The sequence below is a fragment of the Tamandua tetradactyla genome, chromosome 18 (assembly GCF_023851605.1).
Source record: "Tamandua tetradactyla isolate mTamTet1 chromosome 18, mTamTet1.pri, whole genome shotgun sequence".
Lineage (NCBI taxonomy): Eukaryota > Metazoa > Chordata > Mammalia > Pilosa > Myrmecophagidae > Tamandua > Tamandua tetradactyla.
The window spans coordinates 18375188-18447276 of NC_135344.1; the positions used below are offsets into that span (position 1 = coordinate 18375188).

The following is a 72089-nucleotide window of genomic DNA, read 5'->3' on the forward strand; positions in this document are numbered from 1 at the left end:
GACCGCCTTGTGTTAGCATTCTAGGATTATGCTAATTTTTATTTTTTTCTTCATAAAAGTCTGAATTTTCCAAATTTTCTGCAACGAGCTCTGTGATGGTTGATTTTATTTGTTAACTAGGCTAGGCTATGGTGTCCAGTTGTTTGGTCAAACACTAGTCTAGACGCTGCTGTGGAAGCATTCTTTATGTGTATGTGATTAGCATCTATACTCAGTGGACTTTAAATAAGGGAGATAACCCTCCACAATGTGGGTGATCTCATCCAATCAGATGAGGACCTTAAGGGAAAAGCAGAGGTTTCTCAGAGAAGAAGAAATTGTTTCCTAAGATACGTATCAGCTGTTGTCTGGGTTTCCACCCTGCTGCCTTGCCTTGTGGATTTCTAACTTGCAAAGTCCCACGATCTTGTGAGGGACTTAAAATAACCCCCTATATCTCTTTATATATATTTTAATAGGGTTCATCTGATATACTTATGAACCTTATTAAACGATAAGGTTGATGTCTAAAATCAATGCTATCTAAAATTCTACCATCCAGTGTAACTCAATCTACCTTTCTCTGCCAATCCATGTATGCATCTGTGACATGCCTGTATGGCATTCTGATAGGATTATTCTGACACGTCCACCTCTGTGGAAAGGAAGCAATCTCCAGTGAAGGTGTCAGTTACAGGAAGAAGGAATTAGTAGGGCAGGAAATAAAATGCAGAAGGTGAGTCATGGGTCTGCAGGAAGGGGAACTCTATTTCTCTCCAGGTCCATAGTTAAAGAGGTTTGGATGCCTGAAATTGTGCTTTGAGGAAGGTTGTAAGAGAAACACCCTCTACGGAGGCAGGCCCACGGCCAGGACGGGATGTGCCTTCAAGCCCCAGAGAGAAGTCTACTTTGTAAGACATCATTTAGTTTCAACAAACATTGCTCCGTCTGTGTGACTTCATTACCTTTAGCGAGGGCTTGTTAAACAATTCCAGCCTCATCCTAGCTGTGCCTCAAAGTATTAAAAGGAAGATGGCGTTTAGCAAACAATAATTACCTTTTATCACCAATCTCAGAAAATCAAGTTTTATTTTTAATAAGAAGGAAGATATTTCCCTATCTGATCTTCACAAAGCATTTCTTTGCTTTCTTTTTTTTTTTTTATTTAAAAAATATATGGAACGCTTCACGAGTTTGCATGTCACCCTTGTGCAGGGGCCATGCTAATCTTCTCTGTATCCTTCCAATTTTAGTATGTGTGCTGCCGAAGCGAGCACTTCTTTGCCTTCTTAACTGGATTTTCTGGTTATAATCTCCTCATGTGAAGCCTTTAAATATTCTACTATTTTCTTTTGTGACATTTATTATATTATTCTTAGTGTGAGAATTAATGTGTTATTTCCTTTATTTCCTCATTGGATTGGAAATGATTTGGCAACAGGGACCGTGACTTCCTCATCTTTAATTCCCTGCAGCCTCTCACATTCTCAACTCATGTCACTAAATCTTAGCCCTCCACGTTTGTACAGTGCAGGGTTTCTCAACCCCAGCACTACGGATATTGGGGCTGGATGGCCCTTGGGTGTGGGGAGCTGTCCCGGGCACTGTAGGATGATTACCAGCGATTGCAGCACCCCTAGCCTCCAGCCACTAGATGCCAGGAGTAGCCGCCCTCAAAGTTGTGACACTCAAAAGTGTCTCCAGTCACTGCCGGATGCCCGTGGAAGGACAGAATCCCTAAGGCTGAGAACCCCTCATAAAAAATAGTGCAGCATTTTAAATGCTTTCATAGAACAATGATCGATAGTAGTTAGATGAAAAGAGTGACAAATCAAAGCTGACAAATTAATTGAATCTTGTAAGTTTCAAATATATATTTAAGCAATTTTCAAAAGTCTCAAAGTGGAGTAAAGGAAGCGTGTGTTTATAATGTGAACCTACCAGGTGTCAGCACGTAACTGATTTTAATTCCTTTAAAGCCCCACAAAATGGGATGAGCTAAGCTATTATCAGGACTCAGAGAAGGTCCTGTTTCCTTACATGCTCTTCAATGAGGATCAGTGTTAACCACAAAAGATTAGCATAAAAGCCCATGGGCTGGCTCATAGTTAGTGACTTCCAAGTCTGGTTCCCCACTTACTAGCTTTGTGACTTGGGACACGTTACCTAAACTCTCTGAGCTTCAATTTCCTCATCAGTAAAAATAGGGAAATTATAACACTTCCTTCATAGAGTTTTGTGAGGATGAAATGAAATAATGCATCCAAGTGCTTAGAACATTGCCAAACCTTAATAACTACTCACAAAATATTAGCATCTAAAAGTAAAAATATTACTTTACCTATAAAGTAGCATGGCAGGGTGGTGCGACGGTGGCTCAGTGGCAGAATTCTCACCTGCCATGCTTGAGACCCGGGTTCGATTCCTGATGCCTGCCCATGAGAAAAAAAAAAAATAGTAACATGGCAATTGCAAAGAAACCAATGGTAAGACATAACCAAATCTCAGAAACATTAAAATGCACATTTAGCATATCCCTGATGACTAATGACAAGAATAATAGATATTCTTGTGCTTGTGGCCATTTATATAGCTCTTCTTGAGAAGCATCTGCTCAAAAGTTTGCCTAGTTTAAAGAAGCGGGGGGGTTGTCTTTGGATTAATTGTATATTTTGAGTACAATCCTCTATCTGATAAATGTGCACAAATATTTTCTCCCAATCTGTGGCTTGCCTTTTTGTTTTCTTAACAGTTTCTTTCAAAGAACGGTTATCTTTTTTCATTTGTCTTTGGTGACCTTTGTGTTCTAAGTAATCGTTACTCACCCCAAAGTTACAAATATTTCAAATATTTTCCCCTATGTTTTCTTCTAGTACATTTTACATTTGCATCTATGATCCATTTTGAGTTAAACAAAATGTAGTATATCCATACAATGGAATATTACACAGCAAAAAGAGGAATTACTGATACACAAGAACTTAGATGAATTTCAGAATCATTAGACTGAATAAAGGAAGACAGACACAAAAGAGTAGATGTGGTATGATTCCATTTATTAGAAAATTCTGGAAATTCAATATATGGTGACAGAAAGGCAGTTAGTTGGTTGTCTTACGGTCAGGAATGGAGGGGGAATGAAAGATGAGGAAACTTTAGGGGGTGATGGAAATGTTTGGTACCTTGATTGAGTTGGTGAGTATGCAGCTGTCAAACTCATCACATTTTAAATATGTAGTTTCTTTTACATAACATATAACTCGATGAAGTTGGAAAATATCCATTTATGATCAAGTAGATATGGAATTTTGCTCAGCTAGTTGTTGCAGAATTAAGATCCTACACTCACCCCATTTCAGATCTAGCATCCATCTAGAAACTCTTCGGGCTCCATGAAGAGTTTGTAAAGCTTATTTACTTACTTACCAAAAAGTTAACGTGGGCTACTGGTCATTTACGTGTAAGTCCTGCTCCATGGGGTCAGGCTTCTTCCAGCAAAACTAACAGGAAACTGATCAATACTCACCTTCACTCTGGAAAGTATCTATGTGTTGGAAGAAAGCAGTTTTATAGTTTGCTTTAATTTGAATAAAAATCTGCTATGGTTTAGTATGAGAGAGATACCCTCCAAACACACCCAAAACTGTTCACTTAGAGAGAAGGTAATAGTTAACATGTGCTGAAATGGGGCAGGAGAACCTGTTGAGGAGTCTAAAAGGGATTTTAAATTAGGAACCCCTGGTTCCATGACAAAGTGCTTTAGAAAAACCAGGCATATCTAGCGATATAGGTTATTTTCAGCCCGAAGTCAGCCCTGGAAAACTTGAATAAATAGTAATCATTTACTGAGTGTCTACAATTGCTTGGACTATACTAGAGGCTTTCATATATGCGTCATCACTTTAATCCTCACAACAGCTTCCGAGGCTGGTGTCATGTTCCTGTCTTCACAGGGGAGGTAACAGGGGTCCACAGAGACTAATGTCTCCAAATTCCCATTTGTAGTAGCATTCCTCTCTCCTGCATGTCCTTGTAGAGCAGTGGTTCTCAACCAGGGTAATTTTAGCTCCCAGGGGACACTGGCAATGTTCAGAGGCATTTCTGACTGTTCACAACTTGGAGGGGAGGGAAGTGGTGCTATCTGCATCTAGTGGGTGGAAGCCAGAAATTTTGCCAAAAACTTTCATGCACAGCTCAGCTCCCCCCAGCAAAGAATTATCCGGAATGATATGCCAGTGATGTCGAGGTTAAGAAAACCTGATAGAGAGCAGGCAACCTCTTTATAAACAGCTACTTGAAAAATACGAAAGCAACAAAGAAAACACTAGGGGTCAGTAAGAAGTCATGAAATGTCACGTACTAAGAAACCTGCAGCTAGTTATAAAGAGCTTCACGTTGATTCTGAAACTTATAGCACATGTATTGATGTTGTTGGGAGCTAGGGCTTTCCATGGTGGGAGAAGTTGAGATACCAACAGGCAATGAGACAAGGCGAGGAAAAACCCTACAGGGTTGAATTTGATTTATAGAACTCAGTGTGAATCCTGAATATATCATATCATATCATATTACATCATATCATTATCATATCATATCATATCAAATATAAATTTTCTATTTCTGTCCACTAAAAAGACTTAGATATTAAGACAATCAGGAAATAAGGAGCATTTCTGGCATCCAAATCTTGTTTCCTAAAGACTATTTTCTACTAAAAAGAACTAGAGCTCTTCAAAGAACTGGATAATTCCGGGAATGGAGCAGGGAAATTACAGGATGAGCCTGGTATTTCTTGTAGGGCTAGAGGTAAGAAAGTTCTCAAAGCATGATTGGATGTGTCTATTGGACACAGGATCTGGCTTGAAGGGACTCCCACTGACCAAACTTGGGGGTTGTGTATAATAAAGAAAATAATCAATAAACATAACACTTTGAAATAATACAAAAAAGAAGGCATGTATTAATGAGAGAGAGAGAGGAAAACTATTACTTATAGAAGAATGCTAACTAAATAAATATAGAAGGAAGGATTGCATTTTAAAACAGGTCTTTATAGTTTCTAATCTCCAGTTGAATTGTTGCTTCCCACAGGGATCATCAACGGATGTTAAAAACACTAAGTGAAAGGTTGCTTGGGGAGTATATATTCACTGTCTCAAAATATCACCCCGTAACATGCTACATTTTTCCTTCATAAAGCTCACGTCATCGTGAATACACTTTACGTACAGTCCACCAACATATAAAATATCAAATCAATGCCTCATAATTTCATCACATAGTTGTGTATTCATCACCATGGTCATTCTTTGAACATTCATATCACTCTAGAAAAAGTAATAAAATGAAAAAACTCATGTATCCCATACCCCTTGCCCCTCCCTCTCATTGACCACTAGAATTTCAATCTACCCAATTTCTTTTTACCCCTTATCACCCACTATTTACTTATTTTTTGTCCCTATTATTTTACTCACCTGTCCATACGCTGGATAAAGGGAACATCAGACACAAGGTTTTCACAATCACATGGTCACATTGTAAAAGCTACATAGTTATACAATCATCTTCAAGAATCAAGGCAATTGGCATACAGTTCAACAGTTTCAGATACTTCCCTCTAGCCACTCCAATTGTGTAGACACTTTTGTATATGCTTTAAAAAATGTCTGTAAGTCCCCCAAAGGACAGGGTTTTGTTTGATTTGTTCACACTATAAGCCCAGCCCCCAGTCTGGCACACCAGAGGTGTTAATACCCATTGACTCTGTTGACAGAATCAATGACAAGGTCAGATTACACCTGATGTATCCAAAGAAAAAGACACTGTACTGGAGGCACTGAGTAGGTGGAGCATGGCTTAAATGCCAAGGGTGCTCTGGACACCCCCCCCCCCCCATGTAGAAGCTACCTCCCTGCATCTGTAGCCACCAAAAGGAGGTGAAACTGCTGAAATTCAGGAGTAGACTACAAAAGATGAAGGATGAATAATGAATTTCCATATAATTTCTATTCAATATTCAAAGCTGCATCTCTGTTCCCCTCAATCCCCAGCTAGGAAATCACTAAAACCCATATTTATTCGTTGTTCCTCAATTAGGCTTTCCTAGAAACTGAAACTGCAAATTAGGTCAGGGTGTTGAGCAGCTAAAATCGAAAACTTCAACCTTTTAAAAATTCTCAGAAAACAAACAATCATTAGTTAAGTGTGTGAATAAAATTCTGTCAATTTTAGGCTTTTTCACATGAAGTATGTATTTTATAAATTTTCGTATTTAAACAAGTAGCAAAAAGCTATTAGTAGAAGAACCTGAGTCAGTCACTTGTAATAAATTTCAGTGCCATTTTTCCCTGGACATAGTTTATTATTTAATGTATATGTACTCTCATATACATACATATGTACATACAATGTATATAAACCTATGTGTATGCATATATATAAAATTCTTCTAGATGTATGATGGAAGAAATATAGCTGATGTGATAGGTTTCAGAATCACTAATATAAATATATAGGTACATATCAGGACTTCTTAGTGTGGAAGCCATGGACAATTCAAAGAGGGCCCTAAAATTAAATTGTGCGACAAGTTTTCCAACCCAGCACAACCCCAAGACCAAACAACACGACAGGCAGAAAGTTACTCATGGGCTTTAATTAGGGACTTACTAACAGGAAAGAGTCTTCCCAGTGGTGACCAGCAGGTCCAATGGCAACCAGCAGGAAATGGAAGTCATCATTCTTGCAAATGGAAGTCAGTGCTCGATAGTGGTCAGAGAGGGAGCCAAAGTTTTACAGTGAGAATAGACAAACGAGGCACAGAACCAAGACAGTGTATGCACATGTTGCTAACAAAGTTAACTCTTTTCTTAGATAACGGTTACATTTCAAGGTTTCTGAAACATACGGGCATATCCTGCATTCAGCATTGATACATTATAGGGAAAACAGGGTACAAAGTCATTCAAGGAAGTTTCAGAAGCTCTGTTTAAGTGGCTTAACCATTCTTTCCCTTCCAACAGGTGCTTTTCCTTCTGGCCTGTGCTCTGTTCACACAGGCTGCTATGTACTTAAAGCTCTGCCCCTAAGGAAGGGGATCCGACCCTTGGATTTCCACACCAAGCTTTCTGTGAATGTGTGTGTACATCTGTTTTTTAGGGGGGAAAGTTCAGTAGCTTTCATCAGATTATCAAAGGTGTTCATAAATTTAAAAAGCTGATTAATCTAAATTGCATTCCACTAATACAGAGCTACATATAGTTATGCTAAGCACTTTGCTTCATAAACATGTGCTGTGCAGTATTTGATTTATTGACATCCTTGAAGGAAAACATTTTCATGTCTGTTAAAATTAAATCACTGTAAAAAATTAATATCTAGAATGTATAAAGAAATCCTTCAATTTATCAACAAAAAGATATACGGCCCAATTAAAAATGGGCAAAAGACTTGAACATGCATCTCTCCAAAGAAGATACACAGATAGTAAGGAGCACGTAAAGATGTTCAACATCATTAGCCGTCAGAGAAATGCAAATCAAAACCACAAAACCATTTCATACCCACTAGAATGGCTGCTATTAAAAAAAAATAGAAAATAAGTGTTGGAGAGGATACAGAGAAATAGAATCACTCATTCATTGCTGTTGGAAATGCAAAATGGTGCAGCTGCTGTAGAAAACAGTTTGGTGGTCCCTCAGAAAGCTAAATATAGAGCTACCATAGGACCCAGCAATCCCACTACTAGGGATATACCCGAAAGAATTGAAAGCCGAGACTTGAGCAGATATTTTCACACCAATGTTCATAGTGGCATTATTCACAGTTGCCAAAAGTTGGAAGCAACCCAAGTATCCATCAACTGATGAATAGTTAATAAAATGTCATAAATACAATGGAATATTAGCTGTAAAAAGAAATGACATCCTGATACATGTGACAACATGGTTGAACCTTAGAAACATCACATTGAGTGAAATAACCCAGACAGAAGGACAAATATTGTTTGATATTGCTGGTTTGGAACAATTAGAATAAGCAAATTCACACAGTCAGGATCTAGAATATAGGTTACCAGGGGATGGGGCAGGGTTTGGGAATGGGAAATTAAGACTTAAAATCTATAGATTTCTTATTTGAATGAGGGAAATTACTTTGGCAATGGGTAGTGGTGATGGTAGCACAACATTGTGAATTCAGTTAAGAACACTGAAATATAGACCTGGAAGTGATTACAAGTGGAAATATTCAATTGTAAATATGGTTAAGAATAATGTGTTTTGAGAAATCCATGTAACTACACTGCACAAACAGTGATCCCTAAGTTAAACCATGGATTTTAATTAATGTACAGTTATAAAAATGTGCTGTCATCAATTGTAACAAATGTTCCAGCCAGCCCTCCTCTCCCTCTTTCTCCGCCGGCAGCGCTCCCGCCTCCAGCCAGCCAGCCCTCCTCTTCCCCCTTCTCGGCCGGTGGCGCTCCCGCTGCCATCTTGCCCTTCTCTTTCCCCTTCTGCTCCGGCAGTGCTCCAACCACCACCATGCCCTCTTCCGCCTTCACCAGCTCCTCCGCCACCATCCTCGACAGCCTTGCCACCCTCACCTTTCCTCCTCCAGAACAGCTACTGGGGGAGTGGAGACGATACAGAGCAGCTCCCGGAGCCACGACAGAGATCAAAGGGATGGCGTACCCCATCCTGGAACGGCTGACTGTCTGGGAGAACCAGCTCCAGTGATATCGCCGAGGGGTGCGGGCTTTCCCGGGCGGGACGGCAAGCGGCCGGAGTCCCTCCCTTCCACCTTCCCAGGCCAGCTGGCAGAATTGGGCAGGCGGTCCCCTTGGGCCACGGCAGCTGGCGCCCCCACCACGTGAGGCCCCCCGGACCAACTGAGAGAGTTGGGTCGGAAATCCCCAGACCGCGGAGAACAGTGACCGGGAGGGGTCCCTTCCAAACACGTGACTCCCCGGTCCGGCTGGGAACGGTGCACTCTCCCGGGCCGCGGTGGCTGGCGCCCTCCCGCCACACTTGGCACCCCGGGCCGACTAGGAAATTCAGTTGGGCGCTCTCCCGGGCTGCAGCGGCCGGCGACCCTCCCCGCGTTTGGTCCCCCGGGCCGGCTGGCACTCTTCCAAGCCGCTTTGGCTGGCGAACCTCCCCCACAGCGAGAGTTTTCCAAAGTTAAAGGACCCACAGCACCTTTTACTGGTGGAACCCGCAGACAAACGTGTGCCACGAGCGCCACCTACTGGGCAAGATAAGAAAAACAGAACCCAGAGATTTCACAGAAAAATCTTTCAACCTGCTGGGTCCAACACCCAGGGAAATCTGACTAAATGCCCAGATGCCAGCAGAAGATAACGGATCACGCTCAGAAAATTGAAAATATGGCCCAGTCAAAGGAACAAACCAATAGTTCAAATGAGATACAGGAGCTGAAACAACTAATGCTGAATATATGAACAGAAATGGAAAACCTCTTCAAAAACGAAAATCGATAAATTGAGGGAGGACATGAAAAAGACATGGGCTGAACAAAAAGAAGAAATAGAAAAACTGAAAAAACAAATCACAGAGCTTATGGAAGTGAAAGATAAAGTAGAAAAGATGGAAAAAACAATGGATACCTACAATGATAGATTTAAAGAGACAGAAGACAGAATTAGTGATTTGGAGGATGGAACATCTGAATTCCAAAAAGAAACAGAAACTATTGGGAAAAGAATGGAAAAATTTGAACAGGGTATCAGGGAACTCAAGGACAATATGAACCGCACAAATATACATGTTGTGGGTGTCCCAGAAGGAGAAGAGAAGGGAAAAGGAGGAGAAAAACTAATGGAAGAAATTATCACTGAAAATTTCCCAACTCTTATGAAAGACCTAAAATTACAGATCCAAGAAGTGCAGCGCACCCCAAAGAGATTAGACCCAAATAGGTGTTCTCCAAGACACTTACTAGTTAGAATGTCAGAGGTCAAAGAGAAAGAGAGGATCTTGAAAGCAGCAAGAGAAAAACAATCCATCACATACAAGGGAAACCCAATAAGACTATGTGTAGATTTCTCAGCAGAAACCATGGAAGCTAGAAGACAGTGGGATGATATATTTAAATTACTAAAAGAGAAAAACTGCCAACCAAGACTTCTATATCCAGCAAAATTGTCCTTCAAAAATGAGGGAGAAATTAAAACATTCTCAGACAAAAAGTCACTGAGAGAATTTGTGACCAAGAGACCAGCTCTGCAAGAAATACTAAAGGGAGCACTAGAGACAGATACAAAAAGACAGAAGAGAGAGGTGTTGGTGGTGGGATGCTGTATGGGAATCGTGTATTTTATACATGATTGCTCCGTATAACCCACAACTCCTCTTGTAAAGAAAAAAATTATTTTAAAAAATTGAACAGCATCTTTTTGATACTCCCTAAAAGAGAACAGTTTTTGAAATTTATTCTGTGTTCATATTTCAGTCCATTATTCCATAGGTGGGGACTTTTGAAAGATTTGGTAACTTTGAAAAATCCTCCTGCTTGCCAAATAATCCTATCAGGGACACATTTTTTAGCATCCAAGACTTCTGCCCCCTCACTATTTCTCCCTAAGGCCTTAAAGAAAAACTTGCCACATTTCTGTATCTTGCATTTCCCAGCTACGAAATAGAGAAAGACTCATCATTTTTATCCAATGGAACTGCTGTGATAAACAGATGGAAAACAATTTTACAGTATGAAGGGTTTTTTTTCTGTTTTAAGGATGAAAATGAAACTTTGTGCACATTCTGGCTTAAATCAACAGGACGTCCTTTGATCCCCTTTTAATTCAGGGCCGGAGGGGGCGGGGAGTGGTGGTCTTTGACATGGCACTTGACTCAGAAGCAATTTTCTGTTCTTTTCACCTAGAGGTTTCAGCCACAGTCCATTAAATAAAAACCGGCCTTCACTTCCTGTTGTCATTCCATTTTCCTAGTCCAGCCATGCCCACTTCATGTGTGATAGATATTCAAAATGCACAATTACAAAATAGGGCTACAAAAATTTGGGCCTGAATAAATCATATATTTGAAAGTTCTCTTGAAAGTCTGCCTGTCTATACCTCTCATGCCTCTCATCCTAATCTCTGCATTGTTCAAAAAATAGCACATAAACTGGCACTGAAATGATTTTTATCCTGAAGAGAGGATATGGTGCCCAGCTGAAGCAGAAGTGGTTATAATGACCAAAAGGGGAAAATCTGCCTTAGATTGGCTTTGGTGAACAAACGCTTGAAGAAAAAAATAATTTTAGCACATCTTCCCCACTGTTTTCCTCTTATCTATACACCCGTGTAGTTCCAGCCCAGTTCTCTAACTAACCTGGGAATATATATGACAATGATAATACATGATAGCATATACAATATGCATATTATGTAGCAACCTATGTGATAAATGACAATATACAATATAATAAGACTGCGTACATAGATTATTTACAGATTCAACCAGAGCTTGAAAAAGAGTTACACAAAAAATAATCAATAATTCAGGAGTTATCTCCAAAGTCTTCCATATGCTCGAGGAAATATTATTACAGTTTCAAATATCTCTCCTCACTTTAGTGACTAGTACCTTATTCAATCACAGAGGATTGTAACATAATGAAAGTGTTATAATTTAAATAAAGAGCCCTGGATAGTTTGGAAATCAACCCCATATAGCCTGGGTTGTATCAAAAAATGGTCAGAGTGATCGTGTCATATGTCAGGAAAACGCAAGGCTGTGCTAGATAGTACTTCCTACTACTCAGAAGAAATGTGTGCATTCAAGGCATTTGCCTGATTTCAACCTTCTTGTTCTATTTCTTTGGTATGTCTTCATAAATGAAAAGCCTTTCTAAATTGTATAAATGCTCATACCAACCCCTGACCTAAAGGAATTATGACCCAGATAAAACTGTTAATTAAAATTGGAAGCAAATGTGTGCACCCTCCCTTTTATTTTTAATTATCATTATCATTACTGCTTACTTTTTCAGTTCTGTTGCCTATACTAAAATTTCTCATCAGTATGAAGATAGAGTGTATGGCAAGGGTTGTTAAAATTCTGTCTAAAAGGTACAAGAGTGGGGGAATGTTTTCTGTTCTGGAAAATTCTGTTTCATAGGGAAAATGTGAGAATGCACAAGTTATGGGCCATATGGTTCTCTAATTTACAAATAATTCCTTCCCAAATAGAATACTTGCTTCCAAACAACTAAGAAAAATATTTAATTTTTTTTTCTCAGATAATATCTGGCTTTTTAGTTTGAAACATATTGTCCTCCATTTAGAAATACATGATTTTATGCTCTGAAGTTTTAATTATTCCTGTGAAAATAATTGCAAGTGTTTACTGCTGACCCTTTAGGCATCTGGGTCTCCTGATCTAAATAGTGGGAGGTGAATCTTGTTTTGAGTGGTGGGCTTAATGATTTACTCATTATTTTGGCAGATGTCTCCCCCTCATTCTTTTTTCTCAATGTTTAAACGCCAAGATCAAGGAGATTAATTCATAAGCTATTTCATTTCAAATCTTATCTTTCATCTTTTGCCAATGTTTTCTTAAAATAGATTCACAATGACTCAGCACGTCTGTTTGGACAGAATTGCCTTTTGGAGACCCACCCTCAGGCACCCTCCTTGTCGGGCCCCAATGGACAACTGGGCTGGGCAAGAGAGTGAGGTTTCCTTGTGCAATGTTGTCTTCTTGTTGCCATGTTGAAGGCTGAGAATCTTTGGGTGGTGCCATGTTCCCTTTGGATGCTCAACTGACATGTGTTGGCTTACTGATTGATTTATGAGCTTCATCATATTCTCATAGATTCATGCACAGGTTGAAGTGCACAGCTATACATTAAGAGTGGAAGGAAGCTATATACAAGGTGAGTCATTTTAAGATGTAAATGTTAATGAGTTGAAGTGAAATATTTTTGCCAAATATGAAAAAAGGACTTTCTCTGAACCAAAGGCCTGGACCAAAAATAACATATTATTAATCAACTCCATTGTCACTTTTGCTTATCTGTGTATATTCAATACATATTTCACTTTTTTTAAAAAAATACATCTTCTTTTATTTGAAATAAAAGCATTTTTCTTTACTCTGTACTAGCTACCAAAAAGCATTTATCTTTTAAAAATATGGTATTTAGCTTTCCAAATTCTCTTTATTTTTTTAATGGCTGATTTTTACATGCATTTTTTACATAGATTCTCTCTCTCCTCTCCCTCCCCCCACACTTGTTTTGTTTTGTGGCTGGATATTTTTCTTCTGCTTCATTTTGACTTGTCCTCATTGGGTGGAATGCAAAGCCCTCTACTTACTATTTGTCTTTGTGTGTAAAGAAATTTTGTGTGTACATGGGTGGCAGTTAGTTTATAAAACCCTGGTGTGTCCTGTATGCAGCATTCTTATCTATACCTGTTGTCAGGGGTGGGTGGTGGGGAGTAAACTTGCAATCTCATTTTAACTGCATTGTGTTTTCCTCCTATAAAATGGATCCTGTGCTGTTTAAAACAACACATATTAATCAACAATCAAACTATTTATATAGTCAACAATAATTTTATGATTAAATTCAGGTATAACACATTACAGTGGAAGAAAAATTTCTTAGTCCTGCATAAAGTCTGGCATCGCTGAGTGTCATTTCAGTTTCAGGAGTATGCTGGTTTGAAGTTGTTATATACCCCCAGAAAAACCATGTTATTTTAATCCATTGTTGTATGTGTAGGCCCATTGTGGGTAGGACATTTTGGCTGTTTCCATGAAAATGTGACACACCCAATTCAAGGTAGGTATTAATCTTTTTGCTGGAGTCCCCCATGAAGAGAATAAAGACAGAAAACACAGAGAGACATACAGAGAGTAGAGAGATGAAACAAAGTGAAAGATGCAGAGAGAGAGAGAGAGAAACACCCCAGAGACGCTAAGAGAACTGCAGGATGCAAAGAGCTCAGAGACATGTCCGTAAAGAAGCAAGCAAGGACCATGGAACCAAAAGCAACAGAACCCAGGAGTAATGGACCAGCAGATGTCTTCCCATGTGACAAAGGAACCCCAGATACCATCATCCTTTCATCCATAAAGATATACTCTTTTTGATCCCTTAATTTGGGTATTTCCCTGGCCTTAGAAATGTAACTTGTAATTTAATATATCCCCATCATTTTTCTTAAAAGTCAACCTATTTCTGGTATATTGCATTTTGGCAGCTTTAGCAATCTGAAACACGAGGTAAGTCAGTATGGGAATCATTGATGTTCTAGTAGAGTTAGGACAATTTTCATTTCCCCAAAGGAGAAGAAGAAACAAACATGGCTGAAAAAATGAAAATAAAGGGACAGAGGATGATAGATGAATGGAATGAGATGAAGAGGATGGAACTGTATGTGGCTGTGGGAGCCAAGGTAATAGAGTTTGAAGGGAAAAGGGAAAAGAATTTGAGGAATAAAATAATGAGTGTAAAGATGAAATTACAGCCCTCACTGTCCAATCAACAAAGCAATGCAAGTCTAGGAAAAAAGTCAAAATGGTTTGAATTTTAGATGAAAAAAATACTAATGGAGCAGGACTCCTATTGATACAACCTACATAGAATTCTGGAAGAAGAAAGTCAATAGATTCATTTGGTGACAAAGCAATGTATTTAGTGAATTCATTTATGAAATAAATTAAAATTATTTAAATTCTCTGCTTTTTATTAATAATATTTTTTCATAAGTGAAACCAAAGACACCATATTAAAAAGTCAAGGCACTTCTTTATCTAAGCCAACTCCACAGGTGAACTCACTTGTCCCCCCACACACTCATAGGACATGACTCCCGGAGGTGTAAATTTCCCTGGCAACGTGGGACCTGACTCCCTGGCATTGAGGGAATGAGAAAGCCTTCTTTACTAAAAGGAAGAAGAGAAATGAAACAAAATAAAGTTTCAGTGGCTGAGAGATTTCACATAGAGTCAAGAGGTCATTCTGGAGGTTATTCTTATGCAGTATTTAGATGTCCCACTTTTTAGTATTTAGTATACTGGCGTAGCTAGAGGGAAGTACTTGAAACTGTTGAACTGTAACCCAGCAGCCTTGATTCTTGAAGATAATTGAATAAATTTAGATCTTCTAAGGTGTGACCGTGTGATTGTGAAAACCTTGAGACTGACACTCCCTTTATTCAGTGTATGGACAGATGAGTAAGAAAAACAAAAGACAAAAAATAAATAAGCAATAGAGGGAATAGGTGGGCATGGGATTTTGGGGGTGTTCTTTTTTACATTAATTTTTATTCTTATTTTTATTGTTTTTGGAGTAATGAAAATGTTCAAAAGTCGATTGTAATGATGAATGCACATGATGACACTGTGAACCACTGATTGTACACTTCGATTGATTTTGTGGTATATGAATATATAATATATCTCAATAAAAATCATTTAAAAATATTTTTCTTAAAAGTCATGGCCCATTAAACCTCATGAGAACACTGAGATTCCACCTGCTGGAAAGAGCTAGGGCTGGCATTTCATGCCCATACAGAAATGGTCATACTCTTTCAGAAGAGCCTACTGGAGAAATGGGCAGCCACGTCCTCTAGAAACATGTGCCAGGAAATGAAGAACCTTGGTAAAGGGTCATTTTTCCTCAAGTGTATCATTTTCAGTAACATTCAGCTCTTGGGAAACTTTATTAATTTTTGCTTATTTGTTTACAATAGAGTGCAATGGTTTAAGAATTCATCCTCTGTATTCTATTTGAACCAACTGTTAGACCCTCAAAATTGTATTTTTGTGGGAAATAGTTCCCATAATCATACGAGTCCCATTTCCCCAATAACATTTTTCTTTGTTCTTTTTCCTGCAGAGCTGACCAGGTGCATGGCTGCAAAAAAAAAAAAAAAAAAAAAAAAAAAAAAAAAAAAAAAAAAAAAAAAATTAAGTCCTCTAACATTAAAATGAGACATTAAAAAAATTGAAATGTTTCCTCACATTGTGTACTTTCCTCTTGTCCTCCAACGTTTTATTTTAAAACTTCCTTGGCTTGGTCAGCATTAATTGTTTTATTGTATCTCTTTGGCTGCTTCTCTCAGCACTTCATTTAGAATTATGGTAACTCAGGTGTCAGTTTAGGCAGTGGAAGACATTTACAATAAATTCTGGGAATCTGAGTGTATCAAGTCACTTGTATAGCTTAGTGTGTGAAAATTAGATGGAGATATGACCTCGCCCATTCAAGGTGGGTCTTAATCCTTTAACTGGAGCCCTGTATGAAGATAATAAAAGACAGAAAATATAGGGTGAGTTTTTCAGAGCCAACACAGAGGACAGAGAGATGAAACCAAGAGACAGAGGTTTTGGAGAGGCAGAAGGAGTTCACCCCAGGAGACGCCAGAAGCTGAGAGGATCATTTGAAGCCAGAAGCTGGGAAAGAAGGAGAGCAGACTTTGCCATGTGCCTTCACATGTAACAGAGAAACTTGGAACATGATTGGCCTTTCTTGAGTAAAGGTGTTCTCTTATTGATGCCTTAATTTAGACATTTTCATGGCTTTAGAACTGTACATTTGTAACCTAATAAATCTCCTTTGTAAAAGCCAATCTATTTTTGGTATATTGCTTTCCAGCAGTTTTATTTCCTTTTTTTTTTCCATATGGCCAGGCACCAAGACTTGAACCCAGGTCTCCGGCATGGCAGGGAAGAACTCTGCCTGCTGAGCCACCATGGCCCGCCCTTTCTGGCAGCTTTAGCACACCGAAACACCAAAGTTGTCAATTCTGAGTGTGAAGAATCAGGATTTCCACTTTGATCAGCTGACCTGATAGCCAGTGCAGTTTTCGTTCTGCTCTGTGCTGACGCTGATGCGGCTCAGTGCTGTCTTAGTGGGATCCTTGGGGGAGATTTAGAATGGATGTTTGGTAAGGATCGCAGTGCTCAGCGATGAGGAAGTGGGGACTGCAAAGTGGAGAGGGGCACACAAAAGGGAAACACATGTAATAAAATCACATTTTACACCAAGGAATTGAAGATACATACTCAGAAACTTCTATACAGATATTCATAGCAGCATCATTCACACTAGCCAAAAGGTGGAAACATCTAAGTAATAATCAACAGGTGGCTGAGTAAACAAATTGTGACATATACATATAATAGATTATTCAGCCATACAAAGGAATGGAGGTCTGAAACATGCCACAATACAGAGAACATTATGCTAAGTGAAATAAACCGGACCCCAAAGAACAAATATTATATGATTCTACTTATACGAAATATCTAGAATTGGCAAATTCACAGAGACAGAAGGAAAATTAGAGGTTTTCAGGGGTGGGGGAGAGAAGAACGGGGAGTTATTTTTTAATGGGGACAGGGTTTCTGTTGGAGAGGGTGAAAATGTTTGGGTAATGGATGATGGTGATGGTAACACAACATTGTAAATGTAATTAATGCCACTGAATTAGTCACTTAAAATGGTTAAAAGTGCAAGTTTTATTTTATATAGGTATCCAAATAAAAATAATTTTAAAACTAACACTTTGCCTGATAAATGATTTCAAGTATGAAACTGCTTTGTAGACCTTAAAATGCTCTACAACTGTTATTTCTAAAGTATGCCTGGTTGTGTATACGAAGGAATGGAGAGGGGATATCCCTTCCTTTTTTTTTTCTTTCCATTTCATGTTCTCCCATAGGGGCCTCAGCTTGAGTCTCAGGGTTAGATCAGGGTGAAGAGTTAAAGGCTTGCATCAAACCTTCTGGACTTGAAAATCCAATCTGTCATTTGCCCCTTGCATGTCCTTGGACAAATGACTGAACCTAAGTCTCAGTTTTGCCATCTTTAAAATGGAGATAACACTCTCTCTGAGCCCAATTCTGCAACTAAAATCATTATCCTCCCCCTTACATGGGTTACGACATCTAGTAGTGAAAGTCTCCCTGGTAACATGGAACATGACTCCCAGGGATGAGCCTGGCTCTGGCACTGAGGGATCAACAATGTCTTCTTGACCAAAAGGGAGAAAATAAATGTAACGAAATAAGGTATCTGTGGTTACCAGAGTTCAAATAGAGTTCAGAGGCTATTCTGGAGGCTATTCTTCAGCAAGCTTCAGCTAGATATTGCTGATTACCAAGGTTTGCCACACCCCAGCCAACATCATTCCTGTTAATCCTAAAGAACATCCAGGGTTTACTTTTCAGAAACCTAAAACCTTCAGATGGTTCCTAGGCCAGATAAGTCCTGAAACCCAGAAGTGCTGGTTTCTCCAAGAACATCAACCAGTTCCATCCCCCTTGCCCATATTGTCGACACCCCTCTTCAACATGAAAAAAGTTAGAACGGGCACAGCAGAAATGTCACTGAAGACTGGGAGAAGGATCAAAAGAGAAGGAAGAGTTATAATAGAGAAGTTAGGATTTAAAAATGAGGACTTCCTGGAAGATGGCGGCTTAGTAAGACGCGCGGATCTTAGTTTCTTCTCCAGGACACCTACTAGGGGAGTAGAAACGATACAGAAAGCGCCCAAAGCCACAACAGAGATAAAAAAGACAGCGTACCCCATCCTGGAACGGCTGGCTGGCTGAGAGAAGCAGCTCGGGTGAGATCGCCGAGGCGCGCGGGCCTTACCGGGCGGGGTGGCAAGCGGCGGGAGTTACTCCCTTCCCCCTTCCCGGGCCGGCTGGGAGAATTGGAGAGGCGGTCCCCTGAAACCAAGGCGACTGGCGCCCACACCACGCACAGCCCCCGGACCAACTGAGAGAATTGGATCGGAAACCCCCAGGCCACGGAGAACGGTGACGGGTGTGGGAGGCCCCTTCCAAACCCGTGACTCCCGGGGAACGTGCACTCTCTCGGGCGGGCTGCTGCCACTGGCGCCCTCCCGCCACGCTTGTTGCCCAGGGCCGACTAGGAAATTCGGACGGGCTCTTTCCCTGGCTGCGGCGACCAGCAACCCTCCCTGCGTTCGGACCCCGGGCCGGCTCAAGCCGCTTCGGCTAGCGAACCCCCAGGACGGTGAGAGTTTTCCAAAGTTTAAGGTCCCACAGCACCTTTTACTGGTGGGACCCGCAGACAAACGTGTGCCACGAGCGCCACCTACTGGGCAGGATAAGAAAAACAGAACCCAGAGATTTCACAGAAAAATCTTCCAAACTTTTGGATCCAATACCCAGGGAAATCTGTCTAAATGCGCAGACGCCAACAGAAGATAACGGATCATGCTCAAATAATTGAAAATATGGCCCAGTCAAAGGAACAAACCAATAGTTCAAATGAGATACAGGAGCTGAGACAACTAATGCTAAATATACGAACAGAAATGGAAAACCTCTTCAAAAACGAAATCGATAAATTGAGGGAGGACATGAAGAAGACATGGGCTGAACATAAAGAAGAAATAGAAAAACTGAAAAAGCAAATCACAGAACTTATGGAAGTGAAGGACAAAGTAGAAAAGATAGAAAAAACAATGGATACCTACAATGATAGATTCAAAGAGACAGAAGATAGAATTAGTGATTTGGAGGATGGAACATCTGAATTCCAAAAAGAAACAGAAACTATCGGGAAAAGAATGGAAAAATTTGAACAGGGGATCAGGGAACTCAAGGACAATATGAACCGCACAAATATACGTGTTGTGGGTGTCCCAGAAAGAGAAGAGAAGGGAAAAGGAGGAGAAAAACTAATGGAAGAAATTTTCACTGAAAATTTCCCAACTCTTATGAAAGACCTAAAATTACAGATCCAAGAAGTGCAGCGCACCCCAAAGAGATTAGACCCAAATAGGCGTTCTCCAAGACACTTACTAGTTAGAATGTCAGAGGTCAAAGAGAAAGAGAGGATCTTGAAAGCAGCAAGAGAAAAACAATCCATCACATACAAGGGAAACCCAATAAGACTATGTGTAGATTTCTCAGCAGAAACCATGGAGGCTAGAAGACAGTGGGATGATATATTTAAATTACTAAAAGAGAAAAACTGCCAACCAAGACTCCTATATCCATCAAAATTGTCCTTCAAAAATGAGGGAGAAATTAAAACATTCTCAGGCAAAAAGTCACTGAGAGAATTTGTGACCAAGAGACCAGCTCTGCAAGAAATACTAAAGGGAGCACTAGAGTCAGAACCAAAAAGACAGAAGACAGAGGTATGGAGAAGAGTGTAGAAAGAAGGAAAGTCAGATATGATATATATATAATACAAAAGGCAAAATGGCAGAGGAAAATATTATCCAAACAGTAATAATACTAAATGTTAATGGACTGAATTCCCCAATCAAAAGACATAGATTGGCAGAATGGATTAAAAAACAAGATCCTTCTATATGCTGTCTACAGGAAACACATCTTAGACCCAAAGATAAACATAGGTTGAAAGTGAAAGGTTGGGAAAAGATATTTCATGCAAATAACAACCAGAAAATAGCAGGAGTGGCTATACTAATATCCAACAAGTTAGACTTCAAATGTAAAACAGTTAAAAGAGACAAAGAAGGACACTGTATACTAATAAAAGGAACAATTAAACAAGAAGACATAACAATCATAAATATTTATGCACCGAACCAGAATGCCCCAAAATACGTGAGGAATACACTGCAAACACTGAAAAGGGAAATAGACACAAATACCATAATAGTTGGAGACTTCAATTCCCCACTCTCATCAATGGACAGAACATCTAGACCGAGGATCAATAAAGAAATAGAGAATCTGAATATTACTATAAATGAGCTAGACTTAACAGACATTTATAGGACATTACATCCCACAACAGCAGGATACACCTTTTTCTCAAGTGCTCATGGATCATTCTCAAAGATAGACCATATGCTGGGTCACAAAGCAAGTCTTAACAAATTTAAAAAGATTGAAATCATACACAACACTTTCTCGGATCATAAAGGAATGAAGTTGGAAATCAATAATAGGCAGAATGCCAGAAAATTCACAAATACCTGGAGGCTCAACAACACACTCTTAAACAACGAGTGGGTCAAAGAAGAAATTGCAAGAGAAATTAGTAAATACCTCAAGGCAAATGAAAATGAAAACACAACATATCAAAACTTATGGGATGCAGCAAAGGCAGTGCTAAGAGGGAAATTTATTGCCCTAAATGCCTATATCAGAAAAGAAGAAAAGGCAAAAATGCAGGAATTAACTGTTCAATTGGAAGAACTGGAGAAAGAACAGCAAACTAATCCCAAAGAAAGCAAAAGGAAAGAAATAACAAAGATCAGAGCAGAAATAAATGAAATTGAAAATATGAAAACAGTAGAGAAAATCAATAAGACCAGAAGTTGGTTCTATGAGAAAATCAATAAGATTGATGGGCCCTTAGCAAGATTGACAAAAAGAAGAAGAGAGAGGATGCAAATAAATAAGATCAGAAATGGAAGAGGAGACATAACTACTGACCTCACAGAAATAAAGGAGGTAATAACAAGATACTATGAACAACTTTACGCTAATAAATACAACAATTTAGAGGAAATGGACGGGTTCCTGGAAAGACATGAACAACCAACTTTGACTCAAGAAGACATAGATGACCTCAACAAACCAATCACAAGTAAAGAAATTGAATTAGTCATTCAAAAGCTTCCTAAAAAGAAAAGTCCAGGACCAGATGGCTTCACATGTGAATTCTACCAAACGTTCCAGAAAGAATTAGTACCAATTCTCTTCAAACTCTTCAAAAAAATCGAAGTGGAGGGAAAACTACCTAATTCATTCTATGAAGCCAACATCACCCTCATACCAAAACCAGGCAAAGATATTACAAAAAAGAAAACTACAGACCAATCTCTCTAATGAATACAGATGCAAAAATCCTCAATAAAATTCTAGCAAATCGTATCCAACAACACATTAAAAGAATTATACATCATGACCAAGTAGGATTCATCCCAGGTATGCAAGGATGGTTCAACATAAGAAAATCAATTAATGTAATACACCATATCAACAAATCAAAGCAGAAAAATCACATGATTATCTCAATTGATGCAGAGAAGGCATTCGACAAGATTCAACATCCTTTCCTGTTGAAAACACTTCAAAAGATAGGAATACAAGGGAACTTCCTTAAAATGATAGAGGGAATATATGAAAAACCCACAGCTAATATCATCCTCAATGGGGAAAAATTGAAAACTTTCCCCCTAAGATCAGGAACAAGACAAGGATGTCCACTATCACCACTATTATTCAACATTGTGTTGGAGGTTCTAGCCAGAGCAATTAGACAAGAGAAAGAAATACAAGGCATCAAAATTGGAAAGGAAGAAGTAAAACTATCACTGTTTGCAGACGATATGATACTATACGTCGAAAACCTGGAAAAATCCACATCAAAACTACTAGAGCTAATAAATGAGTACAGCAAAGTAGCAGGTTACAAGATCAACATTCAAAAATCTGTAGCATTTCTATACACTAGCAATGAACAAGCTGAGGGGGAAATCAAGAAACGAATCCCATTTACAATTGCAACTAAAAGAATAAAATACCTAGGAATAAATTTAACTAAAGAGACAAAAAACCTATATAAAGAAAACTACAAAAAACTGCTAAAAGAAATCACAGAAGACCTAAATAGATGGAAGGGCATACCGTGTTCATGGATTGGAAGACTAAATATAGTTAAGATGTCAATCCTACCTAAATTGATTTACAGATTCAATGCAATACCAATCAAAATCTCAACAACTTATTTTTCAGAAATAGAAAAACCAATAAGCAAATTTATCTGGAAGGGCAGGGTGCCCCGAATTGCTAAAAACATCTTGAGGAAAAAAAACGAAACTGGAGGTCTCGCGCTGCCTGACTTTAAGGCATATTATGAAGCCACGGTGGTCAAAACAGCATGGTATTGGCATAAAGATAGATATATCGACCAATGGAATCGAATAGAGTGCTCAGATATAGACCCTCTCATCTATGGATATTTGATCTTTGATAAGGCAGTCAAGCCAACTCACCTGGGACAGAGCAGTCTCTTCAATAAATGGTGCCTAGAGAACTGGATATCCATATGCAAAAGAATGAAAGAAGACCCATCTCTCACACCCTATACAAAAGTTAACTCAAAATGGATCAAAGATCTAAACATTAGGTCTAAGACCATAAAACAGTTAGAGGAAAATGTTGGGAGATATCTTATGGATCTTACAACTGGAGGCGGTTTTATGGACCTTAAACCTAAAGCAAGAGCACTGAAGAAGGAAATAAATAAATGGGAACTCCTCAAAATTAAACACTTTTGTGCATCAAAGAACTTCATCAAGAAAGTAGAAAGACAGCCTTCACAATGGGAGACAATATTTGGAAATGATATATCAGATAAAGGTCTAGTATCCAGAATTTATAAAGAGATTGTTCATCTCAACAACAAAAAGACAGCCAACCCAATTACAAAATGGGAAAAAAACTTGAACAGACACCTCTCAGAAGAGGAAATACGAATGGCCAAGAGGCACATGAAGAGATGCTCAATGTCCCTGGCCATTAGAGAAATGCAAATCAAAACCACAATGAGATATCATCTCACACCCACCAGAATGGCCATTATCAACAAAACAGAAAATGACAAGTGCTGGAGAGGATGCGGAGAAAGAGGCACACTTATCCACTGTTGGTGGGAATGTCAAAGGGTGCAACCACTGTGGAAGGCAGTTTGGCGGTTCCTCAAAAAGCTGAATATAGAATTGCCATACGACCCAGCAATACCATTGCTAGGTATCTACTCAAAGGACTTAAGGGCAAAGACACAAACGGACATTTGCACACCAATGTTTATAGCAGCATTATTTACAATTTCAAAGAGATGGAAACAGCCAAAATCTCCATCAACAGAAGAATGGCTAAACAAACTGTGGTATATACATACGATGGAATATTATGCAGCTTTAAGACAAGATAAACTTATGAACCATGTAATAACATGGATGGACCTAGAGAATATTATGCTGAGTGAATCCAGCCAAAAACTAAAGGACAAATACTGTATGGTCCCACTGATGTGAACGGACATTCGAGAATAAACTTGAAATATGTCATTGGTAACAGAGTTCAGCAGGAGTTAGAAACAGGGTAAGACAATGGGTAATTGAAGCTGAAGGGATACAGACTGTGCAACAGGACTAGATACAAAAACTCAAAAATGGACAGCACAATAATACCTAATTGTAAAGTAATCATGTTAAAACACTGAATGAAGCTGCATCTGAGCTATAGGTTTTTGTTTTGTTTTGTTTTGTTTTGTTTTGATTTTACTATTATTACTTTTATTCTTTTCTCTATATTAACATTCTATATCTTTTTCGGTTATGTTGCTAGTTCTTCTAAACCAATGCAAATGTACTAAGAAATGATGATCATGCATCTATGTGATGATGTTAAGAATTAATGATTGCATATGTAGAATGGTATGATCTCTAAATGTTGGGTTAATTTCTTTTTTTCCGTTAATTAAAAAAAAAAAAAAAAGAGAAGGGATAATTGGAGCTGAAGGGATACAGACTGTACAACGGGACTGGATATAAAAACTCAGAAATGGACAGCACAATACTACCCAATTGTAATGCAATTATGTTAAAACACTGAATGAAGCTGCATGTGAGGTATAGGTTTTTTGTTTTTGTTTTTTTTGTTTTTTTTTCTTTCTATTATTGTTTTAATTCTTATTCTGTTGTCTTTTTATTTCTTTTTCTAAATCGATGCAAATGTACTAAGAAATGATGAATATGCAACTATGTGATGGTATTAAGAATTACTGATTGTACATGTAGATTGGAATGATTTCTAATTGTTTTGTTAATTCTTTTTTTAATTAATAAAAAAAAGAAAAAAAAAAAGAGTATGACTCCTGAATCATTATATTGATATTTCTTTTTCATCTCCAGTGTCTTAGAGCAGCTAGAAGGAAAAACCCAAAATTGTGAAACTGTAACCCATACCAAACTTTGAAATCTGTTCTACAGCTACTCGTTAAAATGTACTTGGAAATATACTGCTTTTTTGTATATGTAATATTTCACAATAAAAATGTTTAAAAAATGAAGCTAATAATAACTGCTTCTCAGAGCTTGGGTGAGAATTAAAGTGTCTTCGGTGGAGATGTTTAGCATAGCAGATATCCAGTGACAGTTAGCTTCTCTATCCAACATCTATAGTTCAGGCACGGGGAGCTAAACACGTTTCATGAGCTAACTTGGTAACCTAATCAGGCTGAGTAATATTGTTTCTGTGGAAAAAGGCATTCCATATTTTAACGACCTCTAAACGAGATTCTGAGTCACTTTTGAACTGCTTAAGAAAAAATAGACTTGCTCTTAGTATTTAAATAAATTCAGCTGAAAATTAGGGCATGCTATAACTTGCTTACCCAGTGTAAGCCGAGGAGAGATGGGATAGATATTCTGCAGGGGACAGTTGAAAGAAAAACATTGCTAAGAATCTTGGTTTATCCCTTTAATCTTTGTGAATTCTACAAGCTGCTAAAATCCAGCTATTGTGAAGAAGTAGGAAGTTATTTAAGCATTAATTCATTCCTTTCCTTATGGGGTGGTGACTCTGCCATAGAAAAGAATCATCTCTGTTCTCCTGTGTTGAATAAGGAAGAGGAAAGGACAGTCCACCTTGAATAGGACAGGATGTTCCACTTTGCTTGTTTGGTTGGTAGATGTGAACTCTGAACCACCCTCAGTAACCCTCAGCACGGCCTTATGGATTATCTTAGAGACCACGAGGCCTCCTCCTGCGGTTATGCCAGACAGGTTGGCCACCGAGTCATCAAAGACATCAGTCATTCCCAAAGCTGCCAATATGAAAGTTAGATCTTCGTGGTACCCTTCAAGCTGGAGCTGGGGCAGGTACAGATCCACAGCCGCGTCTTTCATGTTGGCTGAGCTGACCCAGTGCTTTAGCTTTTCATAAGTGATTTCTCTGGTGACCTACGGGAAAGAAAGCAGAAAGTCAAATACAATTTTTTTTTTTTGAAAATAAAATGTGCCAGTGTGAAACATTTTAAGGGCCAGAGGGGCAGTTGTGAATAGGGAAAGTTACATCTCACTGTCTGTTGGAAAGCAGCATCTAAGCATGTGCCTGACACATCAGAGTGGGGGAAACGCAGCCATGAGCAAGAACTGCCGTCAGCAGCCTGTAGCCTCAGGGAACGCCTAGGCACACCATTCAAAAGGAGCTCACCGCCAGGGAGGGATAAAGGGCGTGGCATTTATGAGTTTTTCTTTTTTTCTTTTTTATTTCTTTTGCTGGAGAGATGTAAATGTTCAAAAAAATGATCATGGTGATGAATACACCACTATGTGATGATATTATGAGCCATTGATTGTACCCATGCCAAAAGTGTTTGTGTGTCAAGAATATTTGTATGTTTGTTCGTTATTTATAATCAAAACATCTAAAAAAAAATGGCTCACCATGGGCAGTTTCCTTCTCCCTTTTATGAACCTTCTATAAATTGTACAACTTATATAATTGTGTGCTTTATGTAAGGGCCTTCCCATTTTGAGCAGAAATGTGCTTCACGGTAATTTCGAACTATTTACTTTAGTTCTCACTCTGGGAAGCACACAGAATTAGTCCATCCCTTCTTCCATGTGGCAACCAAATATTTTAATACAGTAGCCTACTCCCTGAGTCACTGCCATTTTCCCCATCCACCCCCTACGTGACATCATTTCTGGCTTCTCCACATTCTGGTTGCCCTCACTGGGAGGAGGTTCATGTTGGTAGTGACTCATTTAGATTTCAGGGATGGAATCTATTGCGAAGGAGACACTCTGGACACCAAACAATGCAAGCTTAAGCTTAAAAAAAAGGGGGCGGTATACGTTATTGGCATTCACCATATGTCACTGAGTAATGACCTCCAACACATAATCATTTAAGGGGTGACTGTCCTCATCCACAGTAGTAATCATCATGGACCTTCTAACAAAGGACAGTTGGGTTGTTGTAGTAATCTAGACCCCTCCACCTCCACTCTTCCCTAGTTGAGACTATTATATCAGATTGTAGTTGCACTTTTACCTACTTTTCAGAGATCTTAATGGTGTTTTATAATATTCCATTTCATGACCCAAGTCAAGTGAAATTCAGCCACAATTGTTGACCATGTAATTATGTAGGTTGTATTATATGGATGGCATTTCATTGACTTTTCATAAGATCATAAATTTTAAGACCCAGGGGGTACCCTAGAAATCATTACTTTAACTCCTTCATTGTAACTGAGGTCTGGGCAGGTTTAATGACTACAAGGTCATACAAAGAGTTTGCTGCAAAATAATGATCAGATTCCAATTCTGCCACCTACTAATTTATTGTGCTTATACTGTCTAACCATGAGAAAAGAAGCCAAAAATAACAGTAATAACTAACATTAACAATAATTAATTAGCAAAAATAACCCACATTATAAGAGAGGTTTTCCTTGATTAACCTATATAAAATTCAGGGTACCCAACAGTATCGCGTTCTATTCCAACTCCTTCTTTTATTTTACTTCGCAGCCTATAGAAACTATATTATTTCTACTTTATTATTTGCTTATTTATAAAGGTACTCATTTAGATTCTGCAATTCTGATTTTCAGCCATGGTCTTAGTGAATCTGAGCAAGCATTTTCACTGAGGCCTGAGAACAGGCTTTAATGATGCATGGACCTAATTTGCTATGAAATCTTGAGCAAATTATATAGTAGCTTGGTCTACAGGTTCCCTCTTCCATCGAATGGTACCAGAGCCTGCCTGACCTGCCTCACAGGATGAGTGAGGATCTTTGCAACGAAGGATGAAGAAAGGGCCAAGGGGAAGAGGAGACATCCTTAGTAGGAGACAAGCAGAGGAGCAGAGCTGGACTCTGACAAGTCTAAAAGATGCTGGAATAAAAAGAGGAGAAACGAGAATCTAAAGAAACTTGCTAGGAGACTGTTAGATCCATACCAATGTTCAGTGCAAAAACTCACATCTGAAACAGGGTGTCTATGGGACACAGAGGAAAGTACCAGAAAAACTAGAAAGGGCAGACTGAGAATTGAGTCTATCCGTTGGGTGTTGGTGGAAATAGAGCTAGTTGGTTGGCAGCAGATTTGAGAAGGTATCAACATGTAATATGTAAAAAGTATATGTAGAGTAACAATAATCACTAAACCCTATGAGGACTAAAAGAGAAAAATGCATGTGCCTATACCGTAAACACCTAAAACTTTGACAATTACAAGGAATATATCCTAGTGTTTGGGCATTGACATATCTTTGCCTTGGGGGTTCTGGTTGATTTTTTAAATGGGCATACACCAGTTAAGGAGTAGTGTATATGGTTGTTTTTAAGTCTGCAAGTTTACAAATTCTCAAGAACAGGGCCTTTCTCTCGAGGCTCTGGCTGCAAGCAGAGTGGTTTACCTGGCCCAGGCCAGTGTCCTCGCTGGGTAGGATAATGACCATGCTCAGATGTCCTCCTGCGTCACTCATCTCAAGGATCTGGACCTGGGGCTCCTTGAGGGACCCCAGTTTAAAGCGACCCTGCAGCCGCATCATCTGCACAGGTTTGCTTCGGGACTATAAAAGTAAAAGCAGTGAGGTGACAGAACCAATCTCTTTTTTATTTTTTCATTTAAGACACGAAAATTTACATTTACTCCAAGATTTACATTTATTCCAAGATTATCCACATGGGTGATAAAAATCCATGAAACTTCTGTGGCTGATCATTATGATGATGATTTAACAGGAAGAAAAGCCCAAACAAAGTAACCACTGAAGTACAAAGTGTTTAACTCTCCCAATTCATCATTTTTATTCAAAGTACACTTTTTATGCCCAGAAGCACTTAATTCACTTCAAAGGACTGAGAAATATGCACACCATAAGATCTTATCAAGATAACCATTTTTCAAGTTCAAATAGGTCCTTTTAAGAATATAATTTAGAAATCTCTCTGACTCAAGTGAAATCTGAGTTTTTAATCTCAGCGTGGAGCTGATTCCGCAGCATGGAGCTGATTCTAATCATCTTTGGAATTACAAGATAGCTAAGGAAATAAAAAATGCAAGCTGGGTCAAAATGCAATGTATGCCTACAAGCTGAACATAATAATTTAAGAAAATTTAGCCACAAACATAACCATATTTTACGTTTTCCTCTTTGAAATGCCAGCTGGGGAGGTTACAGTGTCTGTAACAGATAACTACATTGTAAGCCAAATGGACCAGATTTTACTAAGAAATGAAACAGTCTATTTGATTAACTATTTCCTCTAGCAAATCTATTTGCTTTGGGGTATGCTTATCCCTTTAGGTAACTCTCTATGAATCCTGTTAAAATATTCACCCCATTTTCCATAGACATTGTTCCCCCAACTGGGTTTATCCTTGGAAGGACCTGGAGAGGTTAGGTTATGTAAAAACACACATACTCAAGCCCTATTTGTGTACCAAAATCTCCCAGAAAGGGACCTTGGAATCTGCATTTGAAAAACACAGGTGTAAAATAGATATTCTTTTATTATTTGTTTAATGACCTCAAAATCTGATAGCAATCTTTGGAAAGATACCACTAGATACTGACTAGTGCATTTGGCTAAAAAATCATGTTTCTCCTTAAAGCCATTATTATTTATTTTGCATGACAAATATTTATTCCGAAATATAAAAACTCAATTTTTATAGTTGACTTTAACAAATTTTAAATTTATCTACAATTACAATTATTTCTTGGTGGTCTAGAGTAATAGCATAGGAACTTTGCGATCCTATCCAGATCCATTCTTCCTTATTAAATAGCATGTCTCATTTTGGTAGCAGCTTAGTATTTAGGACATTTTAGGACACCAAGAAAAGAAGTTGGGAAGCCTGAGCTTGGTGGAAGGGCTGCAGATCTGGAAGCTTTTAGTTTGAGTGTGAATCCTGTTCACACATTTTGTTTTGTACACCACGATGTGATTTCATTTGGAAATAGGGTCTCCCCAGATGTGATTGGCTAAGATGAGGTCAGGCTGGATTACCGTGGGTCCAGAATCCAATGACTGCTGTCCTCATACAAAGAGACATAGAGAAGAGAATGCCGTGTGGAGATGTAGACTGAGACCCGAGAAATGTGTCTACAAGCCGAGGGACGACGGGAATTGCTAGGGATTAAGTAGGGACAAGGGTACAGAACAGAGGCTCACTGAGACTCCAGAAGGAACCAGCCCTGTGGACACCTTGATTTCGGCCTTCTGAGCTGTGAGAAAAAAGATTTCTGTTGTTTTTAAGCCATACCATTTGTGGCAGTTTGTTCTGGCAGCCGTAAGAAACTAACAATTTTTGCTTTTTAAGGAGATCCCGCACATTTTACAAATGGTCTGCCTGGTGGTTCCACAAGTGCTAGTTTAGTTACTCCCTGGCAGGTGACTTCATTTCCCGTTTGCAATAAGTACTCAGTTCATAGTAGTTTAAACTTAGCCCTAACTCTGAACCTACTTTAAACCCTTTCAAAGTCTATGTTTTATATCAGTTTTTAATTAAACACTGATTTAATTAAGCAACAACAAAATAGCATTTCTATTTTTACACAGGGCAAAAATACTATGGAGAATTTAAAAGAAAGTCTCAACAGCAAATGTCTTGTAAATCTCATTATGCTCTTTGTTGAGGCTGAAGCTAAGCTGGTCCCTTGGGAATTCATTTGTCTATTTAAGGTCAGATGTAATTTAATATATTTTAAAGACATCAGTTTTGAGGATTATCTTTAAAACAGAACCAAACGAAAAATGTGAAACTACCTCATCCAACCGGAAAGCCATTGGTTTGGTTTTTTCTTCCTGAAATGCATGTTTCCAGATCCCTCTGAAGGAGACGGCATTCACCAGCACCAGCTGATCAGAAGATGTGAGAGGGCTAGATGATAAGAGATCCCTGATTTCACCTTTGGAAAGGGAGACATAGGAAGAGCACACCTGAAAATCATGCAATCATCCATGGACTATAAACTATTTTCACTGGCTTGGTTCTGTTGTTTTAGATCAACTTTTGAATAGGCATAATTCAAAAGTAGTCATTCATACTCATTATTTTCAGTTGAGCAAAAAAGATCTTCAAGCACATATGTAAAACATTTACCATTCTTTCATAGATGAAAAATACAGGGTGCAGAAGAAAACAAATTGAGGGCGGGCCATGGTGGCTCAGCAGGTAAGAGTGCTTGCCCGCCATGCCCGAGGACCCGGGTTCAATTCCTGGTGCCTGCCCATGTTAAAAAAAAAAAAAAAAAAAGAAAGAAAGAAAACAAATAGAGTGTAGAGCCCATCTGCCTACTTTATGGCAATGTATGAAATTGTTGATGAAATGTTCTTGCCTTATACTGTTAATAAATGTTGCACTTTTAATATTCTTTGTACCTCTATCTTTGGTAAAATTCTTTGCACTAATAATTTGGATTCCAGAAGAAACAAAAAATCAAATGTAAAAGAAAAGACAGTAGAGATCTTCTGAGAAAATCTGGCATACTTTTTTACAAGCGCAGTTTACATGTGTGATCTTACCATGAGCAAAAATCTTCTTCAACAATTTTGTACACCTACAAGCTATAGAAGCAGAGATAGTTCACATTTGACAATAAAAACTAAAAGTGTATCTGACAAAAAAGAACTTTAATAGAAAATAACAGATTTGTAACCCTACTTGCAAGGCATAGGACAGAAGTTATTATCTCTAATATGCAATGAGTCCTGACAAATTTATAAGGATGGGATTAAACAACACAATGGAAAAATGGATAGAGGAAATGAATAGACAAGGCACTGAAGAGCAAATTTGAATGACTAACGATCCTATGAAAATGCACTCATAGTCACAATGCAAACTCACATTTGCAAAGTGAAATGAAAATAATAATGGGATATTACATTACATTTTCAGAAGAGTGAAGAAATTAAATATAAGGTAACCTGTATTACAGTCAGGATGCAGGACAAACTGTAGTATTTATAAATACATTTGAAGAAAATGTGAATTACTGAAGCCTTTTTCAAAATGAATCCTACAATTTTTATTTAAATTATATAAATACGCTTTGCACAGCAATTTCATTCCTGAACATCTAGCCAACAGATTGTACAAATGCAAAGGACTAGTGTGTATTTATTTATCTATGAATAATATTATATATATAAAAGTATATATAAGGAAATTAATGAAAATCTATATGTCTATAAAATATGTTATTCCAGCATGATTGATAATACTGATGAAAAAAACATTTTAGTATAGCTTGATAAGTTATGATCCATCTATACCATAAATTTGGTGCAGTTATTTTAAAAAATGAATTATCTCTCATTCATTTTTGATATGGCGGGATTTTCTATAAGTGAGAAAGTACCTGATTTCATCTACACCATCCTCATGAACCAGATGGCTTACCATTAAAAGCATGAAATCTAAAAACATGAAATTTGGAGCTCAAATTCAGGCTCTACATCTGACAAAAGTATGAACTTGAGTTATTTAAACTTTCTTAAACTTAAAGTTAAACCTCAGTTGCTTCATTTGTAAAGTGAGGATAATAATAGTGCTAATTTCTCATCCTTTAGGGTCAATTAAATGAGATAATAGATGTAAAACACTTGGAATAGTGTGCAATGTAGAGTAAACAGCATAGAAGTATTTACCACTACTATTCTGTTAATGGGGAAAAGGGTCTTAAAAGTTAGGTGTCATGTTGAAGTTAAGAAACTTGGTTAATTTAAATAACTTGGATAAATAACCCAGCTTTTAACCATTAATGTTTAACTTTCCTGTGACTTTTCTCCCAGCACCACCCTATGCTAAACAAGAACTATTTGAATGACGGTGTGGCAGACTGCCACTCTGATCTGAAGATGACTTCCTACCAACATCAGGAAAAAGAGATCATTGAGAAAGTTGCAGAACAAAGATTATCTGTTGTTCATGTCTCCACACATCTCAAGAGTAAAAGTAAATTTTCTCTTGGATAAAATTAATGAAAAGATGTCATAGATGTTCTTTTTATGAATATGTAAAAGCGGCTGGATCTTCACAAATGGTGCTGATAGGACTGATTATCTTATATGGGGGCGAGAAAGAACTTCCACTCCTATCTCACACTGCACGCAAAAGCCAATCCAAGATGGATCACAGACCTAAATGAAAAGCCAAAACGTTAAATGGAGCACAAGAAAGTTATGGGGAATATTTCTTTGGCCTTGGGGCAAGCCAACATTTTCTTAGGCAGTATACAGAAAGCACAAACCATTTAAAAATGGATAAATTGGATTTCATTAAAATCAAAAACTCCCACTCATCAAAAATACAATCAAGAAAATAAATAAGCAAAACACAGACCGGAAGAAAATATTCACAATACGTGTATCTGGCGAAATATTTGTTTCTAGAATATGTATGCAAAGAATTCCTGCAACTCCATAATACAAAGTAAACAACCAATTTTTAAATGGGCAAAAGGTTTGAACAGACATTTCACACATAAAAATGCAGGAATGACACTATGCTGCTCAACGTCATTGGTCATCAGGGAAATGGAAATTAAAATCATGATGAGATGCCAACTCCACACCTACTAAAATGGCTGAATGGAAAACACAACCCCTGTTAAGGGTTGGTTCATGTACCCCACAAAGACATGTTCAGGTCCTTGTTCTGGTACTAAGGCTGTGAACTGATTTGCCAATAGGATCTTCAAAATGCCTCTTAGTTAAGGTGAGGCTGAACTGAACCTGGTGGGCTTTAATCCAGTATGACTGGAGTCCTTAGAAGCAGAAGAAATTTGGAAACAGTGAGAAAAAAGAAGAACGCAAAAAAGAACATACTATAATATTCCATGTATTTGAAATTTTAAAATAGGCAAAATGAACCCATGATAATAGAAAACAGATTAGTGATGGATTGAAGATAGTTGATTGGGAGAGCGCATGGAGGTACTTTCTAGGGTAATAGAAATATTTCTGCATTTTGATATGCATTTGTCCAAACCGCTGGTATATATTGAAGAGCTGAGCACATCTCTCAATGTAAATGATGCTTCAAAAAGAGAAGTGGAAGAAGGGGGCTGGGGAGAAGGAGGAAAGAAGCAGCCACAGGTATCTTCATACCTTTAGTCCTATTTTCAACCCATGAGTTAATCTGCATTCTGGCTCCTTCTATATTGTTTTTGAAATCTGTATTTTCAGGCTTCAGCTTGTATAATTGCTCAATACAGTCTAAATATTTCTATAAAGTGAACATAAGACAAAGAAGAGATAAGAAAATTATGAATTTAATACATTTAGACTATACATGGTAGGATTGCATGTAAATGGAGACAGACATATACAAAATACCATTAATTAGGACTAGGCCCAATTTATAAAAATGCATACCTTTGTCATGTTTGAGACAAGTATTTAAGTAAAATGAGCAAATTATTAGAGGATGTTATTTCAATGATAAGGAGTTTTTTTTTTCTTTCCAGCCTCAGGGTACCTTATCCCCATAACTGTATAATTAAAATAATCAGATTTAAGATCTTTAGTATCCTAAGTCTGGAGTTTCAAGTGTATATAAATCTCTCTTTTGCTACTGATGTGAAAATCCTGTCAGTGTTGTTTTTAATCGTAAAGTATGTAAAATCCATGCTTTTTATGTTTGAACTGCATCCTTCTGAATCATGATTGAACTTGTAACAGACTAACATCTACAACATAGAATCCTGAACCTTTTTGTATTTTTCTATATGAAACAAACGATTCAATTTATACACAACACTCTTATATATCGTTCATATCTTTTGTATTTCTTATAGTTTTGATAGTGCACACAATGGCCAAAAATAGAATATAGACGTAAAGGAAAGCCTTCTACTTTACTCATGGAAATATGTTTTATTTGGACTCACCGGGAGAAAGGGACGGGCTGCTTCTACAAACATTCCGCTTGCCATGTGGACTTGACCACCACTGGACTCGCTGATTTCAGAAAGGAGTGCTTGAATGTGCGAATGGACTCCTGTATCTGGTTCACACTATGATGTAGTTAAAAAATAATTGAAAATGGAGGTTGTCATACCCACCACCTATCGACATGTATCAACTGAGGTTAGATGAGAGGTTCTTCAGTTTACATTAGGACACACTATTTTAGAAAAAAATAAAATCAAAGACCACTCATTGCACCATTTGTACATGCTGAAACTCTTACCCTTTGCCAAAATGGGTGGCCTGACAATCTGATCATAACTGGAGACAGCCACGAGAGCAGTTATCATCCAGCACTCACAGGTGGGAGGCACAGATCGTCTTGAGTCAGAACTGCCCTGTCTCCTTCAACAGCCACTGAGTGAAAAGCCGGCCCAGAGCACACAAGGCTGATGTGTTATTTTTACTACAGTTGGCATCAGAAAAAAATACATGCATTCTAGATTTTGTCATAAGTAGGGATCTTGTGTTATAAGGTTTGGTCTTGGCAGCCTCATCACATCTTCCCAGGAAGCCATGGACTGCCTTAGACAAATGCAGGCCTACCTTACTTATTTTTCATAAAAGTTATCAATGTGGAAAAACACGACAATAAAACTCATAAAGAGAAACCACCCTTACAAAGACACATCTTCCCAAAATGGCATATTTGTGTGTTTACGATGATTATCCCCATTTTGGAATCTTCAACGACAGACAAAGCACAACTCATATTTTTGACACTCCCAGTGCTCCAGGCATGCTCGAAGGGCTTTGTGTGGGTTGTGTCTCTGGAGAGCTTTGAGTTCCATTATGAGACCCCCTTGAGAACAGCCCCCCTTCTGTACTTCTGGTCAAGGGAAGAAAGACTACTTAAAGACTGTCTTTCGCTCAATGTTTTGACATTTGTTATTTTGTCACCCCTCATTTCCAAATGTCAAAATGATTAATGCCTTTAAAATAGCATATCTAGGAGTCCAACTGTATTTTTCTCTATTCTAAGGTCAAAGGGGGTCTTTATAAATACTTTAATTTTTTTAACCCATGCTTCTTATGAAGGACCGCCATAAGAGGAGTGGAAAAGGAAAGCAGGAATCTGTATCTACCTTTGTGTTGGAAGAACCTGCAGTCCTTGTTAATTTGTCCAAATGGAGAACCTACAATGGGAAACACAGAATTATTTTCCAAGACTCTGCAAAGGCTACTCCAAAAGACCAGAAGGTGGCATAGCAAACTATTTACTTGCTATAAATGTTATGCTCCTTATGTTTTTATGAACTTTCTATTATTCATTCCTCCTTTCTCTTATCTGTTTGTTTTTTCTCCTTATTAAAAAAAAGATATTGTTATTTCAAAGAGGGAAAGTGAATTTAAAAACAAAATTTTTACATGCTTTTGGTAGGAATCCACGGGTTAGAGAGGGTTGGGGATGAGGAATAGGCATCAACCCTTATATATGCATATTTACCTTTATAATCCTTGCGACAGAATGCAAGCTAAACATTTTTAAAATGTATTTTATAATCAATTCATGTGCCTTCTGTTCTGTATCGCCATTTAAATTTGTTCATCTCTGCATTCCCAGTTGTAAACATAGTAGGAACCCCATAAATATTTGTGGAATGAAGAAAGAATGGTTGTGTGGATAAATGAATGAATCCTAATGTCGTTTGCAGGTAGTTAATATCAATATTCCAATAGCTTCTATTATTTTTTCTAGGAAGAATTAATACTATACCTATAGTTCTTCAGTCACAAGGCAACTTCCTGATCTAGTTGAGATGCAATCTTAATTTCCTAAGGCTTCCATAAAGAACAGTTAAAATAAAGTTCTCCTCAAATATTTAAAGGGAGAGTGGTTTTTAATATATTGTTTAGTGGTTTCTGAGAACAAATAAGATAAAGAGACAGTGGATACAGTGTATTTCTCTTCTCTTAGAATATACACAGAAGGTTTATTTATTTTTTTCTGGGCTGTTTAGAACCAGAAAATGACAAAGGATAAGTGATGATGGAACTGTAGGCTTATAGCTCAAGGCTCAAAAAAACTTTCTAATATTTACAGTCATCTGAAAATGTGTTGTTGAGCTACTTCATTCATTGAGTTCTGCCACTGAACAACAAAACTTGCCCGCTGTGTTATAGATGAGATTTAAGCATACAGTAGAGTTGGAATTTCATGACTTTTTTCTGGTTCTAAGATTGCTTTATAGTCTTTTATGTCAAAGGACATGTCTTGTCCCATAATTCAAGGATATTGAGTGAATGGCACGCCACTGGCTTTGCTTCAATTACCAAAAGGAAGCACATTGTTGAAGTGTTGTAGGAGAGAAGCATTAAGAGGCTGAAAAGATGGAAGACTTTTCTTCATTCTGTGCTGGAAGCATTTCAGAAAAAAAATAGTTCTTTGGTTCTCTTCTGACTCACATTGCTTGGTTGTCAGAAGAGACTAATATTTTTTTCCACTAAAGAGTCTCTGTGCCCAACTCTGCCTTCAGTACAGAAGACCATGCAGTTGTGTCTTGTCCAGCCTGAAGCGTGAACCAGTAGAGCTAGAGCCACCAGCCATCCTGCTCCTCTCACTTTGAAGGAAGAGAGAGGGAGGAGGCACTGGATATATCCTCATTCCAGGATGACTTTTAAAGATTCCTCCAGCTTCCTTATTCTCAACAATGCCTCCATCTCCACAAGTGTGTGCTTACTGAACACCTATTATGGGTAAGAAAATTAGGGCTTATTCCCCCAATATGTGAAGTTAGACACAAGAATATATGTTTAATTTTTCTTGAGTTTAAAAAATGTTACTAGGGCGGGCCGCGGTGGCTCAGCGGGCAAGAGTGCTTGCCTGCCATGCCGGAGGACCCCGGTTCGATTCCCGGCCCCAGCCCATGTAAAACAAACAAACAAACAAACAAACAAAATATAATAAAAATACGAAAATGTTTAAAGATGTTTCCCTTTCTTCCTCCCTTCCTTCCTTCCATCCTTCCTTCCTTCTCTGTCTTTCTTTCTTTCCTTCCCTTCCTCCCTCTCTCTAAAAAAAAAAAAAAAAAAAAAAAAAAAAAAAAATGTTACTAAATTCAAAGTTGGATTCTGGCTTTTCAAATTCATTTCCAGCTTATATACTGAATTGAGAGAAACTTTATTCTATGAGTTAATCACCTCTACCCCCATGAAATAAACCAAGAGAAAGTTAAGACATAATGAAAGATCCCTACCCCCCAAAAATTCTTCTACTCACCTGAAATTCTCAGCTATGTTAAAGCATCAGTGACCCCCTTGGAAATGTAATGATGCAGATCATAAATTCTTCCCTTACATTATAAAGCTTTTCAGAATAGAAGCCTTGTGAAATGTCCCTTATGTGATCCACATCATTCATTTATTCATCAATCAGCAATTATTTAGTCAATAGTCAAAAGAGTTTTTTAAAACCTCTAAGTGCTGGGTGCTGGAACTACTGAGCTTTTACTGTGTACAGGATACGGTTTAGCACAATTCTGAACTCTAGAATTCCTCCTTTTTATCTGACCTGAATGATCTATATGTGTCTTAAAGAACATTACTTCCACTTCACTGAGCAAAGGATTGTGTTTGAACGCAATACATAAGGAGTGAGTGTCATCCAGGAGGATGTTAGAAGGTCCTGAATCAAGACGCACTCTGGGATGACTCATCTACAGCAGGAAGGTCCCAGGAAGCTGACACTGCAGACAGGTGGAGTGCAGGTGGGGACTTCTTGTTCTGCCGTCGTCCAGGCTGGCCTCATGGAATGTCTCTCCCTGCTCGGGCCTCTGCTCTGTCCCTTCCTCCTGCCCCTCAAATAGAGCTATCTGAACTCTTACCTTTTGCACCCCTTTTTGAAAGTGACAAATTCATAGGTGACCTTAAGTAAAGATGGACATTCTCTTGTGATCACAGAGTGGGCGTGTATGAAATCTCCATAAGACGGTGTTTGAAATTGTCTCCTGATTGTCTTCTAGGTATGGCTGAAAGTGTACCTATGACATACCTTTTCCATCTGAGATGCACTGTTGCCTCTGGAGCCCTGGAGCACCACAGCCAGGGTAGATAGGAGACCCAAGGGGGAAAAGAAGAGATTCTCGGTTGTGTGATCATAGCTCATTTCCTTAAAGACATCAAAGCAGAACTGTGCATTTGCTGCACTGAGTGAACCCATTTCTCTACCTGGTGCCTGTAAAACAAAGGCAAACATCAACAACAACAAAAATGTAAGTCAAAACACCAATATTTAGCAGTTTATTTCAAACTAAGTGTGCTGGTTTGAAAGGATATAAGCCCTCTAAGAAAAGCCATGTTTTAATATAAATCCCATTTCATAAAGGTAGAATAATCTCTATTCAATACTGTATGTTTGAAACTGTAATGAGATCATCTGCCTGAATGATGTGATTTAGTCAAGAATGGTTGTTAAACTGGATTAGGGGATGACATGTCTCCACCCATTTGGGTGGGTCTTGATTGGTTTATTGGAGTCCTATAAAAGAGGAAATATTTTGGAGAATGAGAGATTCAGAGAGAGCAGAGAATGCTGCAGCCACACGAAGCAGAGAGTCCACCGGCCAGTGACCTTTGGAGATGAAGAAGGAAACGCCTCCAGGGGAGCTTCATGAAACCAGAAGCCAGGAGAGAAAGCTAGCAGATGACACTGTATTCACCATGTGCTCTTCCAGCTGAGAGAGAAGCCCTGACTGTGTTCACCATGTGCCTTCTCACTTGAGAGAGAAACCCTGAACTTCATCAGCCTTCTTGAACCAAGGTATCTTTCCCTGGATGCCTTTGACTGGACATTCCTATAGACTTGTTTTAATTGGGGCATTTTCTCAGCCTTAGAACTGTAAACTAGCAACTCATTAAATTCCCCCTTTTAAAAGCCATTCCGTTTCTGGTATATTGCATTCTGGCAGCTAGCAAGCTAGAACACTAAGGTAAGACTTATTGCTATTTTGTGAAACCTAAATGCTCAAGGGGTGCTTTATGGGGCAAAAAAGAACACAAATTTTGGAATCAAATGCATTTCAGACTCTTCTACATTCTAATTTTATGACTCCTGACCCTGTCTCCTCTTCTGCAAGGTGGTTAAACAAGAGCTTCCTGACATTATGAGGATTAAATTGAATAATGTCTGTATGTGCCCAGGACAGTGTCTGCATATAGTAAATAAATAAAGCAATGCTTAATTGCTATTGTTAGCTAGGCTAAATCACTTGATTAAGGAAATGGCAAAAAAGACAAGGTTATAGTTTTCAGTCTAATAGGGCACACAACCTCACTGAGTCTTGAAAAAGTACACAAAACAGTCTGGCAAGAGAAGAAGACACTCCAGCAAACACACCTCCAAATGGGTTGTCATCATCACCATCAATATCTATAATGGAGAGTATTGCTTAAATATATTTTTAAGGTGGAGGTGGATATAATGATACAAGTTAAAGTTCTATAAATTATTATTCTGTTTTCTTCTTTGAAATTTTGCCCTCAAATATTTTTTTGAGAAGTAGAATTTCCTGTTTTAGGGTCACCTTGACTTGGTGCCTCCCTCAGATGGCTGCTCACAACCACACCAGATCTTAGGATGTCAGAGCTTCTTGAAAGGAGTGAGCCAAAGTCATGCAAGAGGAAAATTACAAAAAGGACAAAAGACTCTTCCTTCCTTTCTTCCTTCCTTCCCCTCTTCTCCTTTTCTTTCACTAAATCCTCTTTTGCAGTGTGCTTGGGTCTGAGGATAACTGGGAATCTTCTGCATTTTTGCTTCTACCCGGCGCCTGGCACTGACATCAGAGCCAGGTAGAATCAGGTGATGGGAGGCCCCGTCTGTGGTACCATGTTCTGCATCACCCCACCCTGTGGCTGGTTACTTTGAAGCACCAGTGTGGGGTCTGTGGCCTCTTAGAATTAGAGCTGGGCATAGGATGAGTCAAGACCCGAGGATGCCAAGTTTGGAGAGGCACTCACTCTAGTTGATGAGTGACCCTGAGCAACCCTGAGCGAGTGCCTCCTTACAGTTTTCACTTGAGGCTCTTGTTTTCCTCAGCCTAATCCTGGCCATGCTTGGGGAGACGGGTCAGTGCTTAGGGTACTGGAGGCTGCAAGTCTGTAGTTTGGGGAGTTGTGCTGCCATCTTGTAGACCACTACAGATACCTCAAGGCGTTTCTGCTAAGATATTAGAGTTGTTGTGAATCTCCCAGTGTCTACTGTTTATGCAAATGGAGTGCCTCAGAGGAACCAAGGTAAATCCAGGTTACTGATTCATTTGTCTTGAAAACTCAAGTCGGCTTTTCTTGCCTCCAGAGGAAACAAAAATGTACTGAGCACTGGCTCTGAGCCAGAAGCAACCATATGCATTTCTAGTTTACTTCCCACTACAAATCCAAGAGGTGAATGCTAGTGAAGATGCTGTGTTGTGCCCCCAAAACCCTCCTGCAGGACTAAGGCCCTCATTCTCCTCCTCCTCAGAGAGTGTTAGAAGTCAAGTCCCTCAGAGGGACTTGTACTGGCCAAGAACTGCTGTGCCCAAGGGCAGCCCACATTCGCAACTGGCCAGGGTGGAAAATAAAGACCACTTTGACTGCAAGGATGATTTTGGAGGATGATTCCAGTGCCCAATGTCCAGAGCACTTTATCTCAGAGTGTATGAGCTAGAGAATCCAGCCAAGGTATTATCGTCTTTATCATCATCACCACCATCATTTTACCTATAAAACTGAAACTAGGTAAACTAAAACATATTCCTGAGTTCTAGGGCCAGTGCCTTAGAAAACAGTACTTCTCATTCAGGAATCCCCAGGTGATTTTCCTGGGTGTGGTTATATGCTTTTCTTTACCTTTAAGAAAATCTACATTCCCTCTTTCTGATGACAGGGCATTCCTTGTCTCTTTAGCATATGGTGCTTGCCTATAATAGTTGAGATTTTAGAAGATCATCTTGTAAAATTCAATCTAGTAGAGGTCATTGAAATACTAATCTATGATCAGGGATTTAGGGACATTAGATAGTAGAGCTAGGTAACTTAGGTTGAATTTAAACTCTTGCAACTTTTACAAAAGAACAACTAAAACTCTGTACTTCACAGACATTTGCAAAGTTGTAAAATATCTATATGCCACTATTGAAAAAGGCCAAAATAAATAGCACATGTACATTCACTAGACAAAAAGCAAGTTTGTATGTGTGTGTGTATTTGCTCTTTGCTGAAATTATTTAGACTCAATGTACTGATATTTTACCTAATGCTGATCAGAAAATCAGAAAACCTGTCTTTCATTAATAAAAAAGAAAAAACAAAGCCATTATTAATCAATGCACCTTCATAGCCCAAATATTTTAAAACATGAGACCCACAAGAAAGGAGAATAATAAAAGTGGATTTTGATGATGGTTTGGTTGCCATTTGTGTATGGTAAAGTTCATGACTCTGCCTTCATTGAATTGATTTAAATAGCCCATGAAGCACACTTTGAGCAAAAGTCTTAGAAAAATGCCTTATTTGCATGTTTTACGAGGGAAAAGAGACTTAGAATGGTAAGTTTTCTAATGAATGAAAAGGCAAACTTGCAGTTGCTGGATTTCGGTGAGAAGATTAATAGAAAAGTCGTAATTCTTTCTTCTAAAGGATTTAATTGGTATCATGTCTTGCCAATGTCTGCAGGCCTGGCAACACCTTCCCAGACTAAAGGTGTAGATCCAGTGAAGTAGACTGTAAAATTTTTCCACAGAGAACTGCAAACTGAAATAATGTGGCTGGCTGCCTGACTGACTTGTCACAGGGATCAGAAGTTTTACCACTCATTGCCACCATCATGAAAGTAAAAGCTGCTAAGACACCAGTGTGCCTCTGTTGCCTGGTTGTCATGTAACAACTAGGTAGGCACAGGGTAGGGAGAGGAAGAAAGAGAGAACGGAGACAGACCAGATGAGGTTCACCTTCACAAGACAATGAAAACAGATGTAAGGCAAGATCTTGTTTTAAGAGTTTATGAGACTCTGACCAGTTGGCTTTCCTCCATTACTCACTCTTTGGGAAGTCTTGTCTCTTGGTACCTCATGTGGTCACCCAGTAATTAAAAACATTTACCGGTTATTCCAGATAGTTCTCACTACAGCCACAGAATCCAAGGAGCATGTCTGCTCTGATGAGGGCTCAGTCCATTGAAATGGCCTATCATGGGTCTTTGTAACAGAGAGTTTTAAAATCTAAGAAACTTGGACAGTGCAACATGGCTCGTGGCAAAATTCTTGCCTGCCATACCAGAAATAGAGGTTTGATTCCCGGAGTCTGCCCGTGCCATGAAAAAAAAAGCAAAATCAAGGAAACTTGGTTCCCAATATGAAATTTGTCCTTTACTATTTCTATGAGTAACTATTTTGATTTCTCTGAACATATATTTATAAAATAGGGATAATAGCAGATACCTTACTAGGTTGTTAAATTTAATAATTAATACAAAGACTTTTGATAGAAAAGCAATTCAATACATATTATCTTCCTTCGGTCATATAGAGACTATGGATATAATTCAAAGAATAGTCACAGATTTGGGAAGGAAAGTATCAGGTCCTCAAACTTACTATGCAAAAGGGTAGACTAAGGCAAGACCCACAGGGGTTACATATTAACTCAAATGCACACAGCTCGAAAGCATCAAATTCAGAACAGAAATAATTTTTCTGATTCCTTACCCAGTACCATTCTGTCTAATTTATCACAGAGAGGCAAAAAAGATTTTAAAAGGGTCTAAATTTTCATACTATTTCTTGTAAGCATTTACAAATAAATTGCTCATTCAGCTTCAATTCTGTCTTCTTTCAAGTCTCCCCTTAAGCCAGGAGTAAAGACTGGTAACAGGAATGAATCTCTGCACTATTGGAAACCATCAAAAACTCACTCAGTGAGGACGAGTAGCTGGAGTGAGGGCCACACAGCACTGTTTTCAACTCCTGCTTCCTTCCCCCCTTCACCCATGACACCTCTTCCCCCCTTTTCCTTTGGAAAAATACTTTTCCCTTGACTTTCTGAGAAACCCTAAAGTCATCATTGGTTGCAAAAATTATTTCAGAGATGGTAAAATTCAGAGCTTGAGTTTCTACCTTGTCGTCAAGTTGGTCTAACTGTTGCCTGGCAAGCCCAGAGCTGGTCCGGCAATGCAGGAACCGACACTGCGCTCTGTCCAAGGTGACTGCTCCACCCCTGCCTTCTCAGAAGTTGGTGGCACAACTTGTTTTCTGCTTCCACTTGTATTTATGTCAAGAGCTAGAGAGTGAGCCAGCTGACGTGCACATCAGAAGGCAGGCTGTAAGGTGTACTGCTTCCCTGGCTCAGCGCAGCCACCCAAGTGATGTAGAAAACTTTAATTAAACATTTAGAGACATGTGCTTTGCATAATGACTGTCATTTTGTAATTACAAGAATATATTTGAAGTTTAAAAATTAAATATAAAGTGTATGTATCTACTACATATACCCTCTGGCAAATTATTGGTACCTAAAAAATTATTGGTGCCTAAAAGCCAGAAAGGAGGTCCTTTGTCTTGGGAACTGGTAACAGGCTTCTTTTCCTGACTCCCGGGATGAGCCAAGGTGGATGGAATACTCTTCTTCCTGGGCCTGGAGGCAGGAGGGAGGGAAGAACCCTTTCTGAGCAATGGTTTCAGGCACATCTCCCAGGAAATGCAGGAGCGTTTCCCACAGGAAGCAAGCTATTGAGCAGACTGAGCCCCAAATCAGAGAGAGACTAATACAGAATCTTAGAATGTTAGAGATGAAGGATCTTGGAAAGAATCTCTGCAGAGATTTTTTAAACCCCAACCAAGAAATGCTTTTTACTATAAATCCAGAACATATGTTCCAAACTGAAACAAGAGTTTCATACAACTATTCTCCTTACAAAAAAAATGCATTCTGATATTCCCTTTTCTATTCTATTCTACTTCATTTTTAAAATGCTGGTAACAATTCACTAACTTGATTTTACAGCCCTTTGATGGCCCCATCCTGCCATTGGAAAACAGTGATCTAGCCCAAATACCTCATTTTGCAAAGGGGGAAACTAAACCCTAGGTAAGCCACTTATCACAGTGCAGAGACTAGAAAGGATTAATCTACTCAAATCATTTAAGGTAGATAGGGCTTCTGTTCATGTCAGTTCCATTCACCCATAGAAGGCTTAGCTACTTTTATATATTAAACATCCTAGTTGACTTAACTTCTCCATCTGGATTCTCTATGAAGTTTGGGCTTTCATTTCACCCCTACACTACCATAACTTAAAAGTATTTTTCTCTAAAAATAAAAACACATGGATTTGCCTTTTTCATAAGGAATACCCCCAGCAAATTATTAGCTAACACTAATTGTATATCATTAAAGTCAAACCCAGGCACTCATATTAGCCTCTTTTATCAAATTGCACATGCGGACACACACAGATACACATAGAGAGACACAGGAAGGTGTCTATTTAAAAAAAAAAACTAAAATAAACAGTGCCCTAATTACAAATATATTCAGAGGAAGAAGAGGGTAATTAATGGAATAAAAAGACTCAAAGTAGTAAAAAGGCAGAAAAAAAAGAGAGCAGGATTTAGGTCTTCTGTAGTTCTATAAAAATGAATCCCAATTTGTGTAATATAAAAACAGCCACCCAGGTGGCGCGACGGTGGCTCAGTGACAGAATTCTCACGTGCCATGCCGGAGATCCGGGTTCGATTCCCGTTGCCTGCCCATGCAAAAAAAAAAAAAAGACTGCCACCAAATATGGTTGCATCAGGAAATGGATCAGAGTCAACATTTACGGTGAATTTACAGTGAATGAGTAAATGCTATAAAATTATTGTACTCACAAGAGTAAAAGCTTTGATAATGGGTTTTGCAATGAAATTGGCAAATACCCACCACATCAGACAATTAGGCAGTGTTGGGCTTTACCCTTAGGCATGAGGAAAGAAAACAGCACACATGCCAATAGAAAAATGCCTGATAGTTTCACTTGGTTCTCAATTTCTTAGGAAGGAAAGGAAGAAATGAAATTAGCTAAGTTTTTATAATGTTACTGAGAGGCATCCAGGATGCATGGATTATATTGTCTTTGTCCCTTCAGAGGTCCGACTCAGCTCACAAAAACACTCCAAGAAACAATACCACCTTCTCACAGACAGCTACTGAGGATGAAGATGTGAACTTAATAGTATTTCCACAATTTTCTCTAGATTCTCAAAGAAACATACCTTGAATCAGATTGCCCACTACTCTAGAGAACTTCTGTTCTCCCATGAAAAGTCCTGATGAAGTCTTGGATTCATGGAGAAAGGGGCAGAGGAGAGGAATTTACAACAGTAAACAGAACTCCCTCAACTTTACAGGGACTTTGAGTTCTGTATGCTTGTTCCCCAGAAAACTTCAGAAACAGACATTTTAAATAACAACAACAAAACAGTTAATTCAATAGATCCCGAATCGTAGAACAAGGTGGTTATTTGCAAAGAGGTGGCTGGGCATGTTCAATGGCTTCTGTGCTATTATTCACTGTAAGCACTCTACTAACAAAATAACCAGTGTCAACTTTTTTTGCCTATGAAGTCTCTTGTTATAACGATGCTGATTAAGGTATGTTCTGGTTTGAAAGGATATATGCACCCTAGAAAAGCCATGTTTTAATCCTAATCCCATTTTGTAAAGGCAGCCATTTCTTCTAAACCCTATTCAGTATTGTTTATTTGAAACTGTAATTAGATTATCTCCTTGGAGATGTGATTTGATCAAGAGTGGTTGTTAAACTGGATTAGGTAGAACTGTGTCTCCACCCGTTTGGGTGGATCTTGATTAGTTCACTGGAACCCTATAAAAAAGGAAACATTTTGGAGAAGTAGAGATTAGAGAGAGCAGAGAAGAAAGACATAGCCATGAGAAGCAGAGTCCACCAGCCAGCAACCTTTGGAGATGAAGAAGGAAAATGCCTCCCAGGGAGCTTCATGAAACAGGAAGCCGGGAGAAGAAGCTAGCAGATGATGCCATGTTTGCCATGTGCCCTTCCAGATGAGAGAGGAACCCTGACCGTGTTCATCATGTACCTTTCCAGATGAGAGAGAAACCCTGAACTTCATCAGCCTTCTTGAACCAAGGTGTCTTTCCCTGGATGCCTTAGATTGGAAATTTCTACAGACTTGTTTAATTGGGACATTTTCTTGGCCTTAGAACTGTAAACTAGCAACTTATTAAATTCCCCTTTTAAAAGCCATTCCGCTTCTGGTATATTGCATTCTGGCAGCTAGCAAATTAGAACAAGGTAGGAGGAAGGGGGTATGTCCCTGCTGACTATCCTGGATGGCCATTAAGACCATTTAAAGACACATGTCATTGTGTGTGGTTACCTGGAGCCCTAGTCCCACGGGAATGGCACCCACCTAAGGGTCTGTGGCTCTTGCACTTGGTTTTCTTTGTGCTGCAATGGATGACTTTCATTCAGAATTCCTTAATTTAGGTATATATAGAAAGGTTTTTAAGCCTATGGAATCCATGGATGGGATTCAGGAGATATTTGAATTTCTTAAGATCACATACATAAATGTGTGTACATAGTGCACTTTTCAATACTTTTAAATCTGATTCTCAAAAGGGGCTCTCACTTCCAAAATATAGCTTGCCGCAGCCTTAGTTGGCTGCCCCCACAGTTCAGCCCTTCACATGCTTCTGACATCCCCCGCCCCCAACCCCACTCCAGCTCAGCATTTAAAGGTTGCTAAAGTGAGTCTTGAGAGCCCTCTCTTTACCCCTCATTCTATCTATCCCAGGGTGCTGGCCCGTCAGTCCACCTCCTAAACCTCTCAGCTCCAGCTGCTCTGTCCCTCCCCCAAGGCTTCCCTTCTGGCCCAGGCCACCTTCACCCCCCACAGGTACCCTTGCCCGATTCTCCCCTGTGAACCACACATCAGCAGACACCCGAGAGGGCGATATTCCTTAAAGCTGTTAAAGCTTTGTGTTAACCTTAGACTGAAGGCAAATTCCTTATTCCAGTGTTCAAGGCCCTTGTGGCCAGCTCCCCACTCCCCAGAACCACTGCCCCATTGCCCCTCACCCTATACCTCCTGTGGTCACACGTGCAGCTGTCTAAGCAGCTGCGTGGCTCTCACCTTAGGGCCTCAGAGCATGCTGCTGTCTCCACAGGAACCCTCTTCCCCTCTCCTCCCGCTCCCCCCATTCATTCCTCCATATCCAAACCAAAACATCCCTTCCTCCAAGAAGCCTTCATGACCTTCCACACTACATTAGAAACCCCTGCTCCCTGCTCCCAGAGGCCCTCTACCTTCCTTCATAGCACATAACACACACAGCACATACGATGTGTACAAATTGTGATATTTCTTATTAGCATAATAGTAGAACTCTTAGCCACAAGTGAATTTGGGAAGAAATGTCTCATTTGCAAATGAATTGTTTAAAAATGTTCCAGAAAGAATTTCTGCCCATTTTTTGTTCCATCCACCCTTCCCTTTCCAGTCTGCTCCCTTTTCCTTCTTACCAAGGTATCAATTACAGTGAGGCATAGTATTTTGCTTTTTTTTAATTGCAAAACAGTAATAAAACTCAAACAATTCATAAAGCATTAGTCACTTTGGTTTCCCTGAAGTGTTCTCACATGTTCTACATGGAGGACAATGAGGTTCCTGTTTTGGTTCATGAGGCTCTAGGCAAGGGACAGGGAGGAGGAGGAAGGCAGATCAAAGGCAGGTCTGCAGACACAATTATGTTGTTAGCCTGCCTGTCACCTGTCCTTTAGGTAACCTCTCTGTGGTCTTCTCTTCTTGAAGATGCTGCTGCCGTCTAAGGGAAGGATCATGCTTGTGAAAGTTATTGTAGCCATGGACCGTCACAAATTCTAGGTTCTTCTTTAGGGATAGAAATGAAACAGGATTGAGAGATGCCCACATGCTAAAGACACATGTGCTGCTTGTCTGGTTGATGAGTCGACTCTATTGATCAGTAAAGGATACAGAACATGCTGGGGAGAAATTACAAAGGAAGCAGAATGGAAAGGGAGCTTATACTTGGGAGAGTTATTATTAGGAGAGTCTATACCATTATTATTATTGTTGGTACTATTATTATATAAACACTCAAGGAGTTTACTATTAGGAGAAATGATATCTAGCTAAAGGAGAGATACCTCAACGTGTGCGTGACCCCAGCATAAGGATCCACAGCCATCTGACTATGGATCTGCCTGCAAAGCCTGAGGTCATCAGACACACTCAGATCAATCGGGAGGCCCACCAAGCAAGGGGCAGCACTGTGAGGTGTTGCGACATGAGTCATGTGCTTTTCTGAGCACGGCCAAGGCACAAGGAATGATGGACATCAGGATGATGTCCAAGGCAACAGGCCACCAGGGAAGGGGCACATGTGATCTTGGGCAGTTGCCTAACCTCTGAACCTTACTTTTTTCATGAAATTAGAATAATAATCATAGTAACAAATAACTCCCAATGTACAGGAATGTGGTGAGAATTGAGATGAGGTGTGTGACAGTGTTTTGTAAATAAGAAAGCAGTGATAATGATGATGGAGATGATGAAGATGATATCATAACACTCCTCCTCTCCATTGAAAGATCAGTGTGAAAAGGTTCTTCATGCTCCTTTAGAAATAGAAGAGTCAACAGTGCTCTTTCCCTGACCATGGAGATCTTGCCTTAAATAGGCTTTTCCAGGTGACTCACAGAACACCAATGTCGCCAAGCAGCCACTGTTGCAAGTGGGAATGAGAACTGGCACCGGTTCCTGAATCTGGCCTCAGTGTCTGCATTTGCACTTGCTGTTTAATTTTGTCCTTTTCTTAGGACCTTATGGAAATTATTCCTTTAAAATGAGAGCGGGATACCTGCCATATGCAGACCTTGACCTTAAAGAATTTAAAACGTAGAGACACACCAACACTCGCCTACACACACACACGTGTAGCACACAAGCAAAATGTAGCAAGAAATTTGAGCACAGGTCTCTTAAAGAATACACAATGTATTATATGAGTCCAATCAAGTCGCAGTCTCCACAAAGAATGTAAATGTCATCAGGTTCCTGAACAAGAGTGGCCATCATCAAGCAAAGACAGGAGAGAACATGATAGTCAAAGGGGACAGACCAAACAATATAAAATGGTGGATTTGGGTTTCAGATAGTACAGGGTGCCTAGAGGTTAGAGTGCTTCATGGATAGTGGTGAAACTGAACAGAAGGGAGGTAAGGGTAAAGTTATGGAAGGTTGTGGATGCTCTGTGAGAGAGATCAGACTCCATCTCGAGGTAGTGAGAAAGGAGATTATGCAATCTGTGTTTTAGGAAAATAACCGGCATTTGCAGAAGAAAACACAAAAGGGCATCTTCATAGCTTTGGGTTTAAATGTAGGAGGGGAACGAAGAGTCACAAGGGGCAAGCAGACGGAATATGAGACCCACCTAGAGAACTAAGACAACCTAAAGAAGGGCAGTGTTAGTGGAAAGAAGAAAAGAGGAGATAACCATGGACACTTCAGTGGTAAGACCAAAGAACAGTCTGGATGTGAAAAAGAGGGAGAATAAAAAGACAGCATTGTAATTTTGAACCTGAGATTTTAGACAATATTAGGTCCTGAAACAAAAGTGGGTGGCCAAGATAGTACAGCATGCTCAAGGAGGAAGGTGATGTGTTTGAACTTGGGTAGGTTCAGTTTAACTGTAGGGCATTTAGGTGGATTTGTTCAGGAGCCAATTGTGGATTTGAATGAAGTTAAACAACAGATGGGTGTCATGACTATTGAAGCCATGCAACTGAATGGGATCATATACAGAGAGAATTTTGAGTAAGAGAAGAGCTTTGGATGGACTTACGATTATTAAGAAGGTGAAGAAATGTGACCCTGAGGTAAAAAACATCATCAAATGTGTAAAAAGAAATCCTTTACAAGATCAGTGACTTGGCCTAATATTATAGTGGTCCCTGGGTTCTTACCTTTTTCCTGAATCACACTCTTGGGTCTAATGGCTATATTCATTTGAGAAACATATTGAGTGCCTGCTATAGGTCACGTGTTGTACAAGGGACTGTAGGGATACAAAAATTAATAATGTGTGGATGTTGCCATAAGAGGCAGGAAGCCCAGTGTTAATAGAGGAATTGAACAGCTGTTAACTTTGCTACCGTTTGGTCTCCTGTTTACTGACCATGTTCAGTAGAAAACATCAATGCTGCCACAGCTGCCATAGGTTCAAGAGATGTTTCAAGCTTATGAAAGTTGCACCAACACTAAGCCTAGATCATGGCTGGATAAATACAGCCCTTCTCTGCAGGAGTGGGAAGGTGAGCTTGTGGGCAGGACCAACTGACCAATGTTGTAGGGAAAGCTTGTATTCAGTGGTCCTTTACTATCCTGACTTTCATTCTGTCTAATGGTCACTTCAAACCTCAGTGGCTTTGAGCCCTACCAAGGCTGCCCAGAGCACTCAGTAGAGAAGAATGTCCACACTTCTGAATGACCAGACCACCATCAGAATGTGTTCTCCATATCCCACTCCCTGTGGGATAGATTATTTTTGAATGACAATAGATGGGAACAAGGTTAATCAGGAAAACAAAATCAATCTCTCCCAAACAACATAAGACCACAGACCAGTAAAGTATACCTTCTAGAAAGGTCCCTGAAAGACATGACAGTTATATCAGGTGTGGCATGTCATTGGTTTACATATTTTGGTCAGGGCACTTCTATATCTTTCAGATCATGTTGTATTTATTCATTCATACCATATTCATGGATTTTGCAATATTTGTTGAAAATTATATGTCTGCAAGAACCCCAGGGCCATGCTTTGGACTACTTCACCTACAAGGTAGGCCAATTTAGCTAGTGCCTGTTCATGTCACAGTCTTTTGTGATGAAGACACAATAAATAGCTGCTGTTGTTAATAAAATCCTATAAATCTGTACTGTAAAATTACTTATGCTTTTTATAAATATTCATACACACAAATCTAAAGTGCTTTTCCCTTGTGGATTCAAGTCCTACTGTTTAAAATAAGCTCACTAGCCTACATAAGTATCTTTAAACATAACTTCAAGATTCAATAAATTAGCATCATTGAAGCAAATCAGATCTATATTTGAAAAGCATTCTTTCTTTTCATTATTTCCTTGCATTCACCTAGAAAATTAAAAAAAGGACTGAAAGTCTCACTTTAATCAGAGGAGAACAACCACGCTGTACAAGTATGTTGTATTTCTTTATTCTGATAAATAGAGAAAAAATTTATAAACTATGCAGCATTTGAAATAATATAACTGCCAACCATTAAAAGACATTTGATATTTGAAAAACTATGTACATAGTAAGTCCATATCAAGGAAAGGTCAAAGGATGTCAACTTGATATTATGAATGAAAGATTTTGGTTGACCCCAATTTCAACTTCCTGTTTTTTAGCATCTTTCAATATACTCTGATTTCAAATCGGATGTGTTAGAGTCAAATCCAATGTTTTTGTAGGTCACAGCAAGGAAAATTATCCTACAATTTATTTCCAGCAGCTGGGCTTACTTCCTAGATCATTTACAGTGATACTAGAGTATCTGTGATAACTATAGAGTTGCAAAAAGAGATTCAGGGGCAGCATGTCATTTCCAGAGGCGCTCTCCACAGCTCCCAGATGTCATGCACACACAGATGTATATATGGATCAGCAGAAAGTGGCAGATGTAAGTGTAGGAAGTAATACAATGAAATTAGGTATGGGCGAGGCATGTACTGGGAGAAATGCTCGGAGCAGGTATCAGGACAATCAACTAAATGTCTGAGATGGGTCAATTCACCAATAGCATCTGTTCACCAATTATAGGGGGAAATAAAGTCAAAGGAAGCACCACGCATTCCCAGTCAAACCCAAATCTATTCATTCATTTGTGGTGGTTCCTTAATGTGGCAGGACTATGGGGTAGCCACCAACTGGAGTTTCAAGGGCAAGAGACTTTACCACTAAACAAGATGATGTCACCCTTCCTGATGACAAACAGGAAGGGGTGATCGGCTATGAATACCGCAGACTCAGGGAGCATCTTCTCTACCACATTGGTTCCCGTGGTAGCCGTGGCCTCTGTGCCCTCCTCTGTAACCTCTATGTATGACTTGTGCATGAGGTTTGACAAATACAGACGGCCTCCAGCAGCTATACCAGAGAGATCTGCTTTGGATTCATCAAAGATATCTCTTAGGCCCAGAGCTTTTAAATAGTGTTTGATTTCATAATTTTTCTCTATCTTGAATTGAGGGAGAAACACCTCAACATGCTGAGAGGTCATTTTTCTTGGATTGGTCCAGTCCATGAGGTTCTGAAAGGTCAGTTTCTTTTCGATCTGTAGGAAGAAAATTAAAAGACAATTTAGAATTAGATGATTAAAAACAGGTGAATCCACAACTACAAAGATAATAGGTTTTCCATAATTTTCTTCACCAACCCCTCTGGATATTTGTGTTTAAGCATGCGAATGGATCCTGGGGAGTCAGGGGACATGATGACCAGAGTTCAAATACTTTTTTAGCAAATATAACTTTTAATTTGATCTGCTCTGGCAAATGTGACTTACTTGTCTTTCAGCATGTTTTCTGTTCTCTAGCCACAAATGAATATGGATATAGCCAAAGTGGAAGAGTAGACAGGTGAAGAATTAGGGAAACAGATTGTCAAGGAGCAAGGAGTTCATTTAAATCTGTGTCTCCTAACCATTTCCCCATTGTGAAAGGCAAAGACAGCTTGCAGGAATAAACCAAAAGAACCACAGGTGGCCTGAGGCAAGGCACCCAGAGCTCTGGCCCCGAGGGTTTGGGTGATCCATAGCTCCCAGCACAGTCACCCACACCGCCTGGGAGGCATAGCTCCAGATCCACTCCCCTCCTCCACAGATGAGGCAACAAAAGCTCAAGAAAATGCAGAGGAATTTGCCCAGGCTGTACAGCCAGGACACTTAGTGGCACAGCTGAGGGCCTACCTTTCTCTCCCCAACACCACTCCAAGTGATTTGAAATTCAAGTCCACCAATTCAAACAAACTGAGGATTGGCCATGGATCATCCAGATAATTTATAACGGGAAGGTTTTTCATGAACAATGTTTACAAATCATGTAGCTATACGGACATTCCTACTCAAATTCAGACTCACTTGAATCCTAAACAGCTTTTCATATTAAACATTCTTATCTTCCTATCAAGGACCTACATTTATACAATCAAATTTAATCTCATTTAAATTTTTGTGTCGAACGTTTCCAGTTTGTAGTTAATCTGTAATATTTTCTATTTTGAGTTTCATACTAGTATGAACATACATTATTAGGTCAATCTATTATAGAATAGACATATCAGTTAGTAAGTGCAAGTACACATCCTTAGGTAATCTAGTGTTTGTTTCATCGAGTGGTTTTGTAGCTTATTTGAAATTAAAATAATTGATGTGAGCTAAAATCTGATTGTCATAAAGATGACCAATAATTTTCATATAAGGATCCATATTTTATATTGTCCACACTTCAGATTTAACAATGCCAAGCTTATAATTATTTTTGTGTCCAAAAATTTGTTAAAATTAAACTGGACATAAGTCATTATAATAATTCCATGGTCTTTTTCTATGCAAAAACCTTTTTTCCGAAGTTTTTAAATAGTGTATTTAAATCATAGGAAAAGATCAGTAGAAATAATGCCTCTGGGTAGGAGCATCAATTTTTTTATATTCTTTTTACTTTCAAATTATTTTACAGTAAGCTTTCATTATTTTCATATCAAAACAAAACATACTGAAAACTGTAGCTGTAACTTTGTAGGGTAACTCATTTTCTGTATGTGTTTGTGTGTGTGTGTACTTGCACTTACTAACTTATGAATACACACATATTTGTATATATATTACTATTAGATAAATTGATTTAATTCCATAAGCCTCCTTTCCCTACTTCATTTGGCTACTGTGAGGCTCAAAAACAGTAAAATAAATGAAGCATATATCCCAGACCGTGGCCCATAGTTGGTGCCCAGTAAACTATGTTCTATTATTCATTTTTGTTAGGAGTTCAGAGAAAGAAGATGAGCTATAGGCTTTTGGCAGAGCAAGTTACAGACTCAACTTTCCCCTAATTCAGGAAAAGAAGAGTAAAGGCCAAAGGAAGCGCAGGATCTGAGATTTAGTAATGGCTCCCGGTCGCCTTTGCACTCACTTTGCTGATCTGTTGCTCCTCCCGCATCAGGACAACCCCTACCTTCTGCTCCTTCTGCATCAGGACAACCCCTACCTTCTGCTTTACTTTAGAGACACAGAAGCAGACTGAGACCCTACATTTTAATTCTCAAAGGCCCAAGACTCCAAAAATCCATCATATTGCACCTGCCTAAAGATGCTATCAAACTTTCGATAATACATTAAAGACCATTTTCAAGGCCAATGCTGAGAAGTCCGACGCTCATGCCTCTTAAGAGGGCCCAAATTTTAAAGATTAAAATTATGCTAAGTGGAGGTAAGTCATTCTCAACCTCTAGAATGGTGTCTGTCACATGGTAGGTACTCCTTAAATATTTGTGTGATAAATGAACAATAAAGTCTCTAATATTTCAACAACCTGAAATCCTAAAGGATGAAAGCACAATCAACAATATCCCAAATGTCTTCTTCCCCAATAGGAAAAATGGCAGTAGTAATTCACCTGGGATGGCTCACTCTCAGGCAGCAGAATGTACATGCTTATGCCACCATGGTATTTAAGTTCGAGAATCTGCATGGCTGGCTCTTTAATGATGGACAATTTGAACATCCTTTCTTGATGCATCATGCGGACTGCTTTCCCAGGACACTGAAAGCCAAGCCACAAATAAATATTTATAATCCCACCACATTTCACTTACTGACCAGATATCATCAGAACAGCGCCTGATACTTTGCTTTGGGTTTTTTGCTGTTTTTCTTTTCCAAAAGCAGTTTTATTGAGACATATTCACTGTACCATACAATCCATCTGAAGTGTACGATTAATGGCTCTTAGTATAATCACAGTTTTGCATTCTTCACCACAATCAATTTTAGAATATTTTCATTTCTCTGAAAAGAAAAACCCCATATCCCTTAGCAGTCACCTCTCAATTTCTCTATCCTTCCCCAGCCTTATATAACCCACTAATCTATTTTGTCTCTATAGATTTATTTATATTTACATTTTATATAAATGGATCATACAATATAAAGTACTTCATGTCTGCTTTTTTCACTCAACATGATGTTTTTGTTTTGTTTCCAATTTTGTTTTTTTTTTTCGGGGGGGTGCTTTGTCCGGAAATCAAACCCGGGTCTCCCGCATGAAAGGCGAGCATTCTACCACTGACCCACCCGTGCACCCTCCGATTTTATTTTAATTAGAAAAGTTGTAAGTTTACAGAAAAAGTCATGTAAAAAGTAGAGCATCTCCATATTTGCCCCTACTGTTGACATTTCCCATTAGTGTGGTACCTTTGTCAAAAATCAATGAGAGAATATTTAAATAGTACTATTAGGTGTATTTTTCCCGTGTACCATCTACTATTAGCACCTTGTATTAGTTTCATACATTCATCATAATTTATGAAAGAATATTCTTATGCTGTTAATCCCAGCCCATCATCACAAGAGGGTTCACTGTGTTAGACAGTCCCATGTTTTATCTTCTGACTTTCATTCTATAATGTACATGACCCAAAACATTGCCTTTCAATCACATTCACACACATAATTCAGTACTGTCAATTCCACTTGCTATCATGTGCTACCATCACCTCCATCCGTTTCCAAACCTTTATAGCCAACATAAATAGAAATTCTATACAAATTAAGCACCTGCTCCCCATTCTGTTCCCCCAATCCATCTCCTGGAAACCTATATTCTAGATTCTAACTACAAGTTTGCTTATTATAACTAGTTCATATCAATGAGATTATACAATATATAATCTTTGGTGCCTGGCTTATTTCACTCAGCATAATGTCCTCAAGGTTCACCCATGTTGTCACATGCATTATTTATGACTAGATAATATTCTTCATAAGTATATGCCATATTTTGTTTATCCCTTCACCTGTTGATGGACATTTGGGTTGCTTCTATCTTTTGGAAATTATGAATAATGTTATTATGAACATAAGTTTGTAAATATCCATTCTAATTCCTGCTTTCAATTCTTTTGGGTATATACCCAGTAGGGGGATTGCCAAGTCATATGGTAACTTTATTTTTAGCTTCCTGAGGAACCATTAAACTGCATTCCACAGCGAATGCACCATTTTAAAGTCCCACCAGCAGTGAATGAGTGTTTCTATTTCTCCACATCCTCTCTAGCACTTGTAATTTTCTTTTTTTTTTAATATTAGTAATAGCCATTCTAGTGACTTGGAAATGATTATTTCACTGTGGCTTTGATTTGTATTTCCCTAATAGCTAGTGATGTTGAGCATCTTCTCATGTGCTTTTTAGCCGTTTACATATCCTCTTTGGAAAAAATGTCTATTCAAGGCTTTTGCCCAATTTTTAATTGAGCTGTGTATCTTTTCACTGTTGAGTTACAGGACTTTATATATTCTGGATATTAAACCCATATTGGATATGTGGTTTCCAAATATTTTCTTCCAAATGCCTGACTTTTTGTTCAGTAGGTACTGTAGGTTTTTCCTGACATGCTCCCAACAACAGTCATATCAGTGTATAATTTAGTGATAAAAGCACAGACTCTGAGCTTGACTTCTTGAGTTTAAAACTTTCCAGCTGTGTGTCCTTGGGCAAGTTAGTTCACCTCTGTGCCTCCATTTCCTCATCTATTTAATGGGGGTGACTATAGTCCTTATTACATGAGATTGTCAAGAGGATTATTTGAGTCAATGTATCTATCACTTAGAACACAGACTTCTTTTAGTGTTTTATCAGAAAATGTTTATACAATAAGTAACAAATATTTTTTCAATAGAATTAAAATTAAAAATGAATGTTACACATTTTTCTCTTATCAGAAACAAAGTATAGAACAGTATTATTAAATTACACAATTTAAGAATGAGGTCTTGTAAAAAAAATATTGCATAATACTGGACAATATCCCCTAAATTAATGGGAGAAACACAGTATAACAAAACACAGATGACAAAACAAGATTCAAATCTTGTGGACTTAAAAACACCATGAAGTATAATAAACCATCCTTTTCCTAATAGATATTATGTAAGGTTACCCTTGTTGACAAGGAGTCCAAACCTCAGAAGGAACAGTCTCGTAGCAATGAAGGAGAAACTGTCCCGTAACTATCCAGACAGATGAGCTGAATTGAGCCTGGTACTTAATGGGGCTCCACATGTCCCGGTGACATCTCATTTCCAATGGGCAGGGAAAGAATCACACAGTTGAGAGGAAACCTGAATTTAGACTATTTAGCAAAGGTGATTTTACCAATTTTTAAGGTGATAGAACCACAATTGACATCAGTAAAAAAGTCCATAGCGTGTTATGTTATAAAGCATATATTATAGTTTTAAGAGGTATGTGAACTAACAGGAAGAGAATTCAAAATAATGGTGTTATGTAGTAAAAACTTTTTTCAAATAAAACTTCTTTAGAAGAAAATCTGAAGGAGACAGGCACGCTTTGTCTTCATTGAGGAACTGAGTCAACAACTATCATCCACTGTAAAACACAATCTACTGGAAGGCAGAGTTGAAGGAAAGAGTGAAAAAAAATACTTGCATCCCAACCCTGTCTTCATTGTTATGCCCAGCCACTAAAATCCTAGTACTGCCTAATGCACTTCATATTATAATTATACAGATAATATCTCCATTGAACAGAGTTATGTTTTATTAGGAGTTATTATGCTTTATTACCTTTTCATATATAATTTTTAAAACATTTCTGCATCTATCTCTTTATTCTTACAGATACCTACATAATAAACTGGCTTGTCAGATCTGCCCTCCATGCCACCTGCCAGACATAAGCCCATGCTGCCAAGTATAATGTGCTTCCTTGCCACAGATCCACTCTGAGCTCAGTCTCTTCTCATGTCTACCAAAGGCTCTTCATACCTGAAGATGCAATATGCCTAGGTAGACCTTTATTTCCCATCTCCTCATTCACTCGGTAATCTTTCAATTCGTCAGTTCTCTGCACTCTGTCTCTAAAACCTCTGATGTGAAAAACTTTGAAGGAGCATTTCAATGGAATTTTCCAATAGAAAAATAAAATTTAAATTTAAAGTTAAATCTGAATTTTCCTGCCTCAACATGAAGCTCTAATTGATTGAAAGAAATTATAGAGGTTAATAAATTGGATCACTTTATTTTACATCTGAGAATTGGGAGGTCCATAGTGGTTAAGTTGCCTTGACTAAGTAAAGATCCTATGTAGCAAAGTAAGAAACCCAACATGGTATTTCTCTCTTTGATGTTTCTAATATGCTGAGAGTATTACATGCAAATTATACAATAAACAAGAATATATATTTTATGAAGTTTGGCAATAAAATGTTTTAGATCTAAAGCAGAACTAAATGATAAAACATAGATAAGCTATCCTTGGCAACACAAAACTTTACTAACATAAATTTTTCCTTTATTAAAGGAAATAAATACTTTGAGGAAAAATAATTGCTGTTAAATTATCTAATTGTAGACCCCACAGTTAGATTCATGGAAAATAAAAGGTAGGATTTTGTCCTATTTGCTACTTTTAGGACTTTAAACTAGACTATCTTAAAATAAATGCGTACTTTAGTACTTCCTTCAATTTTTAACAACTTTTAAGAAATGTCAATTTATGGGACTGCTTTAGCTGTGTTTCACAACTGGCATTAGCATTAAAATACAAAGTTTAGATGGACCTAGAGAACATTATGCTGAGTGAGTCTAGCCAAAAACTAAAGGACAAATACTGTATGGTCCCACTGATGTGAACCGACATTCGAGAATCAGCTTGGAATATATCATTGGTAACAGAGACCAGCAGCAGTTAGAAACAGGGTAAGATAATGGGTAATCGGAGCTGAAGGGATACAGACTGTGCAACAGGACTAGATACAAAAACTCAAAAATGGACAGCACAATAATACCTAAGTGTAATGTAACTATGTTGGAACACTGAATGAAGCTGCACCTGAAATATAGTTTTTTGTTTGTTAAAAAAAAAAATACAAAGTTTATTTGATAAAGCAAATTCACATATGGTATTGACAAAGCAGAAGAAGAAACAGGTCAAGAAATGGTGAACCCAGTGCTTATCTGTGTAACTTGCTGCAAAGGGATACTATAGGGAGGAAAATTTTCATCAATTAAAGAGGAGCTTTGCATACCTTGGGAGATTTAAAACGGTGATTTTGAGTTTCATTCTTGGCAAATGCTGATTCCCACTTGCCTTTGAAGTACACAGCATTGATCAGCACCATTACAGCAGAGGAGCTAATGCCACCTTCAGGAATAATGGTCTTGATTTTGCCTTTTGAGAAATAAATAGAGAAAAATGCTAATATTAAGGCAAATTAAACAATATATATTTAAAAACAAATTGGATGGACATGAGTTCCAAAAACCCAAGTGTCATGCAGGTTCATATGTCAACTTCACCAGGTGGTGGTGCCCGGTTGTCTGGTCAGGAAAGCACTGGCCTGTCTGTTGCTGTGAGGACATTTCTTGGACTTAAATCATGACCACATTGGCTGCATCCACAGCTGATTACGTTTGAAATCAGCTAAGGGGTGCGTCTTCTGCAATGAGTGACACTTAATCTAATCACCAGAAGGCCTTTAAGGAGGACTCAAAAAAGACAACCACTCTTCCTGCTTCAGCCAGCCAGCCTCTCCTGAGAGTTCGTTAAGGACCTTCACTGGAGTTGCCCTACAGATCTTGGATTCTTACATCCCCACGGTTGCCCAGCCAGTCTCTCCCAAGAGTTTGTTGAGGACCTTCATTAGAGCTGCCGCACGGCCTGCCCTACAACAGACTTTGGACTCTACATCCCCATGTTTATGTGAGTTGCTTTTATAAATTTTATATTTACATGTATCTCCTGCTGATACCATTTCTCTAGAGAACCCTAGCTGATACACCAAGTGAATGGACCAAACTGCCTTTACTGCCTTGACCAAGCACCTCTGGTTGCGACAACATTCAAATATAATTTAGATCCATTCCGTTTAAAGTGTTTGTTCCTTCTTTCACTCCATTAATAAGGTTTGTGCAAGCTGCCATGCACTATTTTGGACACTTGAATTATAAAGATGAAAGATGCTGTCCATGCCATCCTTGGACCACAGCCTAGTATAAAGGAGGCAAACAACCAGAAAGGCAGTAGTGTCACCCTGTTAGGGTGTGCACGGTGTGCTTTGGGAGAATTATTAGGGACATCCAGCTCTGTCTGGAGCCATCAGCCTTGAACTGAGGGTTCATTGGCAGGCAGGGAAGACTTCCTTAGAGCAGGAACTGTTTATTCAAAAAAACACGGAAACCTAAAAAAGTGTATTTGGAGAAAGCCCAACTCTTTCTAATGCAGTACATAGAGCAAGGTTGGTAAGGCTGGGGACAGAGCTGGGAGGATGACGCCCCTTGAGTGTCTGATATGAGCTTTGGATTATCCCAAAGGTGACAAAGGATGATTGAAAGGGAAAAATTGATCAGATTTGTGTTTCAGAAGGATGGGTCTGGTAGTGTGGGGAGGGTCAGGGACAGAAAGATGTGAGTGAATTTGTTGAGATATCAATAGTTCCAACAGAACTTTTAGGAAAAGGTAAAGTATCTAAATAAATGTTTTTAGACAATGGAATGTCATAATTTTAATAAGATCCAATCCAAGAAAAAATAGTAAGAAATTGCAATCACCCCATTCCTAAAAAATTATTGATCATTAGAATAAATTATTATGTTGGGGTCATTGAAGACAATGTCACATACACCATTCTTAGTTTTTTTTCACGAGTGTGAGATACTGTGATTGAGTAAATTACCTCAGCTTATCATTAATTTATGAAATGCTCATAAAATATCTGTTTGTCTCACATCACATCAAATGAGTTGATATAAAAACCAAGATTTCTGAAAAGTATAAACCATTAAAATTATTAAAGTACTTAAAGCCACATTGCAATTTTGAATAACAACAATCACTACTTTGGGTTACGAGGATCTGCTCTTTATATGTAGAAAAGACTCCCAGCTTTAAAGTCGACAGCTGTCAGTACTCACATATAAAGGACAAGATATGCAGAAAAATGGGACATTGCACTCACCATGTGTTTCACGTTCAATCCATTTATTAATTTTGTAGCTGGTGTCTTTTACATCATTTGTAAAGTCAACTTGTTCCACGAAGGCACCATATAATTTTTCGGCACACTCAATGTAGTTCTATAAATAAGCATACAGTTCTTATATGTACAAATCACTACCAACTAAGCATTAAGACGTGCAGTTTTTTAATTTGCTTTTTTCATTCCCACTGCCTGGTTCAAGGACTCAATTATGCCTCAAAATGGAAGGTCCAGCATTTCTCTGTTAAGATGGGAAATGTGGTTAGAAATATGGAAATGTGGCTGGAAGGGGAGTAGGGGAATTTGAAATTGAATTTGCACTGCAAGCACACTTTTAGCTTAGATTTTATCTTCCCCTGGAATGGACTAGGGGATGCTAGTGGAGATCAGGACTAAGGCCAGGTCCCTTGACTTTGCCGCTGCTTTTTCACCATAAACACTGAAACAGCCTCTTAAGTAGTTTTTTGTCACCCTTTGCTGCTGAATACCCATTAAAACCAATTGTTGGCCAAACCTCTGAACCTGGCCTACAAAATCTTGTAGAGCTTTTCTGTAGGTTACTTACCTCATTTCTAGTTATTTTCCCCATCATACTCGGATCTCCAGCCATACACAACTCCTCAAAAGTGTCATGTGTTCCCTCTCACTGGAGGCCTTTACATAGCATTCCTCCTACTTAGAATGATCCATTCATCTTATGGTTTCAACCTATTCATTTTACCATTCCAAGTGTAGATGTCTTGAGAGAAGTCTTCCCAGTCCTTCCTATGTCCTGTAAGAGCCTCTTCACTTTCATTTTTCTTAACAGCTGTCATCATACCGCATCTTACTTACATTTCAGATTTTCTGGGCCCTTCACAAGGTGGTAAATTTTCTGAAGTCAGGGATCGTGCATACCTTGATGATTATTGTATTGCCATCACCTAGAACCTTGCCTTTCACTTAATGGGTGCTCAAGAAATACTTATTTTTATTAATATAAAGATATCGTAGATACCTAACTAGCAATAGATGTGCCCAAAGAATCATTTATATTCAATGCTTCTACCTCTTTAGCATCCATTTTCTGTTGGACAGTTTGATACTTTCTTAAAGATCCATAAGAATGTCCCATTTGCTCTGTTTATAAATCCTTTGTCTCACAGATGCACTGTGTTTTCTCCAAATCTGTAGACTTTTAAAATAATTGTTTAAATTTCAGTGTAGCATATATGACAAAAGCAAACAAGTCCCAAGTGTTTCCAATCCCTTTTTGACACCTTCAAATCATCTTGGCCTACCCTGTTATTCCAGCCATGAAAGCAGTGACCAATTTGTCCAGGTTCTGACCTGACAGCATCTCACCTCAGGCTTGCAGCAACTTTTACTGCCTGTCCTTGCAGTTGTGCTGTTGATGGGGTCCCATAGGATTCCTCTGTACACATGTGAATGTACCATCACAGCAGTGGGGGAGGGGAGCTAAAATACAAATGCTTCCCTTTTCTTCCCAAGAGGACATCCTGAGACACATTTCATAACATTTCTCAAAAAATCCCAAGTTTGAACAACAAATTGGTCATAGCAGAGGCCAAAGTCAACAACTTATCTAAGAATTGATTCTCTCTTTGCTCCTCTTGCACTCCTTGTGTCCATCTCCCATGTTCCCTGGGGGCAAACTCTCAGAAAAAGTTGCTCAACTGTAAGCATTTATTTCAGGCTTTGCTTTTGGGGACCCAGGCTGAATCAATCAAAGTACAGCTTGGTAAGTTTGCCCAGCATGAAAATGCCGAGTAACCACCTCTGCTACCGAGAGAGAACATGGCTGACATTGTAGACGTCTCTTTCATGCTTCTGTCAGACCACTATGAATCACCACCCCCATCTCTGAGGTAACCACTATCCCAAAATCTACTTTTTCTTTTGTTGCTTGTGCTTTGGATGTAAAAATCTAAGAAACAACTGTCTATCAGTAGGTCTTGAAGATGTTTCCCTACATTTTGTTCTAGGAATTTTAGGGTGCTCGTTCTTATACTTAGGTCTTTTATTCATTTTGAGTGAAATTTTGTATAGGGTGTGTGAGATAGGGGCCCTTTTTCATTATTTTGGCTATGGATACTCAGTTCTCTCAAAACCATTTATTGAAGAGACTATTCTGTCTTAGTTAAGTAGACTTGTGAGTCTTGTCAAAATCAATTGAGCCTAGATCTGATCGCCTATTTCTGAACTCTCAAGTTTGATTCCATTGATCAATATGTCTATCTTTATGCCAGTACCATGCTGCTTTGACCACTGTGGCTTTATAATATTCTTTAAAATCAGGAAGCATGAGACCTCTCATTTCATTCCTCTTTTTCAAAATGCTTTTAGCTATTCGAGATTCCTAACCTTTCCAAATAAAACTGATAATTAGCTTTTCCATTTACACAAAGTAGGCTATTGGAATTTTGATTGTTATTACATTGAATTTTTAGATCAATTTGGGTAGAACTGACATCTTAATGACATTTAGCCTTCTGATTCATGAACACAGAATGTCTTTCATTCATTTATGTCTTCTTTGATTTTTTTTTTTAGCAATGTTTTATAGTTTTCTGTGTACAAGTCCTTTATATCCTTGGTTAAGTTTATTCCCAGATATTTGATTCTTTTAGTTGCTATTGAAAATGGAATTTCTTTCTTGATTACCTCCTCAGATAGCTCATTGCTAGTGTATAGAAACACCATTGATTTTTGCATGTTGATTTTGTATTCTGCCACTTTGCTGAACTCATTCATCAGCTCAAGTTGCTTTGGTGTTTTGTTTTGTTTTTTCTTTCAGGATTTTCTAAATATAAGATCATGTCATCTGCAAATAGCAACAGTTTTACTTCTTCCTTTCCAATTTGGATGCCTTTTATTTCTTTTTCTTGCCTAACTGCTCCAGCTAGAACTTCTAGTACAATGTTGAATAACAATGATGACAGTAGGCATCCTTGTCTTGTTTCCAATCTTAGAGGGAAAGCTTTCAGTCTCTCACCACTAAGTATGCTGTGAGCTATGGGTTTTCCATATATGCCCTTCATCATGAGAAAGTTTCCTTTAATTTCCAGCTTTTGAAGTGTTTTTGTCATGAAAGGATGCTGAATTTTGCCAAATGCCTTTTCTGTGCCAATTGAGATGATCATGGGTTTTCCCTTCGGATTTGTTATTGTGGTGTATTACATTAGTTGATTTTCTTGTGTGGAACCACCCTTGCATTCCTGTAATAAAATCCATTTGGTCATGGTGTATAATTCTTTTAATATGCTGTTGGATTTGATTGCATATTTTGTTGAGGATTTTTACATCGATTACTTATAAAGATTGGTCTGAAGTTTTCTTTTCTTGTAGTAGCTTTACTCACCTTTGGTATCATGGTACTGTTGGTTTCATAGAATGAGTTAGGCAGTATTCCCTCTTCTTCATTTTTTTGGAAGAGTTTGAACAGGAATGGTATTAATTCTTCTTGGAATGCTTGGTAAAATTCACTTGTGAAGCCTTCCTGTCCTGGGCTGTTCTTTTTTGTTAGGTTTTTGATGACTGATTCAAAATTTCTTTACTTGTGATTGGCTTTTTGAGGTCTTCTGTTCCTTCTCGAGTCAGAGCAGGTTGTTCACATGTTTCTTAGAAGTTGTACATTTCATCTAAATTGTCTAGCTGTTGTTCACAGTAACCTCTAATGATCTTTTTTATTTCTTTGGCCCCCATCTTGTTTCTGATTTTATTTATTTGCAGCTTCTTTCTTTTTGTCTTTGTCAATCTAGCTAAGGATTTATCAATTTTATTGGTCTTCTCAAAGAACCAACTTATGGTTTTAATCATTCTCCCTATTTTTCTTTGGCTCTCCACTTTAATTTCTGCTCCAATCTTTATTTTTTCCTTCTGCTTGCTTTGGGATTAGTTTGCTGTTTTTTCTCCAGCTTCTCCAGTTGTTCAGCTAGGTCATTCATTTTAGTTCTTTCTACCCTTTTTTATATAGGCATTTAGGGCCATAAATAACTGTCTCAGCACTGCCTTTGCTGTAACCCATAATTTTTGATACATTGTATTCTCATTTTCAATTAACTCAAGATACTTACCCGTTTCTCTTACAATTTCTTCTTTGATCCACTGGTTGTTTAAGAGCATATTGTTTTACCTCACTTATTTGTGCCTTTTCCAGTTGTCCATTTGTTATTGATTTCCAGTTTCATTCCATTATGATCAGATAAAGTGCTTTGTATATTTAGTCTTTTCAAATTTATGAAGAACTGTTTTGTGCCCCAGCTTCTCAACTTCTGTTTATCTGTGAATATTTTGAACTCTTCCTCATTTTTGAAGGACAGCTTTGATGGGGGTAGATGTGACCCCCTCTGTACCTGGGCAGAGATCTCCCACAGCCACTCCAGTCTACAGCCATCCCCCAGGCAAGAATCAGGACCCCCCGCTGCCATTTCCCTCAAAGGGTGGGTGTGGGCAGCAAGAGTTACACTCTGTCCATGTTTTCAGAGAGTTTTTGACCCTCACTGATCTGTACCTTAAAATGTCCTCCCGTATTCCCCAGGTCCCCAAACAGTTGATATGGTTAGTTTCTAGTATCTGTACACACTATGGTAATATCCCCTATTTCAATCCTGATAATAATAGGCCATGAGTGCATGTTAATATAAACATACAAGTAAGCAAATTTTTTATCAAGAATTGGATATTTACATAGTCTCCAAGTACTTTGTTATAAAATACTTAACTACTAAGGAAAAAGAACAACTTTACAGCAGAGAACACTGGCAGACATCATTTTCACTTTAATCAAGTGATCAAAGTTAATATTACCAGCAATGGATGAACCATAATCTTTCTAGGATGCAATGACAATAAAATTAAAGTGTGATATTTCTGTCAAACATGCATAAACTGAATTCAATTATAAAGAAACATTTAAATACCCATGCTGAGATACCCACATGGAAAAAGAATGAAATGTGACCTTGCCATACAGCATACAAAAAAACATGCCCATGCTGAAGGACATTCTAAAAAATAACTGGCCAAAAACTGAACATTCAAAATAATCATCAAATGTGTTGACATCATGAAAGTCATGGAAAGTCTAAGAGACTGTTCTAAATTGAAGACCAAAGTGACATAACAATTGAATTCAAGGTACCATTTTGAACTAAATTCTTTTGTATTAAGGGATGATAATGGAGAAAATGGTGAAACTCAAATGGGATGTAAAGATTAGCTGGTGGCAATATAACTGTTAATTTCCTGATTTTGATGGCTGTATTGTGATTATGAAAGAGAATAACATTTGTTTTTTGTAGGAATTACACGTCAAAATATTCCAGGGTGATAAGGTATCTTAAATGGTTCAGGAAAATATTTCTTTTACAATACTTCCAACTTCTCTGTGAGTTTCAAATTATTTCAAGAAAAATTTTATTTTAAAATACAGAAGGCAGACACAATAGGTCTTTTTTACTAATGAACTGTGGAAGTAAAGGAAAAGAAGGGGTCAAAGATGACCCCAATGTCTGGTGTGCCCATTCACTGAAAGAGAACATAGGGAAAAGAGAAGAGCTGGGGGTGGGAGAGATGGTGAATTGAAGGACTAATGGATGCCTGTGAGGACTTGCAGTAGGCAGATATAGAGAAAAGCATAATGCTGAAGGCTAAGGAATGACACATCCTAAAGCTATGGAATGCTGTAGAGGTATGGAGGACAACATTCAAGGACTATGAACTGTCAGAGTAGATAACCTCTCCCTGGGTGAGAAGATAGAATGAAAATGGAAGATACCTGAGGTCAGAACCTTAAAAAACCCTAGAATTTTAAGCTGAGTGGAGGAATCAAGATAAACAAAGAAGATTAAGGTGAAGTCACCAAAAGAAAAGGTAAAAAAACTAGGAGAAATCAATTCCATATGAATCATGAGACAGGAGGATTTCAGGGAAAGTCAACAGTGGTGAACACAAAGAGACATAAGATAAAAGTAAAAAGTGTTCATAGCTTGGAGGAATTAATCATCAGGAACACTGTTGTTTTCCTGTGAAATGATGGGAGGAGAAAAAGGTATCAGTTTACACGGGTTAGGAGATTGAGGGGTTCCCCTCTCTGATGGCCACTATTTTATCAGCAAAGAAGACAAATTCTTTCACTGAAATTAATGAGGGGGAAGGGATTGTTGGAGAATACGGAGAAGTAGGAAAGCTTTCACAACTCTTGTGAGGAATGAAAGAAAGACATTACTAAGCATCAAGAGACGACTGATGGGCATTATAGAAAGTCCAGTTGGGATTCAAGACCGTGACTTTGTGGGAGTAACTTCCCACTTTTAGGGTTTCCACAAGTATTACTCAGTAGCCCCAGCATAAGAGCAGGAGGAAACTGGGGGATTGATCCAGGCTGGAGGCTTTTCTGAGGGTACTATTAGTAAGAGAGGTTAAGTGGTTAAAAGTAGTTTGAGATGGAAATGAAGGTCGAAGAGAGCTAATAGATTGAGAGAAAAGAGAGCGGTCCAAGGAACTGACTAACCGATCCAATTGAAGACCAGGTCAAGTGGAAGTGAAAGAGTAAAATAATTAAAAATTTGGGATGTTGTGGCCACAAAGTGGGAAACTGAAGTGGTAGACTTCAGAAGTGCAAAAGTTCTGGGCATTGCTAATTCCAGGATGTGACCTTGGGCATCGGTTACTAAAATGAAAAGGAAAAAGGATTAGAAAACTGTAAGGAGAAAATTTGAAGGGTCATCCATAGAGAAATTTAAGTTACCCAAAATGGTGGCAGAATTTGGGGGAATATGGAATAGCATTTACAGAGGTCTGACCCAAGGCACTTTTAGCATGGATTAGAACAAAACCTCAGAGATGGTGGTTGGGTCTTGAAGGACAACTTACATTTTTAAAGAGAATTTTTATATTATCATAATCTGTTCTACTAGATTTATCAATATTCAAATGTGAGTAAAACATAGCATTATAAAACCAAATAGAATGAGCTTGGAGATTATCTAACTTTGCACTGACCTGGACGTTTGAAAGTTCACAGTTAGATTTTTAATCAAAAGTACTTTTACGATCAGTAGTAATACTTATAAATTTAGGGGAGGAAAAATGGCAGTGTCTATATTTTCTATTTTATTGATCAGACTTCATCCATACTATGCTTCTGGGTTCATTTCTTTTTACGTAAACTGAGTTCCAGAAAAAGGAACGTGTCAGTCTGCTATATATAGTAGCATGATAGACAGATCAACTCCCAGGTATAAAAAGCTGGCAATCCCTTGGGGGCACAGCAGCATACATGGGAGTAAAGAGACCCAAAGGGTGGGGCTGAACCTACAAGATGATGCTTAGAAAGCTGACATAGAATTCTCTGGGGAAGATTTTTTAAATGTGGGCTAAGCTTCATAATTGGTAGGCTGCAATGGAATTGGGAACGGTACTGGAAAGAGGAAAAGAATTTGAGTGGGTGACAGACAGACAGAGGAGCAATAAAGTTGGGTGGAACACATTGCAGGCAAAGATACAGATGGAGGTAAGCCTGGAGATGTTCCTGAGGTGCAGTTTGATGCTGTTTGAGAAGTGTAGAATTCAAAGGATAACCCAACATGCCCAGAGAATCATGGATGCTGTGTTTACTTGAATAGTACTAATAAGTTAAAGAGCTTCTGGTTGTCCCAGCAGTGATGGATCCAAAGCATGGGTTGAGCATAGTGGGATGTAGAGTGCATACTGGGCCACATCTGTCTTTTGATGGGCAGTATGAAATGATGAATGCAATGGTAATACAAACTCCATACAGTAATAGTAAAACTTAGTCTGTTGACCCCCAAGTGAGACCTTTCCCTGCCTCTTTGTCAGCTCTGAACAGCTCCTTTACCAAAGGCTGGCCTTATCTGGCCATGCCTCCTACCAAGGACTCTTTCATTAAGTGATCTAACTGAAAGGATAGTAACCTCTAGAAGGAGAGATGAAAGGGCATGGCTGAGAAAAACGAAAAGTAGAGTGGGAGAACTCTGAACTTTGGTGCAAACTGTACCAGTCGACCCAAAACTCAATAAAAAGAGATGGATTTTTTTCTTCTACTACCATGGAGGGCCCCTAGATGGGCTGTCTGCTACCTTCCACCCAATTACAGCTTAACATCACTGCCAATGGGGAAGTTCTCTATCTGCTTCAGAGCTGGTGCCTCTAAATATGGGGAGTAATTGGGTAAAGTAAAGTTGTACGTTGGAAATAGGGTGACGATATTTTGAAGATATCTGGGAATATAATTATTAGCAACAAGAGAAAAAATCACCTTGGTATGGCTTAAAAGAAAATCACGAGCCTTTATTCAGATGTTATATTGAACAAGGCTCAGGTCAAGAGTGAAAATAACCTTCTCTTGCAGGAGAATTCACTTACCTTATGAAAGTCAAACACTTTTTCCACAAAAAGACCATTGGCCATGCTGAGCTGGTAATCATTGTGCGATGTGTTTATATCAGAGAGAACTCTTTTCAGTTGAGATTGGAGTGCTGGCTGCTATTAAATAGATTTACAAAAATGTAATCTTGTACAAAACATGTAATTAATACCATAGACATATGAAAAGTAATGATGCTAAAAAAGCAGCAAATGACACTGCATACATTTACCATCTCTAAGCTATTGTTATTAAATCAAAAGGGATAGGGATTGCAGTCATTTGTCTTTTATCACTGGTTTAGGCACAATTATGATCTGTGATACTCTGCTAGCCTTCAAAATCTCCAAGCTAATCAAGTTGTTCAATGAGCTTAAAATTTTCTAAGTATCAAATCTATCTCATACTCAAGTTTTGAAGCCCTAGTTTTTTTTTTAAAGGAAAGACCCTGATGATGCTGATCTGAATTCTTAACTTTTAAAGTAATCAATTTTTCAAGTGGCTCTCCCTCCTACAAGGAAGGATGATGGCGCAGTTTGTGACCCTCTAAGCTCTAAGTCTCTCCTTCTTCCTTCCTTCATACCTTGAAGCCAGTGAGTAGTTACATGTGACTGCATACTATTTGCATGAGCAAATATAGTAGAGGAATTCACTGTACATTATTCATATATGATAGAGGTATAGAAATAATAAGACAAAAATGAAAATTGAAGCAGCACTGAAAAGACATGTACAGATGTATATGGATCCACAAATAATGATATCTACACATTTGCCCATTTTCAGGCCAAATTTTTTATGAAATAGACTTTGTTTCTTTCCAGCTTCATTTGTTTGACAAATGCTTATTTGTTTTATATTTTCTGTGCATGCTTTAATTCAGTAGTTCTTCCACTTTATAATGGGCAACTGAATTCTGCTAACTCTTTCTCATAATAGTATGTCTGAACAAAGTTAACTAGAATGTTTCCTAAAATAAATAGTTAACCTTGGAATAAAATTATTAACAGAAAATGATAAACTGCCTAATATGTGTGCTAAATCATTTTACCAATATAAATTGACTATGAATTTCAAAGGAGAAAGGCAAAACACTTAGTTTCACACTATCTTATCAAAACCTAGCCAACAAACCAACTTTAAAAAGAGGTAAACTAATAAGTAAATAAGATTTTATTTGAAATACCCACAATCTGGGAATCTGAGCACATGTTTATTTGCTTTAAAAGAATAGAGAACATATTAAATCTGCTCATGACATGGTAACTTTTTTCTCAAATTAGCCTCACATTCTTTTTTTCTGAAGGAACAGACTGTCTTTACCTGAGTATCAGAAGAGTTTCTGTGTCCTAAGGCAGAATTAAAGTGAAGCAACTGCAAACAAAGCACAAAGA

General features: G+C 38.4%; 2 protein-coding genes and 1 non-coding gene across 4 annotated transcripts in view; all 3 read right to left on the bottom strand.

Moving 5' to 3' along the window:
* Nucleotides 1-1149: 1149 nt before the first annotated feature.
* On the bottom strand, nucleotides 1150-1256 carry LOC143662879 (U6 spliceosomal RNA). The gene has a single exon (XR_013165646.1). It is a non-coding gene; the product is annotated as a U6 spliceosomal RNA (small nuclear RNA).
* Nucleotides 1257-25558: 24302 nt separating this feature from the next.
* On the bottom strand, nucleotides 25559-28468 carry LOC143662390 (serpin B12-like). The gene is made up of 2 exons (XM_077136087.1): nucleotides 28427-28468; nucleotides 25559-25954 (listed from the first exon to the last, which is right to left on the bottom strand). Exons 1-2 carry the CDS (start codon nucleotides 28466-28468, stop codon nucleotides 25559-25561), a joined length of 438 nt encoding a protein of 145 aa, XP_076992202.1.
* Nucleotides 28469-52238: 23770 nt separating this feature from the next.
* The window catches only part of SERPINB7 (serpin family B member 7), a 62709-nt gene continuing 42858 nt past the window's right edge, over nucleotides 52239-72089 (bottom strand). The window contains exons 3-8 of one of the 2 annotated variants that reach the window (XM_077136122.1): nucleotides 72019-72069; nucleotides 70695-70811; nucleotides 62286-62403; nucleotides 60357-60499; nucleotides 55706-55852; nucleotides 52239-53367 (exon numbers count right to left, since the gene is read on the bottom strand). In XM_077136122.1, coding sequence (XP_076992237.1) covers nucleotides 52969-53367; nucleotides 55706-55852; nucleotides 60357-60499; nucleotides 62286-62403; nucleotides 70695-70811; nucleotides 72019-72069 — 975 coding nt within the window. In that variant the 3' untranslated portion in view covers nucleotides 52239-52968. Of the gene's footprint in view, nucleotides 53368-55705; nucleotides 55853-60356; nucleotides 60500-62285; nucleotides 62404-70694; nucleotides 70815-72018; nucleotides 72070-72089 lie in introns of both variants that reach the window. The other variant, XM_077136121.1, reaches the window with a different exon arrangement.

What these genes read in the sequence shown, in the direction of transcription:
- LOC143662390 (XM_077136087.1), bottom strand. Translation starts at nt 28,468, where the DNA reads ATGGTCATTATCCTACCCAGCGAGGACACTGGCCTGGGCCAG. An exon ending in AGGACACTGGCCTGGGCCAG is followed by an intron (nt 25,955 to 28,426) that starts GTAAACCACTCT and finishes TCTTTCCCGTAG; the next exon opens with GTCACCAGAGAAATCACTTA.